This window comes from Oncorhynchus gorbuscha, linkage group LG20, assembly GCF_021184085.1.
Source record: "Oncorhynchus gorbuscha isolate QuinsamMale2020 ecotype Even-year linkage group LG20, OgorEven_v1.0, whole genome shotgun sequence".
In the NCBI taxonomy this organism is placed as follows: Eukaryota; Metazoa; Chordata; class Actinopteri; order Salmoniformes; family Salmonidae; genus Oncorhynchus; species Oncorhynchus gorbuscha.
The window spans coordinates 44656030-44728118 of NC_060192.1; the positions used below are offsets into that span (position 1 = coordinate 44656030).

General features: G+C 43.5%; 3 protein-coding genes across 5 annotated transcripts in view; all 3 read right to left on the reverse strand.

The window, feature by feature from the left end:
- Positions 1-1378: 1378 nt before the first annotated feature.
- On the reverse strand, positions 1379-35738 carry LOC124007560 (dihydrolipoyllysine-residue acetyltransferase component of pyruvate dehydrogenase complex, mitochondrial-like). The gene is made up of 14 exons (XM_046318219.1): positions 35340-35738; positions 28828-28929; positions 25417-25538; positions 25175-25304; positions 24930-25056; positions 22048-22235; positions 18104-18239; positions 17951-18021; positions 17537-17650; positions 15294-15401; positions 13776-13894; positions 10960-11122; positions 10500-10636; positions 1379-4487 (listed from the first exon to the last, which is right to left on the reverse strand). Exons 1-14 carry the CDS (start codon positions 35562-35564, stop codon positions 4358-4360), a joined length of 1872 nt encoding a protein of 623 aa, XP_046174175.1. The 5' UTR covers positions 35565-35738; the 3' UTR covers positions 1379-4357.
- Positions 15408-17528, reverse strand: LOC124007561. Of its 2 annotated transcripts, none has more exons than XM_046318221.1 (2): positions 16447-17528; positions 15408-15946 (listed from the first exon to the last, which is right to left on the reverse strand). In XM_046318221.1, the coding sequence occupies exons 1-2, from the start codon at positions 16960-16962 to the stop codon at positions 15716-15718; spliced, it is 747 nt and encodes a 248-aa protein (XP_046174177.1). In that variant the 5' UTR covers positions 16963-17528; the 3' UTR covers positions 15408-15715. The 2 variants fall into 2 exon arrangements, with proteins under 2 accessions (XP_046174177.1, XP_046174176.1); XM_046318220.1 differs by having other exon boundaries at positions 16387-17528.
- Positions 35739-53009: 17271 nt separating the features above from the next.
- LOC124007381 (dixin-like) overlaps positions 53010-72089 on the reverse strand; it is a 100155-nt gene continuing 81075 nt past the window's right edge. For both annotated transcript variants that reach the window (XM_046317885.1, XM_046317884.1), the window contains 6 exons: positions 66081-66221; positions 65568-65634; positions 59411-59519; positions 54268-54376; positions 53574-53653; positions 53010-53493 (listed from right to left, as the gene is read on the reverse strand). In XM_046317885.1, the coding sequence (XP_046173841.1) occupies positions 53472-53493; positions 53574-53653; positions 54268-54376; positions 59411-59519; positions 65568-65634; positions 66081-66221 (528 nt within the window). In that variant the 3' untranslated portion in view covers positions 53010-53471. The remainder of the gene's footprint in view (positions 53494-53573; positions 53654-54267; positions 54377-59410; positions 59520-65567; positions 65635-66080; positions 66222-72089) is intronic.

The window sequence follows — 72089 nt, forward strand, 5'->3', positions numbered from 1 at the left end:
TCAATATCTGGTGTGAATCAGAAAACCAGTCAGTATCTGGTGTGGATTAGAAAACCAGTCAGTATCTGGTGTGGATCAGAAAACCAGTCAGTATCTGGTGTGGATCAGACAACCAGTCAGTATCTGGTGTGGATCAGACAGCCAGTCATTAGCTGGTGTGGATCAGAAAACCAGTCAGTATCTGGTGTGGATCAGACAACCAGTCAGTATCTGGTGTGGATCAGACAACCAGTCAGTATCTGGTGTGGATCAGAAAACCAGTCAGTATCTGGTGTGGATCAGAAAACCAGTCAGTATCTGGTGTGGATCAGACAACCAGTCAGTATCTGGTGTGAATCAGACAACCAGTCAGTATCTGGTGTGAATCAGAAAACCAGTCAGTATCTGGTGTGGATCAGAAAACCAGTCATTATCTGGTGTGGATCAGAAAACCAGTCAGTATCTGGTGTGGATCAGAAAACCGGTCAGTATCTGGTGTGGATCAGACAACCAGTCATTAGCTGGTGTGGATCAGACAACCAGTCAGTATCTGGTGTGACCACCATTTGCCTCATGTAGCCCGACACATCTCCTTTGCATCGAGTTGATCAGGCTGTTAATTGTGGCCTGTGGAATGTTGTCCCCACGGCTGTGCGAAGTTGCTGGATAATGGGAGGAAGTGGAACACTGTCATACATGTCAATCCAGAGCATCCCAAACATGCTCAATGGGTGACATGTCTGGTGAGTATGCAGGCCATGGACAATATGAGACATTTTCATCTTCCAGGAATTGCGACATGGGGTCGTGCAATATGCTGAAACATGAGGTGATGGAGGAGGATGAATGGCATGACAACGGGCCTCAGGATCTCGTCATGGTATCTCTGTGCGTTCAAATTGCCATCAATAAAATGCAATTGTGTTCGTTGTCCGTAGCGTATGCCTGCCCATACTATAAACCCACCATGGGGCACTCTGTTCACAACCACTTGCCCACACAACGCCATACACGTGGTCTGCGGTTGAGGTTGGTTTGAAGTACTGCCAAATTCTCTAAAATTATGTTGGAGAACGCTTATGGTAGAGAAATGAACATTAAATTCTCTGGCAACAACTCTGGTGGACATTCCTGCAGTCAGCATGCCAACTGCATGCTCCCTCAAAACTTGAGACATCTGTGGCATTCTGTTGTGACAAAACGGCACATTTTAGAGTGCCTTTTTATTGTCCCCAGCACAAGGTGCACCTGTGTAATGATCATGCTGTTTAATCAGCTTCTTGATATGCCACACCTGTCAGGTGGATGGATTATCTTGGCTAAGGAGAAATGCTCACTAACAGGGCCGTAAACAAGTGTGAGGACAACATTTTAGAGCAATAAGCTTCTTGTGCGTATGGAACATCTCTGGGATCTTTTATTTCAGCTCATGAAACATGGGATCAACACATTTATATTTTTGTTCAGTGTATAATATATATAACATATAACAGAGCTTTAATATATATATATTAATATAGGACTCTCCACAACAGCACCATAGTAGCTCATTTTGACTCAATTTATTCAGCAATAATTCCCATGGCAACGGTACATCCAGCTTCACTTCTTTGTGCGTTTCACTTGTTTTCAGATGATGTCATGTAAATACACAACGTTTCCTGTTCAGAATGTTTGTTAACAGGTTAGAAAATAATAACATGTCCAGGGGAAGAAGGGGATTGGCCGAGTGCTTAGTCAGGGGGTGATGTCATAAATAAAGCCCCTCCCACTCTGTAAATTAAGACTCCACCCATCCTAGATTAGCTGATCATAGAGCAGGGGTCTCCAACCTTTTCTAGCATAAGAGCTAGAAATGTCTTCAGCTACTCATTTCTTTCTAGCTTTCAAATACAGTGAGGGAAAAAACTATTTGACCCCCCCCATTAAAATGCAAATCAATTTATAACATTTTTGACATGGGTTTTTTCTGGATTTCTGTTGTTGTTATTCTGTCTCTCACTGTTCAAATAAACCTTCCATTAAAATTATAGACGGGTCATGTCTTTGTCAGTGGGCAAATGTACACAATCATCAGCGGATCAAATACTTCTCCTCCTCACTGTAGGCACATTCTGCTCTTTCCTGCTACTCAGAATGTAGTGAACTGTGTTCTGTCAATATACCTGGTCAAATAACAGTTCATTCATAAACAACTCTAAGGGGGGCTATAAAATCTGTTTTTTCTCTCTCCTAAATGATGGTTAGAATTGTTCATAGAGAAACAACGACATTATGTTTTGAGTCCATGTCATTAAATCACATCAGAAGACCTATAGAGCCCCACAGTGGAGGTGTCATAATGGATGTTCTGAGTCCATGTCATTAAATCACATCAGAAGACCTATAGAGCCCCACAGTGGAGGTGTCATAATGGATGTTCTGAGTCCATGTCATTAAATCACATCAGAAGACCTATAGAGCCCCACAGTGGAGGTGTCATAATGGATGTTCTGAGTCCATGTCATTAAATCACATCAGAAGATCTATAGAGCCCCACAGTGGAGGTGTCATAATGGATGTTCTGAGTCCATGTCATTAAATCACATCAGAAGACCTATAGAGCCCCACAGTGGAGGTGTCATAATGGATGTTCTGAGTCCATGTCATTAAATCACATCAGAAGACCTATAGAGCCCCACAGTGGAGGTGTCATAATGGATGTTCTGAGTCCATGTCATTAAATCACATCAGAAGACCTATAGAGCCCCACAGTGGAGGTGTCATAATGGATGTTCTGAATCCATGTCATTAAATCACATCAGAAGACCTATAGAGGCCCACAGTGGAGGTGTCATAATGGATGTTCTGAGTCCATGTCAATACTTAAATCTGGAAGAAAACGAACAAATTTAGACTTTTTGGGGTGTAATTCCCCTTTAAGTGTGCATCTGGCCCTTTAATTGTTAATCTGGGGAGTGAGGAATGTCCCATCTCATGTGCTGATCTAGTGATGGTTCTGGACTGCTGCTGCTCAGTTCATGGCAGAGTTAACAAATAACAGATGCAAATTACGTACTTACTCATGATATGCTTCTGCCAGGTAAGCCTACTTTGCAGTTAACATTTAATTGAGAAGGTTTTGGCGAAAGTATTTCTGTAAAACCACAAGACGGTTATCATATCAACTGGCTACACACTGAGTGATAGAAAAACATGCACACCACACAGACAGAGGCAATATTGTTGGAAAATAATTGCCAGATATTGTGTTAGGTTTGGCTTTTGAAGCCAATAGTCGCTAACCAGGGGTGGGATAATGTCAACGTTGTGTTGTTTAGATAGTAGTTGGGAGCTTTCTGTGTCTGATACTGACAATTGCATGTACTTTCAGAATTGTTTGATGAACTACTCATAGGTGGGCTGGTAGCTACTGGTAGATGGACCTGTTGGAGACCCCTATCATAGAGCATCACAAGCTAGATCAGCTGATCATAGAGCATCACAAGCTAGATCAGCTGATCATAGAGCATCACAAGCTAGATCAGCTGATCATAGAGCATCACAAGCTAGATCAGCTGATCATAGAGCATCACAAGCTAGATCAGCTGATCATAGAGCATCACAAGCTAGATCAGCTGATCATAGAGCATCACAAGCTAGATCAGCTGATCATAGAGCATCACAAGCTAGATCAGCTGATCATAGAGCATCACAAGCTAGATCAGCTGTTCTCAGCTCCATACCTGGAGGTATGTCTGGGCTAGCGTGTGACTATACTGGTTCTACATAGCAGGCTGATCAGAGGGGCTGGGCTAGTGTGTGACTATACTGGTTCTACATAGCAGGCTGATCAGAGGGGCTGGGCTAGCGTGTGACTATACTGGTTCTACATAGCAGGCTGATCAGAGGGGCTGGGCTAGTGTGTGACTATACTGGTTCTACATAGCAGGCTGATCAGAGGGGCTGGGCTAGCGTGTGACTATACTGGTTCTACATAGCAGGCTGATCAGAGGGGCTGGGCTAGTGTGTGTGTTTGTCTGTGTCTCTCTCTCTCTCTTTGCTAACGTACTCTTAGCTCCAATCTCATCTTTTTTTTAAACTTTAAACACAATCTTCTCCCAACTGTAACAGTTACCTTTATAAACAACATGTTGTAGTGACATCACAGCCACGGGGCTAAACTGTAACTATGTCAATAACTATGTCAACAGTTATGGAGGGTGAGAGACAGAGGAAGAGGGAAAAGTGTCATATTCTGAGGGGAGTGAGTCCTGCCTCACCCCTTTAAGGGGGAGGGGGAGTGTCCTTGTGGTGGGCCAGCCAATCACAGAAACATGATGAACGGTTTCCACCAATCAGCTTGGCGACGGCTCCAGCCAACCACAGTGTTATCCAATCAGAGCAGCATGGTGACAGGCTTCTCCAGGAACTTCCTGAACTCTGCGAGCCACTGAGCTCCGACTGCTCCGTCCACCACGCGATGGTCACAACTTAACGTCACCGACATCATGCTGGCCACGTCAAACCTACACACACACAGTAAATAACAGAACAGCGTATGATCAACCTTAACATTAAAAGGCCCTGTTGCACCCATGTCACGTCATGCCATTGTTATAACTGTTCTACAGACGCTGCAGGGGCAGCCACATTGGTGCCTGAAAGGCAAGTGGTGCCCAGTCATTCTGAATGGAGGCTAATGACTGTTTCCATCCAATTACACCAGTGTGATTTGGAAATACGATGACATTGCTCAAGTAGGCAAATATTTAGTAGGAACTACATTGCCAACATCATGTTGTTACATTTCCTTTAGACGGATGGCAATATTGTAATTTTCATCCGCATCAATTGACAATGCATCGAGTAGACCGCTTAGTCGGGCGTCCAACGATATTGTGACGAAACGTGCAGCCTATTAATATCGCGATGACATCACAAGTATCACATTCAATCACGTCAACAATGACGTCACGACATCACATTCAGTCACGTCAACGTCCCGACATCACATTCAGTCACGTCCCGATATCACATTCAGTCACGTCAACGTCCCGATATCACATTCAGTCACGTCAACGTCACAACATCACATTCAGTCACGTCAACGTCCCGACATCACATTCAGTCACGTCCCGACATCACATTCAGTCACGTCCCGACATCACATTCAGTCACGTCAACGTCACGACATCACTTTCAGTCACGTCCCGATATCACATTCAGTCACGTCAACGTCACGATATCACATTCAGTCACGTCAACGTCCCGACATCACATTCAGTCACGTCCCGACATCACATTCAGTCACGTCCCGACATCACATTCAGTCACGTCCCGACATCACATTCAGTCACGTCAACAATGACAAGCCATCACAGGTTTTGGAAACATAGGATGGGATAGGGTCGGGGTGAGATAGGGTTATTGTTGATAGTGCTGTTAAGAAGGTAGAAACTAGGGCCTGTAGGACCTGCCTTGTTGATAGTGTTATTAAGAAGGTAGAAACTAGAGCCTGTAGGACCTGCCTTGTTGATAGTGTTGTTAAGAAGGTAGAAACTAGGGCCTGTAGGACCTGCCTTGTTGATAGTGTTGTTAAGAAGGTAGAAACTAGGGCCTGTAGGACCTGCCTTGTTGATAGTGTTGTTAAGAAGGTAGAAACTAGAGCCTGTAGGACCTGCCTTGTTGATAGTGTTGTTAAGAAGGTAGAAACTAGGGCCTGTAGGACCTGCCTTGTTGATAGTGTTGTTAAGAAGGTAGAAACTAGGGCCTGTAGGACCTGCCTTGTTGATAGTGTTGTTAAGAAGGTAGAAACTAGAGCCTGTAGGACCTGCCTTGTTGATAGTGTTATTAAGAAGGTAGAAACTAGGGCCTGTAGGACCTGCCTTGTTGATAGTGTTATTAAGAAGGTAGAAACTAGGGCCTGTAGGACCTGGCTTGTTGATAGTGTTGTTAAGAAGGTAGAAACTAGGGCCTGTAGGACCTGCCTTGTTGATAGTGTTATTAAGAAGGTAGAAACTAGAGCCTGTAGGACCTGCCTTGTTGATAGTGTTGTTAAGAAGGTAGAAACTAGGGCCTGTAGGACCTGCCTTGTTGATAGTGTTGTTAAGAAGGTAGAAACTAGGGCCTGTAGGACCTGCCTTGTTGATAGTGTTGTTAAGAAGGTAGAAACTAGAGCCTGTAGGACCTGCCTTGTTGATAGTGTTATTAAGAAGGTAGAAACTAGGGCCTGTAGGACCTGCCTTGTTGATAGTGTTATTAAGAAGGTAGAAACTAGAGCCTGTAGGACCTGCCTTGTTGATAGTGTTGTTAAGAAGGTAGAAACTAGGGCCTGTAGGACCTGCCTTGTTGATAGTGTTGTTAAGAAGGTAGAAACTAGGGCCTGTAGGACCTGCCTTGTTGATAGTGTTGTTAAGAAGGTAGAAACTAGGGCCTGTAGGACCTGCCTTGTTGATAATGTTGTTAAAAAGGTAGAAACTAGGGCCTGTAGGACCTGCCTTGTTGACAGTGTTAAGAAGGCAGAGTAGCGCTTTATTATGGACAGACTTCTCCCCATCTTAGCTATTGTTATATCAATATGTTTTGACCAATACAGTTTCCAATCCAGGGTTACTCCAAGCACTTTAGTCACCTCAATTTGCTCTGTGTTCTGTTAGACAAGTAAATATTTAGTTGGCTATTTGAGCCAGTAAAGGAGGCTTTACTATTCTTAGGTAGCAGAATGATTTTAGCTTAAGATGGGTTAGGATGGGTGTCCCTGGGGAAGAAAAGTTTGAAGACCCCTGGTAGTGTATTTACCCATTCAGTATACAGGCCTGGGGTAGTATTTTAGCCTAATATAGTGTAGCTATAGTAGTAGTAGTATAGTATTGTATAGTGGTAGTGTAGTTACCCTTTCTCATTGTCAGCGGGCAGCAGTCTCTTCTCTGAGCCCCCTACTGCCAGTATACAGGCCTGGGGTTGTACTATAGTCTAGTGTTGTTATAGTAGTAGTATTGTATAGTGGTAGTGTAGTTACCCTTTCTCATTGTCAGCGGGCAGCAGTCTCTTCTCTGAGCCCCCTACTGCCAGTATACAGGCCTGGGGTTGTACTATAGTCTAGTGTTGTTATAGTAGTAGTATTGTATAGTGGTAGTGTAGTTACCCTTTCTCATTGTCAGCGGGCAGCAGTCTCTTCTCTGAGCCCCCTACTGCCAGTATACAGGCCTGGGGTTGTACTATAGTCTAGTGTTGTTATAGTAGTAGTATTGTATAGTGGTAGTGTAGTTACCCTTTCTCATTGTCAGCGGGCAGCAGTCTCTTCTCTGAGCCCCTACTGCCAGTATACAGGCCTGGGGTTGTACTATAGTCTAGTGTTGTTATAGTAGTAGTATTGTATAGTGGTAGTGTAGTTACCCTTTCTCATTGTCAGCGGGCAGCAGTCTCTTCTCTGAGCCCCTACTGCCAGTATACAGGCCTGGGGTTGTACTATAGTCTAGTGTTGTTATAGTAGTAGTATTGTATAGTGGTAGTGTAGTTACCCTTTCTCATTGTCAGCGGGCAGCAGTCTCTTCTCTGAGCCCCCTACTGCCAGTATACAGGCCTGGGGTTGTACTATAGTCTAGTGTTGTTATAGTAGTAGTATTGTATAGTGGTAGTGTAGTTACCCTTTCTCATTGTCAGGGGCAGCAGTCTCTTCTCTGAGCCCCCTACTGCCAGTATACAGGCCTGGGGTTGTACTATAGTCTAGTGTTGTTATAGTAGTAGTATTGTATAGTGGTAGTGTAGTTACCCTTTCTCATTGTCAGCGGGCAGCAGTCTCTTCTCTGAGCCCCCTACTGCCAGTATACAGGCCTGGGGTTGTACTATAGTCTAGTGTTGTTATAGTAGTAGTATTGTATAGTGGTAGTGTAGTTACCCTTTCTCATTGTCAGCGGGCAGCAGTCTCTTCTCTGAGCCCCCTACTGCCAGTATACAGGCCTGGGGTTGTACTATAGTCTAGTGTTGTTATAGTAGTAGTATTGTATAGTGGTAGTGTAGTTACCTTTCTCATTGTCAGGGGCAGCAGTCTCTTCTCTGAGCCCCCTACTGCCAGTATACAGGCCTGGGGTTGTACTATAGTCTAGTGTTGTTATAGTAGTAGTATTGTATAGTGGTAGTGTAGTTACCCTTTCTCATTGTCAGGGGCAGCAGTCTCTTCTCTGAGCCCCCTACTGCCAGTATACAGGCCTGGGGTTGTACTATAGTCTAGTGTTGTTATAGTAGTAGTATTGTATAGTGGTAGTGTAGTTACCCTTTCTCATTGTCAGCGGGCAGCAGTCTCTTCTCTGAGCCCCCTACTGCCAGTATACAGGCCTGGGGTTGTACTATAGTCTAGTGTTGTTATAGTAGTAGTATTGTATAGTGGTAGTGTAGTTACCCTTTCTCATTGTCAGCGGGCAGCAGTCTCTTCTCTGAGCCCCCTACTGCCAGTATACAGGCCTGGGGTTGTACTATAGTCTAGTGTTGTTATAGTAGTAGTATTGTATAGTGGTAGTGTAGTTACCCTTTCTCATTGTCAGCGGGCAGCAGTCTCTTCTCTGAGCCCCCTACTGCCAGTATACAGGCCTGGGGTTGTACTATAGTCTAGTGTTGTTATAGTAGTAGTATTGTATAGTGGTAGTGTAGTTACCCTTTCTCATTGTCAGCGGGCAGCAGTCTCTTCTCTGGCCCCTACTGCCAGTATACAGGCCTGGGGTTGTACTATAGTCTAGTGTTGTTATAGTAGTAGTATTGTATAGTGGTAGTGTAGTTACCCTTTCTCATTGTCAGCGGGCAGCAGTCTCTTCTCTGAGCCCCCTACTGCCAGTATACAGGCCTGGGGTTGTACTATAGTCTAGTGTTGTTATAGTAGTAGTATTGTATAGTGGTAGTGTAGTTACCCTTTCTCATTGTCAGCGGGCAGCAGTCTCTTCTCTGAGCCCCCTACTGCCAGTATACAGGCCTGGGGTTGTACTATAGTCTAGTGTTGTTATAGTAGTAGTATTGTATAGTGGTAGTGTAGTTACCCTTTCTCATTGTCAGCGGGCAGCAGTCTCTTCTCTGAGCCCCCTACTGCCAGTATACAGGCCTGGGGTTGTACTATAGTCTAGTGTTGTTATAGTAGTAGTATTGTATAGTGGTAGTGTAGTTACCCTTTCTCATTGTCAGCGGGCAGCAGTCTCTTCTCTGAGCCCCCTACTGCCAGTATACAGGCCTGGGGTTGTACTATAGTCTAGTGTTGTTATAGTAGTAGTATTGTATAGTGGTAGTGTAGTTACCCTTTCTCATTGTCAGCGGGCAGCAGTCTCTTCTCTGAGCCCCCTACTGCCAGTATACAGGCCTGGGGTTGTACTATAGTCTAGTGTTGTTATAGTAGTAGTATTGTATAGTGGTAGTGTAGTTACCCTTTCTCATTGTCAGCGGGCAGCAGTCTCTTCTCTGAGCCCCCTACTGCCAGTATACAGGCCTGGGGTTGTACTATAGTCTAGTGTTGTTATAGTAGTAGTATTGTATAGTGGTAGTGTAGTTACCCTTTCTCATTGTCAGCGGGCAGCAGTCTCTTCTCTGAGCCCCCTACTGCCAGTATACAGGCCTGGGGTTGTACTATAGTCTAGTGTTGTTATAGTAGTAGTATTGTATAGTGGTAGTGTAGTTACCCTTTCTCATTGTCAGCGGGCAGCAGTCTCTTCTCTGAGCCCCCTACTGCCAGTATACAGGCCTGGGGTTGTACTATAGTCTAGTGTTGTTATAGTAGTAGTATTGTATAGTGGTAGTGTAGTTACCCTTTCTCATTGTCAGCGGGCAGCAGTCTCTTCTCTGAGCCCCCTACTGCCAGTATACAGGCCTGGGGTTGTACTATAGTCTAGTGTTGTTATAGTAGTAGTATTGTATAGTGGTAGTGTAGTTACCCTTTCTCATTGTCAGCGGGCAGCAGTCTCTTCTCTGAGCCCCCTACTGCCAGTATACAGGCCTGGGGTTGTACTATAGTCTAGTGTTGTTATAGTAGTAGTATTGTATAGTGGTAGTGTAGTTACCCTTTCTCATTGTCAGCGGGCAGCAGTCTCTTCTCTGAGCCCCCTACTGCCAGTATACAGGCCTGGGGTTGTACTATAGTCCAGTGTTGTTATAGTAGTAGTATTGTATAGTGGTAGTGTAGTTACCCTTTCTCATTGTCAGCGGGCAGCAGTCTCTTCTCTGAGCCCCCTACTGCCAGTATACAGGCCTGGGGTTGTACTATAGTCTAGTGTTGTTATAGTAGTAGTATTGTATAGTGGTAGTGTAGTTACCCTTTCTCATTGTCAGCGGGCAGCAGTCTCTTCTCTGAGCCCCCTACTGCCAGTATACAGGCCTGGGGTTGTACTATAGTCCAGTGTTGTTATAGTAGTAGTATTGTATAGTGGTAGTGTAGTTACCCTTTCTCATTGTCAGCGGGCAGCAGTCTCTTCTCTGAGCCCCCTACTGCCAGTATACAGGCCTGGGGTTGTACTATAGTCTAGTGTTGTTATAGTAGTAGTATTGTATAGTGGTAGTGTAGTTACCCTTTCTCATTGTCAGCGGGCAGCAGTCTCTTCTCTGAGCCCCCTACTGCCAGTATACAGGCCTGGGGAGGGTTAATGATGGCTGAGAAGTTCTTGACACCAAACATTCCCAGGTTAGAGATGGTAAACGTGCCTCCCTGAAACACACAGTTTTAGAGGATTCAGCTCCTGGAACCTGTGGGACCAACTAATGTTGTGTGAGTGTTTAACACATTTGTTTCAGTGTGTGTAGTTGGTAGTTACCTGGAACTCGTGGGACCAACTAATGTTGTGTGAGTGTTTAACACATTTGTTTCAGTGTGTGTAGTTGGTAGTTACCTGTAACTCGTGGGACCAACTAATGTTGTGTGAGTGTTTAACACATTTGTTTCAGTGTGTGTGTATATATTTTGTTTGTGTGTATATATATATATTTTGTTTGTGTGTATATATATATATTTTGTTTGTGTGTATAATCTACCTGGAACTCGTGCGGCTGTAGTTTCCCGTCACGGGCCTTGGCAGCCAGGGCGGAGACATCAGAGCTGATAGCAGCCAGTCCCTTGGTGTGGGCGTTGAACACGATGGGCGTTATCAGACCGTTGGGCGTACTCACCGCCACACTCACGTCCACCACATGGTTCCTACACACACACACACACACACACACACACACACACACACACACACACACACACACACACACACACACACACACACACACACACACACACACACACACACACACACACACACACACACACACACACACACACTAAAACTTGACCTATTCAAAAATGTGTTTTTGGGTAGTGTGACGCGAGTGGGTGTGGTGTGAAATGCCCGACACTAACAACTGGATTCATTATCCCTTTCATGCCCTGCCTCCAGTCCACTTACCGACATCTGAACAAGAGAAACTCATCAAAATTGCAACAAGTGGATTTTTGGATAGGGCTTCGCTCAGAGTATCCTACCCTTGGCAAATCATGCTGTTAAGGCAAATCATGCTGTTAAGACACTGAGATGCCCTTTGCAACCACATACCCATGTGAGGGTGGATTCACGAGCATGAAAACTAGATACAGGCACAGACTGTGTTTAGAAAGTGATTTAAGACATAATCTGTGGTGAGTTATTCACAATTTCTGATGAACAAATAAGGTTTCACATGTAAGATGGTTAAATAAAGAGCAAAATGATTGATCATTATTATATTATTATTTGTGCCCTGGTCCTATAAAAGCTCTTCCCACGAGCCTGGTTGTGACAAACTCACACTCATTCTTATGAGTAATAAATGTAGCGTATAGTGGCAGAACCGGCAGCGTAGCCTCGTGGTTAGAGCGTTGGACTATAGCAACCAACCGAGTTCCAATCCCCGAGCTGACAAGGTACAAATCTGTCGTTCTGCCCCTGAACAGGCAGTTAAACCCACTGTTCCTAGGCCGTCATTGAAAATAAGAATTAGTTCTTAACTGACTTGCCTAGTAAAATAAAAATAATATAGTGTGTGTGGCAGGCTTACAATGATGGCAAAAAACAACAGTTGAGAGTGCGCTGACCCTGGTGCTAGAGGGTGTACAGCTGACCCTGGTGCTAGAGGGGGTACAGCTGACCCTGGTGCTAGAGGGGGTACAGCTGACCCTGGTGCTAGAGGGTGTACAACTGACCCTGGTGCTAGAGGGTGTACAGCTGACCCTGGTGCTAGAGGGGGTACAGCTGACCCTGGTGCTAGAGGGGGTAGAGCTGACCCTGGTGCTAGAGGGGGTACAGCTGACCCTGGTGCTAGAGGGGGTACAGCTGACCCTGGTGCTAGAGGGGGTACAGCTGACCCTGGTGCTAGAGGGGGTACAGCTGACCCTGGTGCTAGAGGGGGTACAGCTGACCCTGGTGCTAGAGGGGGTACAGCTGACCCTGGTGCTAGAGGGGGTACAGCTGACCCTGGTGCTAGAGGGGGTACAGCTGACCCTGGTGCTAGAGGGGGTACAGATGACCCTGGTGCTAGAGGGGGTACAGCTGACCCTGGTGCTAGAGGGGGTACAGCTGACCCTGGTGCTAGAGGGTGTACAGCTGACCCTGGTGCTAGAGGGGGTACAGCTGACCCTGGTGCTAGAGGGGGTACAGCTGACCCTGGTGCTAGAGGGGGTACAGCTGACCCTGGTGCTAGAGGGGGTACAGCTGACCCTGGTGCTAGAGGGGGTACAGCTGACCCTGGTGCTAGAGGGGGTACAGCTGACCCTGGTGCTAGAGAGGGTACTGCAGACCCTGGTGCTAGAGGGGGTACAGCTGGAGGTTAAAGCGTTTGGGAATCACTGCTCTAGAGCACAAAATAACTATACATACTTCTGCCTAAACATCTGCGCCACAGGTAACTTCCACAAAGCTGTGAACGAGCTGAGACAAGGCAAGAGGGGCCTTCTATGTCATCAAAATGAACATAAAATTCAACATACCAACTACAATCTGGCTAAAAATACTTGAATCAGTTATAGATGGTTGTGAGGTCTGGGGTCCGCTCACCAACCAAGAATTCACAAAATGGGACAAACACCAAATTGAGACTCTGCATGTAGAATTCCGCAAAAATATCCTGTGTACAACGTAAAACACCAAATAATGCATGCAGAGCAGAATTAGACCGATACCCACTAATTATTAAAATCCAGAAAATAGCCGTTAAATTCTACAACCACCTAAAAGAAAGTGATTCCCAAACCTTCCCTCCGATTACACAGATCCACAAAGAATTTGAAAACTAAGCCAATAATGATAAACTCCCATATCTACTGGGTGAAATACCACAGTGTGCCGTCACAGCAGCAAGATTTGTGACCTGTTGCCACGAGAAAAGAGCAACCAGTGAAGAACAAAACACCAGGGTAAATACATATATGTTTCCATTGCCAATAAAGCCCTTGAGAGAGAGAGAGAGGGAGACAGACAAGGGAGAGACAGACAAGGGAGAGACAGACAAGGGAGAGACAGACAAGGGAGAGACAGACAAGGGAGAGACAGACAAGGGAGAGACAGACAAGGGAGAGACAGACAAGGGAGAGACAGACAAGGGAGAGACAGACAAGGGGGAGACAGACAAGGGGGAGACAGACAAGGGGGAGACAGACAAGGGGGAGACAGACAAGGGGGAGACAGACAAGGGGGAGACAGACAAGGGGGAGACAGACAAGGGGGAGACAGACAAGGGGGAGACAGACAAGGGGGAGACAGACAAGGGGAGACAGACAAGGGGAGACAGACAAGGGGAGACAGACAGAAAGAGGTAGAGTATATACTCACTGTCGGATGACAGAGTCGAGCCATTGGGAGTTAGCTTCCGGGACCTTGAGGCAGGCCAGAGAGCTGGCTTTAATGATGAAATCATTCACACTCAGCTTGATGTTCTGGGCCTTTACCTCCTAGGAAGGAGAGTAGAGTATTACTTTAATAATCCCAATTTGGGAAATTGTTTTATTTGAAACTGGAAATAAATTGGTCTCGCTGTAATCAATGAAAGCAGCTGCATTCCTGCCGTTGCATTTCCCTCCCAGAATAAGATAACAAATAAAATACACTGGGTTTTATTGTCTGCTGCCGATGCTTGGCTCAGAGCTGTAGAAAGCGGGGAAGAAACCTATGGTCATTGGTGGAAACATGAAATCAGCTGATACAAATGGACCAATAGAGATTATTTGGGAGGTTGGTGGAAAGTAACATATGAAATCAGCTGATACAAATGGACCAATAGAGATTATTTGGGAGGTTGGTGGAAAGTAACATATGAAATCAGCTGATACAAATGGACCAATAGAGATTATTTGGGAGGTTGGTGGAAAGTAACATATGAAATCAGCTGATACAAATGGACCAATAGAGATTATTTGGGAGGTTGGTGGAAAGTAACATATGAAATCAGATTATATAATAGGCCAATAGAGATTATTTGGGAGGTTGTAATGAACATGTCAGTTGTTGTGATTGAATTGATTAAATAGGCTTCAAAAGGACTCAGTTAAATGAGAAGTTGTTAGGCTTGCCCCTTGTCAGCGATAGCTCTTTTCTTTGGTTGTTTGTCATGACTGTGGGTGCTTGAATTTACGCATACTTGAGTCCTTTCATATTCCCTGATGAAGAACTGTGGATCGATGGATCCACCTAAGCAGATTTCCATTGTGGGATTGTGCTCTGTGACAGTGTATGTAGCACCTGCAATACTGAGTGTCGACGCTGCACTGGAGTCAAGCAGCAATGTTTCTCCAAGTAGCATGTCGTTTTTAAATGTGTGCATGCTTCTCTACCCCGAGACGGTTGATTCAAAGGGGGTGTGGCGGATTTCAAAACGCTCCTGTGATTGGTAGCCCGTCAGACAGACACACACACACACACACACACACACACACACACACACACACACACACACACACACACACACACACACACACACACACACACACACACACACACACACACACACACACACACACACACACACACACACACACACACACACACACTTAGTCTCCTCAGCCGCCTTTTGACTATTGATCATTAATTAATTAACACTCTCCTACATAAGACCACCATTTACCAGTTTCCGGGTCACGGAGTAGTTGAGGTGAGGACAGACTTTTCCCAGAATCTCACAATATCTCTTCGAGGCATGCTTAGAAACTCATCCGGGTGCTGGGGGTCAAACTGATAGGTCATTTATATTGATAGAGCCCTCACAAAACCCCACAAGGTACAGATGGACCCAGGCAACCTCTCTACTAAGGAAGCTGAGTCCTGTCTATTCACAGGTTAGACAGACAGACTCACAGCGTTGAGCTCCGTGCGTAGTCCCAGAACTTGGTCCATGTTGACGTCAACAGACAGGTAGTAGTGGGGAATGGTCTGTTTAGACTGCATCAACCTCTGGGCTATCACCTAGGTAACAACAATAACAATATCACCTGGACACACAGAACAATGTTTAACATAATGGTGAAGATATATTTCAGATATGTAGGTAACTGGTGTGTGTACGTGTGTTAGTGCTGAGCGATTGGTGCGTTTTGAGGTCGGTTCAGTTTCCACGATTAACCACGATTATTTTTAAAACATTAAATGTGATGAATGTGTTATGAAATAATGACAAGATTTGACTATTTTAATTCAAATTCCAAAGCCAATCTTTCAGTTGAGTATATTACTTTTATTATATTTAATTCCTTAAAGTCATCATCTCATCAGAGGCAGTATCAGCCACTGACATTATCTCTGTGCTCACCAGTACAGTATTTAATCCTCCTATTCACCAGACAGTCTTTAGTCCTCCTATTCACCAGACAGTCTTTAGTCCTCCTATTCACCAGTCTGTACTCTTTAGTCCTCCTATTCACCAGACAGTACTCTTTAGTCCTCCTATTCACCAGACAGTACTCTTTAGTCCTCCTATTCACCAGACAGTACTCTTTAGTCCTCCTATTCACCAGACAGTACTCTTTCACCAGACAGTCTTTAGTCCTCCTATTCACCAGACAGTCTTTAGTCTCCTATTCACCAGACAGTCTTTAGTCCTCCTATTCACCAGACAGTCCCTCCTATTCACCAGACAGTCTTTAGTCCTCCTATTCACCAGACAGTACTCTTTAGTCCTCCTATTCACCAGACAGTCTTTAGTCCTCCTATTCACCAGACAGTCTTTAGTCCTCCTATTCACCAGACAGTACTCTTTAGTCCTCCTATTCACCAGACAGTACTCTTTAGTCCTCCTATTCACCAGACAGTACTCTTTAGTCCTCCTATTCACCAGACAGTACTCTTTAGTCCTCCTATTCACCAGACAGTACTCTTTAGTCCTCCTATTCACCAGACAGTACTCTTTAGTCCTCCTATTCACCAGACAGTACTCTTTAGTCCTCCTATTCACCAGACAGTACTCTTTAGTCCTCCTATTCACCAGACAGTACTCTTTAGTCCTCCTATTCACCAGACAGTACTCTTTAGTCCTCCTATTCACCAGACAGTACTCTTTAGTCCTCCTATTCAGCAGACAGTACTCTTTAGTCCTCCTATTCAGCAGACTGTACTCTTTAGTCCTCCTATTCAGCAGACAGTCTTTAGTCCTCCTATTCACCAGACATTCTTTAATCCTCCTATTCACCAGACAGTCTTTAGTCCTCCTATTCACCAGACACTCTTTAGTCCTCCTATTCACCAGACAGTCTTTAGTCCTCCTATTCACCAGACATTCTTTAGTCCTCCTATTCACCAGACATTCTTTAGTCCTCCTATTCACCAGACATTCTTTAGTCCTCCTATTCACCAGACATTCTTTAGTCCTCCTATTCACCAGACAGTCTTTAATCCTCCTATTCACCAGACAGTCTTTAGTCCTCCTATTCACCAGACAGTCTTTAATCCTCCTATTCACCAGACAGTCTTTAGTCCTCCTATTCACCAGACAGTCTTTAGTCCTCCTATTCACCAGACAGTCTTTAGTCATCGTATTTAGCTAGCCTGCCTAAATTGTGCACTGCCCTATGGAACTCACAATCATGGCCAGATGTGATACAGCCTGGATACGAACCAGGGACTGTAGTGATGCTTCTTGCACTGAGATGCAGTGCCTTAGACCGCTACACCACTCGGGAGCTCATTTGACTAGTTCACAATAGATAAGGCATACTTTCACAAACTATATCCCTCTTTCTCATAGTTATGTAGGCTACATTCCTCTGTCATGCGGTCGATGTGTATCTCACCTAACGTAGCAGGTGTAAAAGTGCATCCATCTCTGTCCAAGTGGAACAGGCACAATGGATTATGGTCATTGTAGTTAATTATCACGTTCCTGCTCTGAACTAGGTTGAATATTTGCTTTATGAAAACTACAGCGCTTCAGCCCAGCGTCCCACATAGTTCTTGACTTAATTTCTCTAGCGAATGATTTGATTTCTCTCCAGAGAAATGGCGCATTGGGCTCACAATTTTTTTTTTTTTACTAAATTGTATTCAAGTAATTGAACCGACAACAGTTAATCGCTCAGGACTAGTGTGTGTGTGTGTGTGTGCATTACCCTGCGGATGTTGCTGATAGGAACGTCAGTGAAGGTGCCTGTTGGCGTGGCAACACCCGGGGCAGGTGTTGGGGCGTGGCTAGCCGGGGAAGGAGGAGCTGCAGCAACAGGAGCCTACACACCATCAGAAAACCAATCCAGTATAGAGTGAACATTGCATCAGAAAACCAATCCAGTCTAGACCGAACATTGCATCAGAAAACCAATCCAGTCTAGACCAGACATTGCATCAGAAACCCAATCCAGTCTAGACCAGACATTGCATCAGAAACCCAATCCAGTATAGACCGAACATTGCATCAAATGGGTCTACAGACAATGTTTTATGCTAAATATGTATCAATGGTAAGTATAAGAACCAATCCAACAAAACATTTAGGATAAATGCAGTAAAGTGAGTGTGTGGTGACTTACAGCAGGGGCAGCCGTGGGGGGGACGAAAGTCTCAATGTCTTTCCTGGTGACTCTACCATCAGGACCGGAGCCTGAAACACACACACACAAAGCATGTGTCAGAGAAAGGTGTATGCGTGTGTGTGTGCGTGTGTGTGTGTGTGTGACACTCACCGCTGACCTGGGCCATGTCAATGCCCTTCTCTGCAGCGAGCTTCTTGGCTAGCGGACTGGCGAAGACACGCCCTTTCCGTGGGGTTGGCGGGGCCACATGAGCTGGGCTAGCTGCTGCAGGAGTGGGGGCTACAACCTAGAAGACACACAGTGTTGTTGCCTTGTGTCGCTATGACTTGATGCTCTGTTATTCTCTAGTCTGTAAGAGAACTATCTGGAAAATGTAGCAAGATCTCTAACAACGCTAGCTAACATGTTAAAATACAAGATCTCTAACAACGCTAGCTACACATCCATATCGAGTAGAGCTGGGCGATACAGACACACATCCATATCGAGTAGAGCTGGGCGATACAGACACACATCCATATCGAGTAGAGCTGGGCGATACAGACACACATCCATATCGAGTAGAGCTGGACGATACAGACACACATCCATATCGAGTAGAGCTGGGCGATACAGACACACATCCATATCGAGTAGAGCTGGGCGATATATACAGGGCACCAGTACTGAGTTGATGTGCAGGTGTTTGAGGTAATTGTGGTAGATATGTACATATATTTAGGGGTTAAGTGACTAGGCAACAGGATATATAATAAGCAGTAGCAGCTGTTTATGTGATGATTCAAAAGAGTGCAAAAGGGGGTCAATGCAGATGGTTTGGGTAGCTATTTAGCAATCTTATGGTTTGGGGGTGGAAGCTGTTCAGGGTCCTGTTGGTTCTAGACTTTGTACATCGGTATCGCTTGCCTTGCAGAAGCAGAAAGAACAGTCCATGTCTTGGGTGGCTGGAGCCTGGCAGTTTTTATGGCCTTCCTCTGACACCGCCAGGTATAGAGGTCCTGGGTGGTGATAAGCTCTGCACCAGTGATGTACTGGGCAATGTCACACTACTCTCTGTAGCTCCTTGCGGTCAAATGCCAAGCAGTTGCCATACCAAGGGGTGATGCAACCAGTCAAGATGCTCTCAATGGTGCCGAGGGCCCATGACGAATCTTTTCAGCCTCCTGAGGGGGAAGAGGCGTTGTTGTGCGTTCTTCACAACTGTGTTGATGCCTACCCTCAGCACCTGGGGGCGGCCCGTCAGGAAGTCCAGGATCCAAATGCAGAGGGAGGTGATTGGTCCCAGAGTCCTTAGCTTAGTGATGACCTTGGAGGGGACTATGGTGTTGAACGCTGAGCTGTAGTCAATGAACAGCATTCTCACATAGGTGTTCCTTCTGTCCAGGTCTGAAAGGCCAGTGTGGAGTGCAATAGAGATTGAGTCATCTGTAGATCTGTCGGGGATGTGTGCGAATTGGAGTGGGTCTAGGGTTTCTGGGATGAATGTGTTGATGTGAACCATGACCAGCCTTTCAAAGCATGTGCTACGGGGCAGTAGTCATTTAGGCAGGTTAACTTGGTGTTCTGAATGTATGGTTGTCTGCTCAGAGTATGCATCCTGGTGACTGTTAGCAAAGAGACACACCCCTCCTCTCTTCATCTGAAGACGCTGTCCGGTCCAAGATCAAATCAAATCAAATTTTATTTTTCACATACACATGGTTAGCAGATGTTAATGCGAGTGTAGCAAAATGCTTGTGCTTCTAGTTCCGACAATGCAGTGATAACCAACAAGTAATCTAACTAACAATTCCAAAACTACTGTCTTATACACAGTGTAAGGGGATAAGGAACATGTACATAAGGATATATGAATGAGTGATGGTACAGAGCAGCATACAGTAGATGGTATCGAGTACAGTATATACATATGAGATGAGTGTGTAGACAAAGTAAACAAAGTGGCATAGTTAAAGTGGCTAGTGATACATGTGTTACATAAGGATGCAGTCGATGATGTAGAGTACAGTATATACATATGCATATGAGATGAATAATGTAGGGTAAGTAACATTATATAAGGTAGCATTGTTTAAAGTGGCTAGTGATATATTTACATCATTTCCCATCAATTCCCATTATTAAAATGGCTGGAGTTGGGTCAGTGTCAATGACAGTGTGTTGGCAGCAGCCACTCAGTGTTAGTGGTGGCTGTTTAACAGTCTGATGGCCTTGAGATTGAAAAACAGCTTCTGTCTCTCGGTCCCAGCTTTGATGCACCTGTACTGACCTCGCCTTCTGGATGATAGCGGGGTGAACAGGCAGTGGTTCGGGTGGTTGATGTCCTTGATGATCTTTATGGCCTTCCTGTAACAACGGGTGGTGTAGGTGCCCTGGAGGGCAGGTAGTTTGCCCCCGGTGATGCGTTGTGCAGTCCTCACTACCCTCTGGAGAGCCTTACGGTTGAGGGCGGAGCAGTTGCCGTACCAGGCGGTGATACAGCCCGCCAGGATGCTCTCGATTGTGCATCTGTAGAAGTTTGTGAGTGCTTTTGGTGACAAGCCGAATTTCTTCAGCATCCTGAGGTTGAATAGGCGCTGCTGCGCCTTCTTCACGACGCTGTCAGTGTGAGTGGACCAATTCAGTTTGTCTGTGATGTGTATGCCGAGGAACTTAAAACTAGCTACCCTCTCCACTACTGTTCCATCGATGTGGATAGGGGGTGTTCCCTCTGCTGTTTCCTGAAGTCCACAATCATCTCCTTAGTTTTGTTGACGTTGAGTGTGAGGTTATTTTCCTGACACCACACTCCGAGGGCCCTCACCTCCTCCCTGTAGGCCGTCTCGTCGTTGTTGGTAATCAAGCCTACCATTGTTGTGTCGTCCGCAAACTTGATGATTGAGTTGGAGGCGTGCGTGGCCACGCAGTCGTGCGTGAACAGGGAGTACAGGAGAGGGCTCAGAACGCACCCTTGTGGGGCCCCCGTGTTGAGGATCAGCGGGGAGGAGATGTTGTTGCCTACCCTCACCACCTGGGGGCGGCCCGTCAGGAAGTCCAGTACCCAGTTGCACAGGGCGGGGTCGAGACCCAGGGTCTCGAGCTTGATGACGAGCTTGGAGGGTACTATGGTGTTGAATGCCGAGCTGTAGTCGATGAACAGCATTCTCACATAGGTATTCCTCTTGTCCAGGTGGGTTAGGGCAGTGTGCAGTGTGGTTGAGATTGCATCGTCTGTGGACCTATTTGGGCGGTAAGCAAATTGGAGTGGGTCTAGGGTGTCAGGTAGGGTGGAGGTGAGGTCTAGACGATGCATGGAGAAACGAGCGGGATGTATATCCATGTCCTTGTTTTCAGCCACGACTCCAAGAAACATAGAATGTTCCAGTTGTTCAGGTCCCGTTGACAGTCTCGAATGGAACCTGTCCGGTTTGTTCTCTAGTGATTGTACGTTAGAGGCGATCGATTTGTTCACCAACGTAGTCTCGTTAGCATGCTGCCTCGACTGCCTCTTTCACAACCGCTTCCACTGCCGACTCGATGTAGAAAGTGTCATCCAAATTAAGGTTAGTGTTCTGGTGTCCAGAAGCTGTTTACGATCAGAGGAAACGATGGCAGAAACATTATGTAGTAAAAAAGTTGAGATCAATGTAAAAAAACAAAAAAAACACAAGAATTGGTCAGGAACCCATAAAACTCCTGTGTGTGTGTTACCGGTGCCGGGGGAGGGGGTTAGGGTGTGTGTTTTACCTGTGCTGGGGGAGGGGGTTAGGGTGTGTGTTTTACCTGTGCTGGGGGAGGGGTTAGGGTGTGTGTTACCTGTGCTGGGGGAGGGGGTTAGGGTGTGTGTTACCGATGCTGGTGCAAGAGCAGGGGTTAGGGTGTGTTTTACCGGTGCTGGTGCAGGGGGTGGGGTGTGTTTTACCGGTGCTGGTGCAGGAGCAGGGGTGGGGTGTGTTTTACCGGTGCTGGTGCAGGAGCAGGGGGTGGGGTGTGTTTTACCGGTGCTGGTGCTGGTGCAGGGGTGGGGTGTGTTTTACCGGTGCTGGTGCAGGAGCAGGGGGTGGGGTGTGTTTTACCGGTGCTGGTGCAGGAGCAGGGGGTGGGGTGTGTTTTACCGGTGCTGGTGCAGGAGCAGGGGGTGGGGGGGAGACATCAGTCACCGCTGCCTCTACATAGTCGCTGAAGGCAGCGATGTCACTCTCCTTCTCCACGATGATGCAGAGAGGAGCGCCCAGAGGAACGTCACGCGTTCCCTCAGACACCATGATCTTCGCCAGGTAACCCTCCTCCTGCACCTCAAACCCTGCACACACACACACACACACACACACACACACACACACACACACACACACACACACACACACACACACACACACACACACACACACACACACACACACACACACACACACACACACACACACTTGAAATCACACTGAGTGTACAGTCTGTCTGTGTGTTTATACATTGTGTGTGTACAGTCTGTGGTGTGTACTGACCAATGGTAGCCTTGTGTCTATGGTGTGTGGTGTGTATATCCCGTGGGTGGTGTGTGTGGTTTGTATACCCTGTGGGTGGTGTGTATACCCCGTGGGTGGTGTGTGTGATGTGTGTATACCCCGTGGGTGGTGTGTGTATACCCTGTGGGTGGTGTGTGTGGTGTGTATACCCAGTGGGTGGTGTATGTGTTGTGTACACCCCGTGGGTGGTGTGTGTGGTGTGTACACCCAGTGGGTGGTGTGTGTGGTGTGTACACCCCGTGGGTGGTGTGTGTGGTGTGTATACCCCGTGGGTGGTGTATGGTGTGTATACCCCGTGGTTGGTGTGTATACCCAGTGGTTGGTGTGTATACCCCATGGGTGGTGTGTATACCCCGTGGGTGATGTGTATACCCCGTGGGTGGTGTGTATACCCCGTGGGTGATGTGTGTGTGGTGTGTATACCCCGTGGGTGGTGTGTGTGGTGTGTATACCCCGTGTGTGGTGTGTGTATACCCCGTGGGTGGTGTGTATACCCCGTGGGTGGTGTGTATACCCTGTGGGTGGTGTGTGTGGTGTGTATACCCTGTGGGTGGTGTGTGTGGTGTGTACACCCCGTGGGTGGTGTGTGTGTGTACACCCCGTGGGTGGTGTGTATACCCCGTGTGTGGTGTGTGTATACCCCGTGTGTGGTGTGTGTATACCCCGTGTGTGGTGTGTGTGGTGTGTATACCCCGTGTGTGGTGTGTGTATACCCCGTGTGTGGTGTGTGTATACCCCGTGTGTGGTGTGTGTATACCCCGTGGGTGGTCTGTACACCCCGTGGTTAGTGTGTGTGGTGTGTACACCCCGTGGTTAGTGTGTGTGGTGTGTACACCCCGTGGGTGATGTGTGTGGTGTGTATACCCCGTGGGTGGTGTGTGTGGTGTGTATACCCCGTGGGTGGTGTGTGTGGTGTGTATACCCCGTGGGTGGTGTGTGTGGTGTGTATACCCCGTGGGTGGTGTGTGTATACCCCGTGGGTGGTGTGTGTATACCCCGTGGGTGGTGTGTGTATACCCCGTGGGTGGTGTGTGTATACCCCGTGGGTGGTGTATTTAGTGTGTATACCCCGTGTGTGGTGTGTGTATACCCCGTGGGTGGTGTGTGTATATCCCCGTGGGTGGTGTGTGTATACCCCGTGGGTGGTGTGTGTATACCCCGTGGGTGGTGTGTGTGGTGTGTATACCCTGTGTGTGGTGTGTATACCCCGTGTGTGGTGTGTGTGGTGTGTATACCCCGTGGGTGGTGTGTGTGGTGTGTATACCCCGTGTAATATTTTGTAATATATGCCATTTAGCAGTGTTTTATCCCCTTACAGTCATGGTGCATACATTCTACGTATGGTGGTCCCGTATAACCCACTGTGTGGCGTGTGGTGTGTAATCCCCGTGGGTGGTGTGTATACCCCGTGGGTGGTGTGTATACCCCGTGGGTGGTGTGTATACCCCGTGGGTGGTGTGTATACCCCGTGGGTGGCGTGTATACCCCGTGGGTGGTGTGTGTATACCCCGTGGGTGGTGTGTGTATACCCAGTGGGTGGTGTGTGTGGTGTGTATACCCCGTGTGTGGTGTGTGTATACCCCGTGGGTGGTGTGTATACCCCGTGTGTGGTGTGTGTATACCCCGTGGGTGGTGTGTGTATACCCCGTGGGTGGTGTGTATACCCCGTGGGTGGTGTGTGTGGTGTGTACACCCCGTGGGTGATGTGTGTGGTGTGTACACCCCGTGGGTGATGTGTGTGGTGTGTACACCCCGTGGGTGATGTGTGTGGTGTGTACACCCCGTGGGTGATGTGTGTGGTGTGTACACCCCGTGGGTGTGTGTGTATACCCCGTGTGTGGTGTGTGTATACCCCGTGGGTGGTGTGTGTGGTGTGTATACCCCGTGTGTGGTGTGTGTATACCCGTGTGTGGTGTGTGTGGTGTGTATACCCCGTGTGTGGTGTGTGTATACCCCGTATGTGGTGTGTATACCCCGTGGGTGGTGTGTGTGGTGTGTATACCCCGTGTGTGGTGTGTGTGGTGTGTATACCCCGTGTGTGGTGTGTGTGGTGTGTATACCCTGTGTGTGGTGTGTGTATACCCCGTGGGTGGTGTGTGTATACCCCATGGGTGGTGTGTGTATACCCCGTGGGTGGTGTGTGTATACCCCGTGGGGTGGTGTGTATACCCGTGGGGTGGTGTGTATACCCCGTGCGTGGTGTGTGTGGTGTGTATACCCCGTGGGTGGTGTGTGTGGTGTGTATACCCCGTGGGTGGTGTGTATACCCCGTGTGTGGTGTTTGTGGTGTGTATACCCCGTGGGTGGTGTGTATACCCCGTGTGTGGTGTGTATACCCCGTGTGTGGTGTGTGTGGTGTGTATACCCCGTGTGTGGTGTGTGTGGTGTGTATACCCCGTGTGTGGTGTGTATATCCCATGGGTGGTGTATACCCCGTGGGTGGTGTGTATACCCCGTGGGTGGTGTGTACTGACCGATGGTAGCCTTGTCGGTCTCTATCTCCGCCAGTAGATCTCCTTCACTGAGTTTCTCTCCAACCTTCTTCTCCCAGCGCTGCACTGTCCCCATGGTCATAGTAGGAGACAGGGCTGGCAGACACACCTAACACACAGGGTTCCTGATAAGACTAAATGGACCGGAGACGCAGACTGGTCGGGGACTTGAAACAATCTTAATTGAAAGTGTTTAGTACAGGAAAATGTAAGGTGTTGTGCCCCACCTTCATGTGGGGTGGTAGGGAGCTGCCAGGGGCGACAGCAGTGGGGGGGGGAGGGGCAGCCGCAGAAGGGGCGGAGCTAGCGGCCAGCTTGTCCAACGTCAGGTCCTTAAAGGCTGGGATCAGATCAGCACTGATAAAACACACAGAGAGGTTAGAACACAGACACACACACACACACACACCACACACACACGGTAAAATAGACTCAAACACACACCCCTGTGGACAACACACAGACGTACCTGTCGACAGTGATGCAGATGACAGAGCCCACGGAAACTCCAGTTCCTTCAGCTACCAGGATCTTAGCCAGGTAGCAGTCCTCCAACAGCTCAAACCCCACCGTGGCCTTGTCAGTCTCCACCTAACACACACCACACAGTTAGCCAGGTAACAGTCCTCCAACAGCTCAAACCCCACCGTGGCCTTGTCAGTCTCCACCTAACACACACCACACAGTTAGCCAGGTAGCAGTCCTCCAACAGCTCAAACCCCACCGTGGCCTTGTCAGTCTCCACCTAACACACACCACACAGTTAGCCAGGTAACAGTCCAACAGCTCAAACCCCACCGTGGCCTTGTCAGTCTCCACCTAACACACACCACACAGTTAGCCAGGTAGCAGTCCTCCAACAGCTCAAACCCCACCGTGGCCTTGTCAGTCTCCACCTAACACACACCACACAGTTAGCCAGGTAACAGTCCAACAGCTCAAACCCCACCGTGGCCTTGTCAGTCTCCACCTAACACACACCACACAGTTAGCCAGGTAACAGTCCAACAGCTCAAACCCCACCGTGGCCTTGTCAGTCTCCACCTAACACACACCACACAGCTAGCCAGGTAACAGTCCAACAGCTCAAACCCCACCGTGGCCTTGTCAGTCTCCACCTAACACACACCACACAGTTAGCCAGGTAACAGTCCAACAGCTCAAACCCCACCGTGGCCTTGTCAGTCTCCACCTAACACACACCACACAGTTAGCCAGGTTTGTGTTCACTACGTATGAAACAGAGGAACACACGGTGAAGAGAACCATTCAAACCACAAAGTAACATTCAAATGACAAATTACATTTGTCGTGGTGGTGGGGGACATGCACCGTGGTGGTGGTGGGGGGGGGACATGCACCGTGGTGGTGGTGGGGGGACGCATGCGCCGTGGTGGTGGTGGTGGGGGGACACATGCGCCGTGGTGGTGGGGGACACATGCGCCGTGGTGGTGGGGGACACATGCGCCGTGGTGGTGGTGGTGGGGGACACATGCGCCGTGGTGGTGGGGGACACATGCGCCGTGGTGGTGGTGGTGGGGGACACATGCGCCGTGGTGGTGGGGGACACATGCGCCGTGGTGGTGGTGGTGGGGGGGACACATGCACCGTGGTGGTGGTGGTGGGGGACACATGCACCGTGGTGGTGGGGGAGGACATGCGCCGTGGTGGTGGTGGTGGGGGGACACATGCACCGTGGTGGTGGGGGGGACATGCGCCGTGGTAGGGGGGGGGACACATGCGCCGTGGTGGTGGGGGACACTTGCGCCGTGGTGGTGGGGGGATATGTGTTTAATAACTAGTTGTCACCTCCCTGTGAGTGTGTTTAGTAACCAGTGTGTGTAAAGACTGATTCATCACTCCAGAGAACGTGTTTCAACTGCTCCAGGGTGCAATGGCTGCGAGCTTTACACCACTCCAGCCAACACTTGGCATTGCTCATGGTGATCTTAGGCTTGTGTGAGGCTGCTCTGCCATGGAAACCCATTTCATGAAGCTCCCGACGAACAGTTCTTGTGCTGCTGTTGCTTCCAGAGGCAGTTTGGAAGTCGATAGTGAGTGTTGCAATCGAGGACAGAAGATTTTAACACGGTACATGCTTCAAAAAAAAATATAGTAAATATTTATAAAAATATATAGTAAATATATATGAAGAAAGAAACGATATATACAAGGGACGGGACAAGACCATCAAAACATCCCACTACTACGCCATCTTGGATATCTGGGAGTTGAACCACAGAGTGAAGGAAATGCAGCCAACATGTGCTCAGCATATGTGGGAACTCCTTCAAGACTGTTGGAAAAGCATTCCAGGTGAAGTTGGTTGAGAGAATGCCAAGAGTGTGTAAAGCTGTCAAGGCAAAAGGTGGCTACTTTGAAGAACCTAAAATCTATAATATATTTGGATTTGTTTAACTTCTTCGATATAGGGGGCGCTCTTTTAATTTTTGGATGAAAAACGTTCCCGTTTTAAACAATATATTTTGTCACGAAAAGATGCTCGAGCATATAATTGACTGCTTTGGAAATAAAACACTGACGTTTCCAAAACTGCAAAGATATTGTCTGTGAGTGCCACAGAACTGATGTTACAGAAAAAAAACCAGATAAAAATAAAATCAGGAAGTGCCAAAAAAATTTAAACCGCCTCATGGCAATGACTCCTTATATGGCTGTGGAGGAGCTAGGAGTCAGCTTACCTTTTCCACGTTTTCCCCAAGGTGTCTGCAGCATTGTGACGTATTTGTAGATTGACCATAAGAGACTACATTTACCAGGTGGTCGCTTGGTGTCCTCCGTCGCAATTATTGCGTAATCTCCAGCTGCAGTATTTTTCGGTTTTCTTCTGATGAGAAGCCAGCTGCCACCACTGATAGATTATCAAATAGATATGTGAAAAACACCTTGAGGATTGATTCTAAACAACGTTTGCCATGTTTCTGTCGATATTATGGAGCTAATTTGGAAAAAAGTTTGGCGTTGTAAGTGACTGCATTTTCGTTTTCTTTTCTTAGCCAAACGTGATGAACAAAACGGAGCTATTTCTCTTACACAAATAATATTTTTGGAAAAAATGAACATTTGCTATCTAACTGAGAGTTTCGTCATTGAAAACATCCGAAGTTCTTCAAAGGTAAATTATTTTATTTGAATGCTTTTCTTGTTTTTGTGAAAATGTTGCATGCTGAATGCTAGGCTTAATGCTAAGCTAGGCTATCAATACTCTTACACAAATGCTTGTGTAGCTTTGGTTAAAGCATATTTTGAAAATCTGAGATGACAGTGTTGTTAACAAAAGGCTAAGCTTGTGTTTCAATATATTTATTTAATTTCATTTGCGATTTTCATGAAAAGGAAACGTTGCGTTATGGTAATGAGCTTGAGGTTATGATTACGCTCCCGGATACGGGGTTGCTCGACGCTAGAAGTTAACACTTTGTTGGTTACTACATGATTCCATATGTGTTATTTCATAGTTTTGATGTCTTCACTATTATTCTTCAACGTAGAAAATAGTAAAAATAAAAACATATAATTGAGCAGGTGTCCAAACGTTTGACTGGTACTGTATAATAAAAATTTACTCAAGACACATTATCTTCACACATATTTTAGATTGTTGAGAATGGTGTTTTCCTGCTAACTGTATTAAACGTGATTTCTGTCATTCTGACCATCGTGGGTGGACACCTAATGGGTTACACACGCAATGCATTCTGACCATCGTGGGTGGACACCTAATGGGTTACACAGGCAATGCATATGTGTCCGGTAAACTGTTCAAATAGCCGGTAAATTAATATCTTCCTGGTCACGTTGTCTGGCGCCACATTTTCCTAACAGAAAACTTGGCGTGTGTGTGTGTGTGTGTACTCACCTCAGCGATAAGGTCTCCCTCATTGATCTTGTCTCCCTCCTTCTTCTCCCAGCGAGCGATGGTTCCAGTCTGCATGGTGGGGGACAGAGCAGGCAGCTCCACCTACCACACAGTCACACACAAATAATACAAACGTACATTCAGAGTCTGAATATCTTTATTAAATACATACATTGTTAACTGCCTATGGCAGTTGCCTATAGCAATTTGTATGTGCAAAAAAGTGAGAAAACCTCCCATCTGAACAGCAATAGATCTAGTAAACCTCCCATCTGAACAGTAATATATCTAGTAAACCTCCCATCTGAACAGTAATACATCTAGTAAACCTCCCATCTGAACAGTAATATATCTAGTAAACCTCCCATCTGAACAGTAATATATCTAGTAAACCTCCCATCTGTACAGTAATATATCTAGTAAACCACCCATCTGAACAGTAATATATCTAGTAAACCTCCCATCTGTACAGTAATATATCTAGTAAACCACCCATCTGAACAGTAATATATCTAGTAAACCTCCCATCTGTACAGTAATATATCTAGTAAACCTCCCATCTGAACAGTAATATATCTATTAAACCTCCCATCTGTACAGTAATATATCTAGTAAACCTCCCATCTGTACAGTAATACATCTAGTAAACCTCCCATCTGAACAGTAATATATCTAGTAAACCTCTCATCTGAACAGTAATATATCTAGTAAACCTCCCATCTGTACAGTAATATATCTATTAAACATCAATGACAGTCAGGACTTTTGAATACCGCAACTAGTGTTTGCATGATATGCAATGCATTTTCAGACTGGTTGAACATTTTCTCCAAAGTATTGTTTGTTTGTTATTATATGTGTATTAATATGTACATGGAGTGAGCACTGTGAACTAAACTCTGGCTGGTTGTATTTCATACATGGAAAGCATGGAGTTTGGGCAATGCAGAAATAATGACACACTGAAGATAAACAACTTGTGCGATATACATGTAGCACCTTTAAATCAGTGGCGCCACTGTTGTCATTCCCTTGTTATTGATTGAATATACACTGTGTACAAAATATTAGGAACAGTACAGACTGACTGGTGAACGTTATGATGCCTTATTTTTTTTTTTTTTTTATTTCACCTTTATTTAACCAGGTAGGCAAGTTGAGAACAAGTTCTCATTTACAATTGCGACCTGGCCAAGATAAAGCAAAGCAGTTCGACAGATACAACGACACAGAGTTACACATGGAGTAAAACAAACATACAGTCAATAATACAGTATAAACAAGTCTATATACAATGTGAGCAAATGAGGTAAAAAGAGGGAGGTAAAGGCAACAAAGGCCATGGTGGCAAAGTAAATACAATATAGCAAGTAAAACACTGGAATGGTAGTTTTGCAATGGAAGAAAGTGCAAAGTAGAAATTTAGGCTGTTCTGGGGTTAAAGGGGAGGGGGTACACATTTTTTGATAACACTATACTAAATATAATTATTATTATAATTACGTCACAAAATAATTGATTAAAACAAGCTGTTTTGCAATGAAGGTCTTCAGTAGCCTCAACAGCATTATGTAGGTTAGCACCATGGTGTAGCGGAGGACTGCTAGCTTCCGTCCTCCTCTGGGTACATCGACTACCATACAAAACCTAGGAGGCTCATGGTTCTCACCCCCTTCCATAGACTCACTAATTATGACAACTTCTGGAGGACATCCTCCAACCTATCAGAGCTCTTGCAGCTTCTATCTCAAGGCCATCAGACTGTTAAACAGCCACCACTAACATTGAGTGGCTGCTGCCAACACACTGACTCAACTCCAGCCACTTTAATAATGGGAATTGATGGGAAATGATGTAAAATATATCACTAGCCACTTTAAACAATGCTACCTAATATAATGTTTACATACCCTACATTATTCATCTCATATGTATACATATATACTGTACTCTATACTACTACTGCATCTTTATGCTTCCGGGTTGGAGCGAGTGGTCGCATCGGCACTTCGCTCCCGCGGGTAGTATAACTTTTTCATTATATTTCATTATAGCACAACGGTTTGATTTGTCTAATCTTAGCAATTTCTTCTCAGCTAGCTACATAGCCGTCTTTGTATCAAACAAGTTAGCTAGCTGGCTAGTGAAGACTACGTTAGGACGGCGAAATACGAAATACGATAATTACGTTCCCCCCCTACTCACAAGGCAGGCAATACGCTCGACCTCATCTTTACTAGATGCTGTTCTTCCACTAACCTCATTGCAACTCCCCTCCAAGTCTCCGACCACTACCTTGTATCCTTTTCCCTCTCGCTCTCATCCAACACCTCCCACACTGCCCCTACTCGGATGGTATCGCGCCGTCCCAACCTTCGCTCTCTCTTCCCCCCTACTCTCTCCTCTTCCATCCTATCATCTCTTCCCTCCGCTCAAACCTTCTCCAACCTATCTCCTGATTCTGCCTCCTCAACCCTCCTCTCCTCCCTCTCTGCATCATTTGACTCTCTATGTCCCCTATCCTCCAGGCCGGCTCGGTCCTCCCCTCCCGCTCCGTGGCTCGATGACTCATTGCGAGCTCACAGAACAGGGCTCCGGGCAGCCGAGCGGAAATGGAGGAAAACTCGCCTCCCTGCGGACCTGGCATCCTTTCACTCCCTCCTCTCTACATTTTCCTCCTCTGTCTCTGCTGCTAAAGCCACTTTCTACCACGCTAAATTCCAAGCATCTGCCTCTAACCCTAGGAAGCTCTTTGCCACCTTCTCCTCCCTCCTGAATCCTCCTCCCCCTCCCCCTCCTCCCTCTCTGCAGATGACTTCGTCAACCATTTTGAAAAGAAGGTCGACGACATCCGATCCTCGTTTGCTAAGTCAAACGACACCGCTGGTTCTGCTCACACTGCCCTACCCTGTGCTCTGACCTCTTTCTCCCCTCTCTCTCCAGATGAAATCTCGCGTCTTGTGACGGCCGGCCGCCCAACAACCTGCCCGCTTGACCCTATCCCCTCCTCTCTTCTCCAGACCATTTCCGGAGACCTTCTCCCTTACCTCACCTCGCTCATGAACTCATCCCTGACCGCTGGCTACGTCCCTTCCGTCTTCAAGAGAGCGAGAGTTGCACCCCTTCTGAAAAAACCTACACTCGATCCCTCCGATGTCAACAACTACAGACCAGTATCCCTTCTTTCTTTTCTCTCCAAAACTCTTGAACGTGCCGTCCTTGGCCAGCTCTCCCGCTATCTCTCTCTGAATGACCTTCTTGATCCAAATCAGTCAGGTTTCAAGACTAGTCATTCAACTGAGACTGCTCTCCTCTGTATCACGGAGGCGCTCCGCACTGCTAAAGCTAACTCTCTCTCCTCTGCTCTCATCCTTCTAGATCTATCGGCTGCCTTCGATACTGTGAACCATCAGATCCTCCTCTCCACCCTCTCCGAGCTGGGCATCTCCGGCGCGGCCCACACTTGGATTGCGTCCTACCTGACAGGTCGCTCCTACCAGGTGGCGTGGCGAGAATCTGTCTCCTCACCACGCGCTCTCACCACTGGTGTCCCCCAGGGCTCTGTTCTTGGCCCTCTCCTATTCTCGCTATACACCAAGTCACTTGGCTCTGTCATAACCTCACATGGTCTCTCCTATCATTGCTATGCAGACGACACACAATTAATCTTCTCCTTTCCCCCTTCTGATGACCAGGTGGCGAATCGCATCTCTGCATGTCTGGCAGACATATCAGTGTGGATGACGGATCACCACCTCAAGCTGAACCTTGGCAAGACGGAGCTGCTCTTCCTCCCGGGGAAGGACTGCCCGTTCCATGATCTCGCCATCATGGTTGACAACTCCATTGTGTCCTCCTCCCAGAGCGCCAAGAACCTTGGCGTGATCCTGGACAACACCCTGTCGTTCTCAACCAACATCAAGGCGGTGGCCCGTTCCTGTAGGTTCATGCTCTACAACATCCGCAGAGTACGACCCTGCCTCACACAGGAAGCGGCGCAGGTCCTAATCCAGGCACTTGTCATCTCCCGTCTGGATTACTGCAACTCGCTGTTGGCTGGGCTCCCTGCCTGTGCCATTAAACCCCTTCAACTCATCCAGAACGCCGCAGCCCGTCTGGTGTTCAACCTTCCCAAGTTCTCTCACGTCACCCCGCTCCTCCGTTCTCTCCACTGGCTTCCAGTTGAAGCTCGCATCCGCTACAAGACCATGGTGCTTGCCTACGGAGCTGTGAGGGGAACGGCACCTCAGTACCTCCAGGCTCTGATCAGGCCCTACACCCAAACAAGGGCACTGCGTTCATCCACCTCTGGCCTGCTCGCCTCCCTACCACTGAGGAAGTACAGCTCCCGCTCAGCCCAGTCAAAACTGTTCGCTGCTCTGGCCCCCAATGGTGGAACAAACTCCCTCACGACGCCAGGACAGCGGAGTCAATCACCACCTTCCGGAGACACCTGAAACCCCACCTCTTTAAGGAATACCTAGGATAGGATAAGTAATCCCTCTCACCCCCCTTAAGATTTAGATGCACTATTGTAAAGGGACTGTTCCACTGGATGTCATAAGGTGAATGCACCAATTTGTAAGTCGCTCTGGATAAGAGCGTCTGCTAAATGACTTAAATGTAATGTAATGTAAATCTTTATGTAATACATGTATCACTAGCCACTTTAACTATGCCACTTTGTTTACATACTCATCTCATATGTATATACTGCACTCAACAGCTAGCTAGCACTGCAGTGCAGTGCATAAATGTTGGTAAGTAGTTGACTCAAAGAGAGAGAAAGACAATAGTTTAACAAATGTATTTCTTCCAAAATGAAGGAGAAGCAAGAGAGAGCTAGAGAGAGTTTAAAATGTAAAGTTTCACTTTCTTAGCTAGCAAATGCAGCTAGCTAGTCTACTCAAACAAAGGGATGCTATGTTAGCTAGCTGGCTATAACAGAGGGATGCTATGTTAGCTAACTGGCTATGACAAAGTGATGCTATGTTAGCTAACTGGCTATGACAGAGGGATGCTATGTTAGCTAACTGGCTATGACAGAGGGATGCTATGTTAGCTAACTGGCTATGACAGAGGGATGCTATGTTAGCTAGCTGGCTATGACAGAGGGATGCTATGTTAGCAAACTGGCTATGACAGAGGGATGCTATGTTAGCTAACTGGCTATGACAAAGGGATGCTATGTTAGCTAACTGGCTATGACAGAGGGATGCTATGTTAGCTAGCTGGCTATGACAGAGGGATGCTATGTTAGCTAACTGGCTATGACAGAGGGATGCCATGTTAGCTAACTGGCTATGACAGAGGGATGCCATGTTAGCTAACTGGCTATGACAAAGGGATGCTATGTTAGCTAACTGGCTATGACAGAGGGATGCTATGTTAGCTAGCTGGCTATGACAGAGGGATGCTATGTTAGCTAACTGGCTATGACAGAGGGATGCTATGTTAGCTAGCTGGCTATGACAGAGGGATGCTATGTTAGCTAGCTGGCTATGACAGAGGGATGCTATGTTAGCTAGCTGGCTATGACAGAGGGATGCTATGTTAGCTAACTGGCTATGACTATCCAACACAATAGTGGAACTCTTCCAAGGCTAAATAACCTTATGCTTTGACTCATTTATAGCCACTGCAGCTTGCAAACAGAACGAAACGGGGATAAACACACCTGAATATGTCCAACAGACATTCTTGTTTGCAACTGTTGGACTAATGATTACACCCTAGATTAGCTAGATGCAGGCAAACGTGTGACAGGGGGTGGTGAATGTGTCACTGTCACTGCGTTTGTCACCTCAAATGTTTATCTCGACCTGTGCGTTGTAAACTTTCATTCATAGGCTAGGTTGTAGCAATCTCATGATGGGCATAGGGACAATTTGAGTATCATGTAGTTGCCTAAACCTATCGCTGTTACACTGAACTGGGTGAATGGAATATGAATGACAGTCATCCAATATGCTGTAATAGAAATAAGGCCAGGCTCATGAAAATAATCACAATTGTCCTCCCACATGGCACTGACCGTCACTGGTTGAAATACATATATGTAACATTGCATAAATATTGCCAGGGGTGTTGGATTAAAAAAACAGGTTATTTGGGGTCTCCTTGGGCTGTCCACTCCTTCATTTTCGTGCAATGAAAACGTGTTCCTGGTTTATTAAAGTTAACGTTCACTGTTACACAATTCAAAACCATTTCGATGGCTTGCATGGCAATAAAGCTGCATTTCTATCTTTCGGATCTATTTGGGTCGGATACAGACCCGAACCAACTTGGATGCGATTCTCTCTCACCTCAGACGTGTTTTGGGATCTGGTCCACCTCGGATCGGATATTGATTGTTTTTTAATTACAGGATCCTGTCGGGGTCAGGTAGGAATCTAACGCATCCAATGCTGTTAGGAACTGACTTTTAGGACCCGAGGAGACTTCTAGTCATAGCCCACACAAGCACAAAGTTAAACTAGCTTGCTGGCAAGCTACATCACTAAAGTTACCTTCTGGTGCGGTGGTAGGCTGTAGAAGCGCTGGGTGCCGCTGGCGAACACCACGGTGTTCAAACTACCTCCATTGCAAACAGCCCTTGACCGGACAAACCCGTGGTAAAGCCTCAGATGACAAGGTCCCGGAGAGGGGCGAGAGCTCAGGGCAGGCCCAGGTAGGGCACCACGGCACCGGGGAATCGCTGAGCAATTCCTCAGCCGCAGGACGAGACGAAGCATTTCGTCTCGGTTAGTTTAGTCGCTTAAAGACCTTTTAAATTCCGCTGGATCTACTCCGGTACCGGAATAGCTGGTAGCAACAAAGTATCTTTCTGTCCCCCGAACCAGCCCAGGTAGCTCTGTGCTCACTTTCCAATGACCTCTCTCATCACAACACAACGCTTTACGGCTCTCCTTCCCCCGTCCTAAACTAGGTTGCCAGGTTGAACCTCTCCGATGTCATTTCATGTGTACTCTGTTTTTTTTTAAAGCCGTGTTATATTTACTTAATCAGTATGACATTAGGATGATTATAGCCACGTTTATTTACCCAGTTATTTAGATAACACCATAAGGCCAGTCTCTACTAGTGTTTGTCTAGTTGTCACAGTGAGTAACAACTATAATTCTAAAAGAAAACTATCTCTATCTGGCAACGTTGAGGACTCGTTCTACTGTCGTAAAAGAATCGCAACGCGGCTGCTCTGGGAGCAGTTTGGTCGTAGGGCCACCTGAGGGCGCCGACAGGCCGGTTTGGGCTGGATTGATGTATTCAATTGAGTACGACAATAGATAAAACCAGGAAATTATTCTAATTGTTTTTACGCCATTCATTTTTTGGTAGGTGGATTTTAGAACTACTTCATATAATGTCTGTGTTTCGTGTAGACTTACCCTGGCGTAATGCTTTGATAACCACGCAATTTTATCAATATATTCGCCTGTAATTAACTTCCAAAATGTAAACACATAATAATCCGCTAATGTAGTATATCATACAGAACTACACATCCTGTCGCAAGTTTTTACATAATCACTTTTACATAATCACTCAATAATCACTTCGCCTGTATTTAACTTCCAAAATGTAAACACATAATAATCCGCTAATGTAGTTATCATACAGAACTACACATCCTGTCGCAAGTTTTTACATAATCACTCAAGGTGCAGGGTGGGAGAAACCTCCACATCACTCCATACAAACTCTCACCGACAAGTAGCAAGTAACCTAGTAAGTAGATATATGAGCCTTTTACCGAGGTAAAATTGGTTTTATATCGTAACGAACCTGGGTTTATAAGCGCTTTTGTGGTACAGTCGCTAGCGCGCTGGACTTCAGCCTAGAAGGTCGAGTGTTCAAAACCCACTCCCTGCTGTTTGATCACAATATTCACACGTTCGGGCGTTCAACAGACATTCACCAAAAGCCATTTAAACATGTAAAAATCAATAACTGTTTGTCACAGAAACATCAGACTATGTATGATTTATTCTATAAATGTCTAGCATACTTTTACAACCTTTGTTTTGAGGAAAAATTCCAGTTTGGGTTTTATAGAAATACATAAAATCTCAAATATTGCATTTAAAGGTGAAGAAATCGTATTCAGTGATTGTCTCAGAAAAGAGTGAAGATATGCATTTATTTGCAATAACTTTAAAGAAATGTTATTTTCAAGTGCAATTTGTTCTATATGAAGTTGTACAATGTTTACAATCTTAAAATGCCAAATCAATGTTTGCATTGTTAGTGCAACAGTTCCACATTTTAAAGTAGCTACACAGTCATTTATTTATATGTCTCTAGTTTAACAGCAGAGATGCCCCTTCCAATCATGTTCTGTTTTGGCTTTGTTGAAGTCCTTCTTTGTCATCCCCACACAAGCTGAACGGTACCATCTCTGGCACACAGAGCGTTCTATCTGCAGTATTAAAAACATAAAACAGGGTTATGTTTATTTACATGTAAATTACAGTTCTGGAATACCCAAATTATGTTTCATGTTTTTGCAATTAGGAACATTTTCAAATTGAATTGGATTTTTGTTAATTTTGCTAAATTGTCTTTAAAATGACATGCATTTGACCTTTCGGGGCCGGTTCGATAGCTTGAGCTCGTCTCACGGTATCCTCAACTTGCCACGAGATCGGAGCCACGATCTTAGCAGCAGGAAGGACAGGCATGTCTGTGTCATCTCGAATGGCAGGAGCGTAGACTCGGGACAGGGCATCCGGTTTGAGATTCTTCGACCCGGGTCGATAGGTGAGGATAAACTGGAATTGATTGAAGAAAAGAGACCATCTAGCTTGTCTAGAGTTCAACCGCTTCGCCTGCTGGATATACTCCAGATTTTTGTGGTCCGTAAGCACTTGAAACGGGTGAGAAGCCCCCTCGAGCCAGTGTCTCCATTCCTTCAATGCCATCTTAACCGCTAGGATTTCACGATCCCCCACATCGTAGTTCCACTCAGCCGGGGTAAGCCGGTGTGAGAAGAAAGCGCACGGATGAAGCTTCTTGTCTTCACCCCTCTGAGACAGGACAGCTCCAACACCAACCTCTGAGGCGTCTACCTCCACCACAAACGGTTCATCCGTAGTCGGTAGTATCAGGATGGGAGTAGAGAGGACGCGCTGCTTGAGTCCTTGGAAGGCCGTCTCAGCTTCTCTTCCCCACAAAAACCTTGCATTGCCACCCTTGGTTAAAGCTGAGAGAGGGGCTGCCACCAAGCTGAAGTTCTTGATGAACTTGCGGTAAAAGTTAGTGAAGCCCAGGAAACGCTGAACTTCCTTAACGGATTTGGGGGTGGGCCAATCCGCTACCGCCCAGGAATTGTACTCGGGATGAATGGAATTCACATTTTTCCGGCTTAACGTACAGATGGCTGTCTAGGAGGCGTTTGAGTACTTGTCTGACATGCTTAGTGTGTTCTTGAAGAGAGCTCGAAAAGATGAGGATGTCATCCAAGTAAACGAACACAAATATGTTAAGCATATCCCTAAGCACATCGTTTATGAGCGCTTGGAACACCGCTGGGGCATTGGTCAGGCCGAAGGGCATCACCAAGTATTCATAGTGACCAGTAGGCGTGTTGAAAGCGGTCTTCCACTCGTCACCAGATCTGATCCGCACAAGTTGGTATGTGTTCCGCAGGTCAAGCTTAGTGAAAACAACTGCTTCCTGGAGCAGCTCGAAGGCTGTGGCCATAAGGGGTAGTGGGTAACGGTTACGGACGGTTATGGCATTGAGTCCCCGGTAGTCGATGCAAGGACGTAATCCACCCTCTTTCTTGGCCACAAAGAAAAACCCTGCTCCCGCCGGGGAGGTGGATGGACGCATGAGGCCTGCTTCCAGAGCGTCCTTGATGTAGGTATCCATAGCAGCTCATTCGGGTGGAGATAGGGAAAAGATCCGACCCCTGGGAGGGCAAGTGCCCGGAAACAGTTCGATGGGGCAATCATAAGGTCTATGGGGTGGTAGCATGGTGGCCCTCTGTTTGCTAAATACCAGTTTGAGGTCATGGTAACACTCGGGAACTCGGGTCAGGTCGATGGATTCTAAAGACTCGGGAGTAGAACTCGGGGAATTCGGGAAAATACAAGTAGCTTGGCACGTAGGACCCCACTGCTTGATAGTGCCCACAGACCAGTCGATGTGAGGGTTATGGCTGTGAAGCCAGGGGTATCCAAGGACGAGAGGGAACTCGGAACAGGAGATCAAATGAAAGTTCATCAATTCCTGGTGTTGTGAAACTGAAAGTCGCAAGGAGGTAGTGACATGAGTGACAAGTCCAGATCCCAAAGGGCTTCCATCCAATGTAGTAACCCTCATGGGGTCACTTAGAGGTTCAGAGGGAACGCCATTCTCCTTCGCCCAGACACCATCCATGAAGTTACCTGCGGCTCCAGAGTCTACCAAGGCTTGAAGGTGAAGCTTGTGGTTGTCCCAGGAAAGGGTGACTGGAATGAGCAGACGGGAGTTGGATGGATGGGAGGAGGTTATGTTTCCCGTTACAGTTCCCCCCGGTCTGTACGGGACAGAGCGTTTCCCTGGAGCCCGGGACACGTGGAACGGAAATGGCCCGGTTTGCCGCAATATAGACAGCGTCGCTCCCTCATCCGGCGGTCTCTCTCAGCCTGGGAGATGCGTCCAATCTGCATGGGTTCCGGTGGAGCCAGCGAGGATAAAGGTGGGGACTCGGAGCTGGGACTGATAGGGGCTAGAGGTCTACGGTTGAGTTCTCTCTCTCTCAGACGCTGGTCAATGCGTGAGGCCAACTTGATCAGGGACTCGAGATTGTCCGGTGGTTCCCGAGTGGCCAGTTCATCTTGGATAGTGTCGGAAAGGCCTTTCAGAAAGCACACCGTGAGCGCCTCGTTGTTCCAGCCACTCGCTGCTGCCATCGTGCGGAACTGGATGGCATAGTCCGTCACGCTGCGCCGACCTTGGTGGAGAGTCAGGAGCTGTTTGGCTGAGTCAGGACCACTGCTTGGGCCTTGAAACACTCGTTTGAGTGTTTCACTCAGCAAAGGCAGAGTAGCTGGCACAGCAGGAACTATGGGCATCCCACACAGCAGTAGCCCAGGCCAGGGCTTTTTCCGACAGCAGGGTGATGATATATGCGATCTTAGACCGGTCGGTGGGGAACGACGAGGGTTGCAGCTCGAAGGAGAGAGAACATTGGGTGAGAAACCCTTTACAAGCACTTGGATCACCTGAGAACCGTTGGGGAGGTGGAAGACGAGGTTCAGCCAGAGGGTTAACTGCCATGGGTACGTGAATCTGAGGTACTGGGACGGGAACTGTTGCCGGGGTAAGTCGATCAGATATCTGCTTTATGGAAGTCAGCATCTCCGACAGAAGATGAGAATGTCTAGCCATTAAGGCCTCTTGCTGAACCAGGGCGGCTTCGTGGCGTTGGACAGTCTCCTGGTGGTGGGACAGCATGGCAACAAGGTCCTGGGAACTGGCTGCCTCTGGGTTCATTTTTGGCTCTGTGTTTCTGTCAAGACCCGGTTACGAACCCGGGTCTCCGGAGTGAGAAACAGTCACTTAACCAATTGAGCCACGAATAGTCGGCAGAACTCAGAAGATGAGGCAGACACAGCAGTACTTGAGACGGTGTATTTAATGAAGTAAAAAGTGAAGTTCTTCAGGAAAACATGTAACTCCACAACCTCAAAAGGAATCCTACAAGGACAAAGGTAATCCTCCAAGACAAAAAAGGTAAATCCACAAGGTGGAAGGTAAAGCACAAAAAGCCTCAAAAGATACTCAAAAAACAAACAAACAAGAACAAAAAACAGAATTCCACAAGAGAGTCCACCGGGATCAACAAGAGTTCTCAGAGTACTAGGGCTGGGTGCTAACATACAAACACAGAGCAAAGAACAGAGGAAAACAAAGGGTTTAAATACAATCAGGGGAAACGAGGCACAGGTGCAAATAATAATGGGGATCAAGTGAAAACAAAAGGTCAAAAGGCACAATGGGGGCATCTAGTGACCAAAAACCGGAACAACCCTGGCCAAATCCTGACATCCACCCCGCTGATCCTCAACACTGGGGCCCCACAAGGGTGTGTTCTGAGCCCTCTCCTGTACTCCCTGTTCACCCACGACTGCGTGGCCACGCACGCCTCCAACTCAATCATAAAGTTTGCGGACGACACAACAGTGGTAGGCTTGATTACCAACAATGACGACACGGCCTACAGGGAGGAGGTGAGGGCCCTCGGAGTGTGGTGTTAGGAAAATAACCTCACACTCTACGTCAACAAAACTAAGGAGATGATTGTGAACTTCAGGAAACAGCAGAGGGAACACCCCCCTATCCACATTGATGGAACAGTAGTGGAGAGGGTAGTAAGTTTTAAGTTCCTCTGCCTACACATCACAGACAAACTGAATTGGTCCACCCACACAGAGAGCATCGTGAAGAAGGCGCAGCAGCGCCTCTTCAACCTCAGGAGGCTGAAGAAATTCGGCTTGTCACCAAAAGCACTCACAAACTTCTACAGATGCACAATCGAGAGCATCCTGGCGGGCTGTATCACCGCCTGGTACGGCAACTGCTCCGCCCACAACCGTAAGGCTCTCCAGAGGGTAGTGAGGTCTGCACAACGCATCACTGGGGGCAAACTACCTGCCCTCCAGGACACCTACACCACCCGATGTTACAGGAAGGCCATAAAGATCATCAAGGACAACAACCACCCGAGCCACTGCCTGTTCACCCCGCTATCATCCAGAAGGCGAGGTCAGTACAGGTGCATCAAACCTGGGACCGAGAGACTGAAAAACAGCTTCTATCTCAAGGCCGTCAGACTGTTAAACAGCCACCACTAACATTGAGTGGCTGCTGCCAACACACTGACTCAACTCCAGCCACTTTAATAATGGGAATTGATGGGAAATTATGTAAAATATATCACTAGCCACTTTAAACAATGCTACCTAATATAATGTTTACATACCCTACATTATTCATCTCATATGTATACGTATATACTGTACTCTATATCATCTACTGCATCTTTATGTAATACATGTATCACTAGCCACTTTAACTTAAAGTTAAGTTAAAGTTAGTAAAGTAAAATTTAATTGACATTACAGCTATAGAATATTTAACTAACTGTCACATGAGGACATGTGAAGTTTTTCCATAAAATCAAAAGTTATAAATTAAAAGTTTATCAGTTGACATATCAATCAAATAGTGTGAAGGATCCTATAAATCAAGACTGTATAAATGGATGTACCACTCTGAATACATAAATACCGTGAATAAATAAATACTGTGAATACATAAATACTCTGAATAAATAAATACTGTGAATAAATAAATACTGTGAATAAATAAATACTGTGAATAAATAAATACCCTGAATAAGTAAATACTGTGAATAAATAAATACCCTGAATAAATAAATACTGTGAATAAATAAATACCCTGAATAAATACTGTGAATACATAAATACCCTGAATAAATAAATACTGTGAATACATAAATACTCTGAATAAATAAATACTGTGAATAAATAAATACTGTGAATAAATAAATACCCTGAATAAATAAATACCCTGAATAAATAAATACATTACATTTAAGTCATTTAGCAGACGCTCTTATCCAGAGCGACTTACAAATACTGTGAATAAATAAATACCCCGAGTAAATAAATACTGTGAATAAATAAATACCCTGAATAAATAAATACTGTGGATAAATAAATACCCTGAATAAAAAAATACTGTGAATAAATAAATACTGTGGATAAATAAATACTGTGAATACATAAATACTGTGGATAAATAAATACTGTGGATAAACAAATACTGTGAATACATAAATACTGTGGATAAATAAATACTGTGGATAAATAAATACTGTGAATACATAAATACTGTGGATAAATAAATACTGTGGATAAATAAATACTGTGAATACATAAATAGTGTGGATAAATAAATACTGTGAATAAATAAATACTGTGAATAAATAAATACTCTGAATACATAAATACTCTGAATAAATATATACTCTGAATAAATAAATACACAGAATAAATACCGTGAATAAATAAATACTCTGAATACATAAATACTCTGAATAAATAAATACTCTGAATAAATAAATACACAGAATAAATAAATACTGTGAATAAATAAATACTCTGAATAAATAAATACTTTGAATAAATACTGTGAATAAATAAATACTGTGAATACATAAATACTGTGGATAAATAAATACTGTGGATAAATAAATACTGTGGATAAATAAATACTGTGAATACATAAATAGTGTGGATAAATAAATACTGTGAATAAATAAATACTGTGAATAAATAAATACTCTGAATACATAAATACTCTGAATAAATATATACTCTGAATAAATAAATACACAGAATAAATACCGTGAATAAATAAATACTCTGAATAGATAAATACTCTGAATAAATAAATACTCTGAATAAATAAATACACAGAATAAATAAATACTGTGAATAAATAAATACTCTGAATAAATAAATACTGTGAATAAATAAAAACTGTGAATAAATAAATACCCCGAATAAATAAATAATGTGAATAAATAAATACTGTGAATACATAAATACTAAATAAATAATGAATAATAAATACTCTGAATAAATAAATACTGTGAATAAATAAATACTGTGAATAAATAAATACTGTGAATAAATAAATACTGTGAATAAATAAATACCCTGAATAAATAAATACTGTGAATAAATAAATACCCTGAGTAAATAAATACTGTGAATAAATAAATACCCTGAATAAATAAATACTGTGGATAAATAAATACCCTGAATAAATAAATACTGTGAATAAATAAATACTGTGGATAAATAAATACTGTGAATACATACATACTGTGGATAAATAAATACTGTGGATAAATCAATACTGTGAATACATACATACTGTGGATAAATAAATACTGTGGATAAATCAATACTGTGAATACATAAATACTGTGGATAAATAAATACTGTGGATAAATAAATACTGTGAATACATAAATACTGTGGATAAATAAATACTGTGAATAAATAAATACTGTGAATAGATAAATACTCTGAATACATAAATACTCTGAATAAATACATACTCTGAATAAATAAATACTTTGAATAAATACTGTGAATAAATAAATACTGTGAATAAATAAATACTGTGAATAAATAAATACCCTGAATAAATAAATACTGTGAATAAATAAATACTGTGAATACATAAATACCCCGAATAAATAAATCATGTGAATACATAAATACTGTGGATAAATAAATACTGTGGATAAATAAATACTGTGGATAAATAAATACTGTGAATACATAAATAGTGTGGATAAATAAATACTGTGAATAAATAAATACTGTGAATAAATAAATACTCTGAATACATAAATACTCTGAATAAATATATACTCTGAATAAATAAATACACAGAATAAATACAGTGAATAAATAAATACTCTGAATAGATAAATACTCTGAATAAATAAATACTCTGAATAAATAAATACACAGAATAAATAAATACTGTGAATAAATAAATACTCTGAATAAATAAATACTGTGAATAAATAAAAACTGTGAATAAATAAATACTCTGAATAAATAAATACTGTGAATAAATAAATACTGTGAATACATAAATACCCCGAATAAATAAATAATGTGAATACATAAATACTCTGAATAAATAAATACTGTGAATAAATAAATACTGTGAATAAATAAATACTGTGAATAAATAAATACTGTGAATAAATAAATACCCTGAATAAATAAATACTGTGAATAAATAAATACCCTGAGTAAATAAATACTGTGAATAAATAAATACCCTGAATAAATAAATACTGTGGATAAATAAATACCCTGAATAAATAAATACTGTGAATAAATAAATACTGTGGATAAATAAATACTGTGAATACATACATACTGTGGATAAATAAATACTGTGGATAAATCAATACTGTGAATACATAAATACTGTGGATAAATAAATACTGTGGATAAATAAATACTGTGAATACATAAATACTGTGGATAAATAAATACTGTGAATAAATAAATACTGTGAATAGATAAATACTCTGAATACATAAATACTCTGAATAAATACATACTCTGAATAAATAAATACACAGAATAAATACCGTGAATAAATAAATACTCTGAATACATAAATACTCTGAATAAATAAATACACAGAATAAATAAATACTGTGAATAAATAAATACTGTGAATAAATAAATACTGTGAATAAATAAATACTGTGAATACATAAATACTGTGAATAAATAAATACACAGAATAAATAAATACTGTGAATAAATAAATACTCTGAATAAATAAATACCCTGAATAAATAAATACTGTGAATAAATAAATACCCTGAGTAAATAAATACTGTGAATAAATAAATACCCTGAATAAATAAATACTGTGGATAAATAAATACCCCGAATAAATAAATACTGTGAATAAATAAATACTGTGGATAAATAAATACTGTGAATACATAAATACTGTGGATAAATAAATACTGTGGATAAATAAATACTGTGAATAAAAATACTGTGGATAAATAAATACTCTGAATAAATAAATACTCTGAATAAATAAATACACAGAATAAATACCGTGAATAAATAAATACTCTGAATACATAAATACTCAGAATAAATAAATACTCTGAATAAATAAATACACAGAATAAATAAATACTGTGAATAAATAAATACTCTGAATAAATAAATACTGTGAATAAATAAATACTCTGAATAAATAAATACTGTGAATAAATAAATACTCTGAATAAATAAATACTGTGAATAAATAAATACTCTGAATAAATAAATACTGTGGATAAATAAATACTGTGGATACATAAATTTACTCCCGCTCAGCCCAGTCAAAACTGTTCGCTGCTCTGGCCCCCCAATGGTGGAACAAACTCCCTCACGACGCCAGGACAGCGGAGTCAATCACCACCTTCCGGAGACACCTGAAACCCCACCTCTTCAAGGAATACCTAGGATAGGATAAGTATCCTAGGTATCACCCCCCCCCTTAAGATTTAGATGCACTATTGTAAAGTGACTGTTCCACTGGATGTCATAAGGTGAATGCACCAATTTGTAAGTCGCTCTGGATAAGAGCGTCTGCTAAATGACTTAAATGTAAATGTAAATGATAAATACTGTGAATAAATAAATACTGTGGATAAATAAATAATGTGGATAAATAAATACTGTGAATAAATAAATACTGTGAATAAATAAATACTCTGAATACATAAATACTGTGAATAAATAAATACTGTGGATAAATAAATACTGTGAATAAATAAATACTGTGAATAAATAAATACTGTGGATAAATAAATACTCTGAATAAATAAATACTCTGAATACATAAATACTAAGCCTTTGAAGATTGTCTCTGAAACTACAATACCAACTGGATGTCTGGATTCTGAATGTCAATCGATTTTTAGATTCATTCTCATCAATGACAACATTTGTATACGTTTTTTTTACCCCATTTTTCTCCCCAAATTCGATCTTGTCTCATCGCTGCCAACTCCCCAACGGGCTCGGGAGACGAAGGTCGAGTCATGCGTCCTCCGAAAGATGACCCGCCAAACCGCGCTTCTTAACACCCGCCCGCTTAACCCGGAAGCCAGCCGCACCGATGAGTCAGAGGAAACACCGTTCACTGTGGCGGACTGTGAGTTTATAGTAACCAGGTTTCCATCCAACCTTTTAATAACGAGTAAAGTACATGTCGGATAAAAAATGTCCTGACAGGCCTGATGGGAACACGTTTTTTGGGGGAAACTTTCCAAATGTCAACAAAACAAAATGCGCTAGACAAGGTGGGATGTTATTGTGTCAGTAAAATTAATTATGCGAGAAATGTCAAATGCTTTTATGCGCAAATATTAACATAATAACCATCATATCGAAGTAAACTTGGAGTCATGAGATGACGCATAGTCCTCCCACTACAATTAGTCAGGAATGCATGCAGTTTATTAGGCTACAGATTCAATAAATGATGAACTTCACAGGGTGGTGAAAATGCAAGGTGATGCGTATTTCCAATAAATATGCTGCCGTTTTACAAAATGGTACTATTTTGTCCATAATAATCTCATTATGTAGACCATACATGCACTCTAGCCAACAGCGCTCTTGGCAAGAATGCATGTGCCAATACCAGAATGGGCACACTTACTATAACGCAACATCAGTAGAGTTGAAAATGCAATGGAAACCCATTTAACATGTCATTTTTATTCGGTACATGGGATTTTATGTTTATTAAAACATGGAGGTCTGGTGGTTCAGAGTGTTTATTAAAACATGTCTGGTGGTTAAGAGTGTTTATTAAAACATGTCTGGTGGTTCAGAGTGTTTATTAAAACATGGTGGTTGAACAGAGACGTGGGGGGGCTGTTCCAGGATCAATCAGTTAGCCGACTAACAAACATTCTAAATAATGTCAGAGACTTGAAACTGGCATCATGGCAATAACGTCAAGGTATAACTGGCATCATGGCAATAACGTCAAGGATAACCTAGCATCATGGCAATAACGTCAAGGTATAACTGGCATCATGGCAATAACGTCAAGGTATAACTGGCATCATGGCAATAACGTCAAGGATAACCTAGCATCATGGCAATAACGTCAAGGTATACCTGGCATCATTACATTTACATTTAAGTCATTTAGCAGACGCTCTTATCCAGAGCGACTTACAAATTGGTGCATTCACCTTATGACATCCAGTGGAACAGTCACTTTACAATAGTGCATCTAAATCTTAAGTGGGGGGGGGGGTGAGAGGGATTACTTATCCTATCCTAGGTATTCCTTAAAGAGGTGAGGTTTCAGGTGTCTCCGGAAGGTGGTGATTGACTCCGCTGTCCTGGCGTCGTGAGGGAGTTTGTTCCACCATTGGGGGGCCAGGGCAGCGAACAGTTTTGACTGGGCTGAGCGGGAGCTGTACTTCCTCAGTGGTAGGGAGGCGAGCAGGCCAGAGGTGGATGAACGCAGTGCCCTTGGCAATAACGTCAAGGATAACCTAGCATCATGGCAATAACGTCAAGGATAACCTAGCATCATGGCAATAACGACAAGGTATAACTGGCATCATGGCAATAACGTCAAGGATAACCTAGCATCATGGCAATAACGTCAATGTATAACTGGCATCATGGCAATAACGTCAAGGATAACCTAGCATCATGGCAATAACGTCAAGGATAACCTAGCATCATGGCAATAATGTCAAGGTATAACTGGCATCATGGCAATAATGTCAAGGTATAACTGGCATCATGGCAATAACGTCAAGGATAACCTAGCATCATGGCAATAACGTCAAGGATAACCTAGCATCATGGCAATAACGTCAAGGATAACCTAGCATCATGGCAATAACGTCAATGTATAATTGGCATCATGGCAATAACGTCAAGGATAACCTAGCATCATGGCAATAACGACAAGGTATAACTGGCATCATGGCAATAACGTCAAGGATAACCTAGCATCATGGCAATAATGTCAAGGTATAACTGGCATCATGGCAATAATGTCAAGGTATAACTGGCATCATGGCAATAACGTCAAGGATAACCTAGCATCATGGCAATAACGTCAAGGATAACCTAGCATCATGGCAATAACGTCAAGGATAACCTAGCATCATGGCAATAACGTCAAGGTATAACTGGCATCATGGCAATAACGTCAAGGATAACCTAGCATCATGGCAATAACGACAAGGTATAACTGGCATCATGGCAATAACGTCAAGGATAACCTAGCATCATGGCAATAACGTCATGGCAATAACGTCAATGTATAACTGGCATCATGGCAATAACATCAAGGATAACCTAGCATCATGGTATAACTGACTTGACAACCATATTCAAGTTCAGCTTGATAAATATATCAGTAAATCAAGAACTATATTTTACTGCTAATAAGAGTTATCTGGCTTAACTTACTGATCCTGCTTTTGCAACAGCTCAGTGTTCTGATGTTCAACTCTACTGCAAAAACATTCTCCTCTGTAAACAATACAAAACATAATTAATTTTTAATTCTAAATAAAAACCTTCAAAACCAAGCATGTCCTACATAAGGCACAGTTCTCAAAGGATTTAGTAACAGTGTGTTCCTCAGCAGCACCTCGCTAGGTCCTTTGGTAACACTGTGTTCCTCAGCAGCACCTCGCTAGGTCTTTTAGTAACAGTGTGTTCCTCAGCAACACCTCGCTAGGTCCTTTAGTAACAGTGTGTTCCTCATCAGCACCTCGCTAGGTCCTTTAGTAACAGTGTGGTCCTCAGCAGCACCTCGCTAGGTCCTTTAGTAACACTGTATTCCTCAGCAACACCTCACTAGGTCCTTTAGTAACAGTGTGTTCCTCAGCAGCACCTCGCTAGGTCCTTTAGTAACACTGTATTCCTCAGCAACACCTCACTAGGTCCTTTAGTAACAGTGTGGTCCTCAGCAACACCTCGCTAGGTCCTTTAGTAACAGTGTGTTCCTCATCAGCACCTCGCTAGGTCCTTTAGTAACAGTGTGTTCCTCAGCAACACCACGCTAGGTCCTTTAGTAACAGTATGTTCCTCAGCAACACCTCGCTAGGTCCTTTAGTAACAGTGTGTTCCTCAACAACACCTCGCTAGGTCCTTTAGTAACAGTGTGTTCCTCATCAGCACCTCGCTAGATCCTTTAGTAACAGTGTGGTCCTCAGCAACACCTCGCTAGTTCTTTTAGTAACAGTGTGGTCCTCAGCAACACCTTGCTAGGTCCTTTAGTAACAGTGTGGTCCTCAGCAACACCTCACTAGGTCCTTTAGTAACAGTGTGTTCCTCATCAGCACCTCGCTAGGTCCTTTAGTAACAGTGTGTTCCTCAGCAACACCTTGCTAGGTCATTTAGTAACAGTATGTTCCTCAGCAACACCTCGCTAGGTCCTTTAGTAACACTGTATTCCTCAACAACACCTCGCTAGGTCCTGTAGTAACAGTGTGTTCCTCAGCAACACCTCGCTAGGTCCTTTAGTAACAGTGTGGTCCTCAGCAACACCTCGCTAGGTCCTTTAGTAACAGTGTGTTCCTCAACAACACCTCGCAAGGTCCTTTAGTAACAGTGTGTTCCTCATCAGCACCTCGCTAGGTCCTTTAGTAACAGTGTGGTCCTCAGCAACACCTCGCTAGGTCCTTTAGTAACAGTGTGGTCCTCAGCAACACCTCACTAGGTCCTTTAGTAACATTGTGTTTCTCATCAGCACCTCGCTAGGTCCTTTAGTAACAGTGTGTTCCTCAGCAACACCTTGCTAGGTCCTTTAGTAACAGTGTGTTCCTCAGCAACACCTCGCTAGGTCCTTTAGTAACAGTGTGTTCCTCAGCAACACCTCGCTAGGTCCTTTAGTAACAGTGTGTTCCTCAGCAACACCTCGCTAGGCCCTTTAGTAACAGTGTGTTCCTCAGCAACACCTCGCTAGGCCCTTTCTTAAATGGAAGAGATTTGGAACAACAAACACTCATCCTAGAGCTGGCCGCTCGGCCAAACTGAGCAATCGGGGGAGGAGGGTCTTGATCAGCGAGGTGACCAAGAACCCGATGGTTACTGACAGAGCTCGTCTGTGGAAATGGAATAATCTTCCAGAAGGATAAACATCTCTGCAGCAGTCCACCAATCAGGCCTTTATGGTAGACTGGTCAGATGGAGGCCACTCCTCAGTAAAAGGCACATGACAGCCCGCTTAGAGTTTGCCAAAACGCACCTAAAGACTCTTAGACCATGAGAAACAAGATTCTCAGGTCAGATGAAACCAAGATTGAACTGTTTGGCCTGAATGCAAAGCATCATGTCTGGAGGAAACCTGGCACCATCCCTAAGGTGAAGCGTGGTGGTGGGAGCATCATACTGTGGGGATGTTTTTCAGGACTAATCAGGATCAAGGCAAAGATGAACGGAGCAAAGTACAGAGATCCTTGATGAAAACCTGCTCCAGAGTGCTCAGGAACTCAGACTGGGGCGAAGGCTCACCATCCAACAGGACAATGACCCTAAGCACACATCCAAGACAACGCAGGAGTGGCTTCGGGACAAGTCTTTGAATGTCATTGAGTGGCCCAGCCAGAGCCCAGACTTGAACCCAACATCTCTTGAGAGACCTGAAAATAGGTGTGCCTCAACACTCCCCATCCAACCTGACTGAGCTTGAGAGGATCTGCAGAACTTAATGGGAACAACTCCCCAAATACAGTTGTGACAAGCTTGTAGCATCATACCCATGAAGACTTGAGGCTGTAATCGCTGCCAAAGGTGCTTCAACAAAGTATTGAGTAAAGGGTCTGAATACTTATATAAATGTGATATTACACTTTTTTAAAATACATTTGCAAAAATGTCTGAAAACCAGTTTTTGCTTTGTCATTATGGGGTATTGTGTTTTTTTTTTAAATCAATTTTAGAATAAGGTTGTAACGTAACAAAATTTGAAAAAAGTCAAGGGGTCTGAATACTTTCAGAATGCACTGCGTGTCCTTTAGTTCCTCAGCAGCAGCAGTTGAAGTCGGAGGTTTACATACACATTAGCCAAATGCATTTAAACCCTGACATTTAATCCAAGTAGAAATTCCCTGTTTTAGGTCCGTTAGGATCACCACTTTATTTTAAGAATGTGAAAGTCAGAATAATAGTAGAGAAAATGATTTATTTCAGCTTTTATTTCTTTCATCACATTCCCAGTGGGTCAGACGTTTATATACACTCAATTAGTGTTTGGCAGCATTGCCTTTTTAAATGGTTTAACTTGGGTCAAACGTTTCGGGTAGCCTTCGGCAAGCTTCCCACAATAAGTTGGGGGAATTTTGGCCCATTCCTTCTGACAGAGCTGGCGTAACAGAGTCAGGTTTGTAGGCCTCCTTGCTCGCACACACTTTTTCAGTTCTGCACACAAATGTTCTATAGGATTGAAGTCAAGGCTTTGTGATGGCCACTCCAATACCTTGACTTTGTTGTCCTTAAGCCATTTTGCGACAACTTTGGAAGTATGCTTGGGGTCATAGTTCATTTGGAAGACCCATTTGCGACCAAGCTTTAACTTCCTGACTGATGTCTTGAGATGTTGCTTCAATATATCCACATAATTTTCCTTCCTCATGATGTCATCTATTTTGTGAAGTGCACCAGTCCCTCCTGCAGCAAAGCACCCCCACAACATGATGCTGCCACCCCTGTGCTTCACGGTTGGGATGGTGTTCTTCGGCTTGCAAGCGTCCCCCTTTTTCCTCCAAACATAACGATGGTCATTATGGCCAAACAGTTCTATTGTGGTTTTATCAGACCAATGGACATTTCTCCAAAAAGTACGATCTTTGTCCCTATGTGCAGTTGCAAACCGTAGTCTGGCTTTTTTATGGCTGTTTTTGTGCAGTGGCTTCTTCCTTGCTGAGCGGCGATATAGGACTCGTTTTACTGTGGATATAGATGCTTTTGTACATGTTTACTCCAGCATCTTCACAAGGTCCTTTGCTGCTGTTCTGGGATTGATTTGCACTTTTCGCACCAAAGTATGTTCATCAAGGAGACAGAACGCATCTCCTTCCTGAGCGGTATGGCGTGGTCCAATGGTGGTCCAATGGTGTTTATACTTGCGTACTATTGTTTGTACAGATGAACGTGGTACCTTCAGGTGTCTGGAAATTGCTCCCAAAGATTAACCAGACTTGTGGAGGTCTACAATTTTTTTTCTGATTGAACCAGACTTGTGGAGGACTACAATTTTTTTCTGAGGTATTGGCTGATTTCTTTTGATTTTCCCATGATGTCAAGCAAAGAGGCAATGAGTTTGAAGGTAGGCCTTGAAATACATCCACACGTACACCTCCAATTGACTCAAATGATGTCAATTAGCCTATCAGAAGCTTCTAAAGCCATGACATCATTTTCTGGAATTTTCCAAGCTGTTTAAAGGCACAGTGAACTTAGTTTATGTAAACTTCTGACCCACTGGAATTGTGATACAGTGAATTATAAGTGAAATAATCTGTCTGTAAACAATTGCTGGAAACATTACTTGTGTCATGCACAAAGTAGATTTGCCAAAACCATAGTTTGTTAACAATAAATGTGTGGAGTGGTTGAAAAACGAGTTTTAATGACTCCAACCTAAGTGTATGTAAACTTCCAACTTCAACTGTAGGTCCTTTAGTTCCTCAGCAGCTAGGACCTTTAGTTCCTCAGTAGCTATGACCTTCAGTTCCTCAGCAGCTAGGTCCTTTAGTTCCTCAGCAGCTAGGTCCTTCAGTTCCTCAGCAGCTAGGTCCTTCAGTTCCTCAGCAGCTAGTTCCCTTCAGTTCCTCAGCAGCTAGTTCCCTTCAGTTCCTCAGCAGCTAGGTCCTCTAGTTCCTCAGCAGCTAGTTCCCTTCAGTTCCTCAGCAGCTAGGTCCTCTAGTTCCTCAGCAGCTAGGTCCTGCAGTTCCTCAGCAGCTAGGTCCCTTCAGTTCCTCAGCAGCTAGGACCTTCAGTTCCTCAGCAGTTAGGTCCTCTAGTTCCTCAGCAGCTAGGTCCTTTAATCCTGTGGAAAAGTAAAGAACAATGACAGACTGAACAATGACGGAGAAGTGTGTGTGTGTGTGTGTGTTTTTGAATGCGTACCTCTCCTCTCCGTTGTCCTCCTCCACCCAGGCCACTATCTTCCCCTCCCAGCCTGGAACCAACGCCTCGTCTTCAAATACCTATACACACACAATATCAAGTGTGACTGTATTCAGGTATAGATCACCAGACCCCTCCCTCCTTCTAACCCTTCTCTCCTTCCCCTCCTCTCCCCCCCCCTCCTGTCCTCTGCCCCTCCTCTCCTCCCCCGCCCCTCCTGTGCTCTACCCCTCCTCTCCTCCCCCGCCCCTCCTGTGCTCTACCCCTCCTCTCCTCCCCCGCCCCTCCTGTGCTCTACCCCTCCTCTCCTCCCCCGCCCCTCCTGTGCTCTACCCCTCCTCTCCTCCCCCGCCCCTCCTGTCCTCTAACCCTCCTCTCCTCCCCCCCCCTCCTGTCTTCTACCCCGCCCCTCCTCTTCGCCCCCTCCTGTCCTCTACCCCTCCTTCCCCGCCCCGCCCCTCCTTCCCCGCCCCTCCCCTCCTCTCCGCCCCCTCCTGTCCTCTGCCCCTTCTCTCCTCTCCTTCCCCTCCTGTCCTCTACCCCTCCTCTCCTCCCCCTCCTTCCACCCCCTCCTGTCCTCTGCCCCTCCTCTCCTCCCCTCGCCACTTGTCAACCCCCTCTTCTCATTTCCTCTCCCCTCTTCACTCCCCCTGCTCTACTCTCCCTCATCTCTCGTTTCTCCTTCCCTCCTCACCTCTTCTTTGACGGTACCAAACTCGGGGTCGAGGGCTTTGAAGTGGAATCTATAGTTGTCATCTCTGTCTACTGCAGTCTTCACATCTCTCAGAGTGACTTTCCCCAACCTAACACACATCAAATGTTGCCAATAATCTTCTCACCCGGACTATGCACCCTACATGATCATCCTGACATTTTATAGTTCCTCCGTTGCACATGATCCTGTCATTGTTTTTGTTTCGTTTAATACATCTCTACATACAAATAAATACGTTGGCTGTATGTGAATAGTCTCCAGTGCCTTCAGAAAGTATTCATACCCCTTGACTTACTGCACATTTTGTTGTTAGTCTCAATTCAAAATGGATTAAATAAATAAAAAAATCTCTCACCCATCTACACACAAAGTGAAAATATGTTTTTAGAAATGTTTGCAAATGTATTGTAAAATGAAATACATACATCTTACTTACGTAAGTATTCACACCACTGAGTGATAGGATCACATTTGGCAGCGATTACAGCTATGACTCTTTCTGGGTAAGTCTCTAAGAGCTTTGCAAACCTGTATTGTACAATATCTGCACATTTATCATTTTTACATTTACATTACATTTAAGTCATTTAGCAGACGCTCTTATTCAGAGCGACTTACAAATTGGTGCATTCACCTTATGACATCCAGTGGGACAGTCACTTAACAATAGTGCATCTAAAACTTAGGGGGGGGGGGGTGAGAGGGATTACTTATCCTATCCTAGGTATTCCTTAAAGAGGTGGGTTTTCAGGTGTCTGAAACCCCACCTCTTTAAGGAATACCTTTTTTAAATTGTTCAAGTTCTTTCAAGTTGGTTGTTGGTCATTGCTAGACAGCCATTTTCAAGTCTTGCCATAGATTTTTAAGACTTATGTAAAAACTGTAACTCGGCCACTCTGGGACATTCAATGTCCACCAGTGTAGATTTGGCCTTGTTTTAGGTTATTGTCCTGCTGAAAGGTGAATTCATTTCCCAGTGTCTGTTGGAAAGTAGACTGAATCATTCTTCTAGGATTTGGCATGTGCTTAGTTCTATACCATTTATTTGTATTATTACAAAACTCCCTAGTCATTGCAAATGACAAGCATACCCATAACATGATACAGCCACCACCATACTTGAAAATATGAAGTGGTACTCAGTGACGTGTTGGATTTGCCCCAAAGATAACGCTTTGTATTCAGGACATAAAGTTAATTCCTTTGCCACAGTTTTTGCAGTTTTATTTTAGTGCCTTATTGCAAACAGGATGCATGTTTTGTAATATTTTTAATCTGTATAGACTTCCTTTTTCACTCTGTCATTGAGGTTAGTATTGTGGAGTAACTACAATGTTGTCGATCCATCTTCAGTTTCATGCAACTTATTATGTGACGTGTTAAGTAAATGCTTGAACATATTCAGGCTTGAGATAATAAAGGAGTCGAATACTTATTGACCCAAGAGATTACAGCTTTTCATTTTTACATCATTTGTAAAAAAAAATGTAAAGAAATATATTTTTTTAAAATCCACTTTAACATTATGGGATATTGTGTGTAGGCCAGTGACACAAAATCTCAATTTAAACCGTTTTAAACTCAGATGTAATACAACAATATGGAAAAGATGAACATACTTTCTGAAGGCTCTGGAGGAAGGCCTTAGTCTCCTGGGACATTCATTACGTGTGGATTCTGCGTCTAGATATGTATATATTATATCCTGTTTATTGTATATATTATATCCTGTTGTATATATTATATCATGTTTATTGTATATATTATATCCTGTTTATTGTATATATTATATCCTGTTTATTGTATATATTATTGTATATATTATATCCTGTTTATTGTATATATTATTGTATATATTATATCCTGTTTATTGTATCTATTATATCCTGTTTATTGTATATATTATTGTATATATTATATCCTGTTTATTGTATATATTATTGTATATATTATATCCTGTTGTATATATTATATCCTGTTGTATATATTATATCATGTTTATTGTATATATTATATCATGTTTATTGTATATATTATATCCTGTTTATTGTATATATTATATCCTGTTGTATATATTATATCCTGTTTATTGTATATATTATATCCTGTTGTATATATTATATCCTGTTTATTGTATATATTATATCCTGTTTATTGTATATATTATATCCTGTTGTATATATTATATCCTGTTTATTGTATATATTATATCCTGTTGTATATATTATATCCTGTTTATTGTATATATTATATCCTGTTGTATATATTATATCCTGTTTATTGTATATATTATATCCTGTTTATTGTATATATTATATCCTGTTTATTGTATATATTATATCCTGTTGTATATATTATATCCTGTTTATTGTATATATTATATCCTGTTTATTGTATATATTATATCCTGTTTATTGTATATATTATATCCTGTTGTATATATTATATCCTGTTTATTGTATATATTATATCCTGTTGTATATATTATATCCTGTTGTATATCTTATATCATGTTTATTGTATATATTATATCCTGTTTATTGTATATGTTATATCATGTTTATTATATATATTATATCCTGTTGTATATATTATATCCTGTTTATTGTATATATTATATCCTGTTGTATATATTATATCATGTTTATTGTATATATTATATCCTGTTTAATGTATATATTATATCATGTTTATTGTATATATAATATAATATATAAATAATATATGCCATTTAGCAGACGCTTTTATCCAAAGCGACTTACAGTCATGTGTGCATACATTCTACGTATGGGTGGTCCCGGGGATCGAACCCACTACCCTGGCGTTACAAGCACCATGCTCTACCAACTGAGCTACAGAAGGACCACCATATTATATCCTGTTTATTGTATATATTATATCATGTTTATTGTATATATTATATCCTGTTGTATATATTATATCCTGTTGTATATATTATATCATGTTTATTGTATATATTATATCCTGTTTGTTGTATATATTATATCCTGTTTATTGTATATATTATATCCTGTTTATTGTATATATTATATCCTGTTGTATATATTATTTCCTGTTTATTGTATATATTATATCCTGTTGTATATATTATATCATGTTTATTGTATATATTATATCCTGTTTAATGTATATATTATATCATGTTTATTGTATATATTATATCATGTTTATTGTATATATTATATCCTGTTGTATATATTATATCCTGTTTAATGTATATATTATATCATGTTTATTGTATATATTATATCCTGTTTATTGTATATATTATATCATGTTTATTGTATATATTATATCCTGTTGTATATATTATATCCTGTTGTATATATTATATCATGTTTATTGTATATATTATATCCTGTTTGTTGTATATATTATATCCTGTTTATTGTATATATTATATCCTGTTTATTGTATATATTATATCCTGTTGTATATATTATTTCCTGTTTATTGTATATATTATATCCTGTTGTATATATTATTGTATATATTATATCATGTTTATTGTATATATTATATCCTGTTTATTGTATATATTATTGTATATATTATATCCTGTTTATTGTATATATTATATCCTGTTTATTGTATATATTATATCCTGTTTATTGTATATATTATATCCTGTTTATTGTATATATTATATCCTGTTTATTGTATATATTATATCCTGTTGTATATATTATTGTATATATTATATCCTGTTTATTGTATATATTATTGTATATATTCTATCCTGTTTATTGTATATATTCTATCCTGTTTATTGTATATATTATATCCTGTTGTATATATTATATCCTGTTTATTGTATATATTATATCCTGTTGTATATATTATATCCTGTTTATTGTATATATTATATCCTGTTTATTGTATATATTATATCCTGTTTATTGTATATATTATATCCTGTTGTATATATTATATCCTGTTTATTGTATATATTATATCCTGTTGTATATATTATATCCTGTTTATTGTATATATTATATCCTGTTGTATATATTATTGTATATATTATATCCTGTTTAATGTATATATTATATCCTGTTTATTGTATATATTATATCCTGTTGTATATATTATATCCTGTTTATTGTATATATTATATCCTGTTGTATATATTATATCCTGTTTATTGTATATATTCTATCCTGTTGTATATATTATTGTATATATTATATCCTGTTTATTGTATATATTATTGTATATATTCTATCATGTTTATTGTATATATTATATCCTGTTTATTGTATATATTATATCCTGTTGTATATATTATATCCTGTTTATTGTATATATTATATCCTGTTGTATATATTATATCCTGTTTATTGTATATATTATATCCTGTTTATTGTATATATTATATCCTGTTGTATATATTATATCCTGTTTATTGTATATATTATTGTATATATTATATCCTGTTTATTGTATATATTATATCCTGTTTATTGTATATATTATATCCTGTTTATTGTATATATTATATCCTGTTGTATATATTATATCCTGTTTATTGTATATATTATATCCTGTTTATTGTATATATTATATCCTGTTGTATATATTATATCCTGTTTATTGTATATATTATATCCTGTTGTATATATTATATCCTGTTTATTGTATATATTATATCCTGTTTATTGTATATATTATATCCTGTTGTATATATTATATCCTGTTTATTGTATATATTATTGTATATATTATATCCTGTTTATTGTATATATTATATCCTGTTTATTGTATATATTATATCCTGTTTGTTGTATATATTATATCCTGTTTATTGTATTTATTATATCCTGTTGTATATATTATATCCTGTTTATTGTATATATTATATCCTGTTGTATATATTATATCCTGTTTATTGTATATATTATATCCTGTTGTATATATTATATCCTGTTTATTGTATATATTATATCCTGTTGTATATATTATATCCTGTTTATTGTGGCAGCACCATTTCACCAAATTAAATTACTGTTCATGCAAATGTATTTTGAATACAGATGATTCTGAAACATTTCAAGGTCCCAGATACATTAGTTATGATTAGAAGTTAGGTAAACACACGTACCTCTTGTTGATGTGGATCATGCAGGGTGTGTGTGAGTGGTCTGTAAAGTAGAGGACCTTAGTGGAACCACACGAGCTCAGCAATGGACTACTGTAGGAGTGGGCCATCTCTGAAACACACACACCATCACGAGCTCAGCAATGGACTACTGTAGGAGTGGGCCATCTCTGAAACACACATACCATCAGAAAAAGAGGACATTTCATGTGTGTGGCTGACTTTACTTTTTGTCAAGCAACACATGCCAGGGAAGGTCTGCGGAGACCCCCTTGTGCACTCAACGACCGTGTACAATACAGTGGTACCTCCTTCAAAAATTGCGTCAACAGAGAAGTATTTTTTATTTCTGGGTGATTTTAAATATTAACCGGCTATCATCAAGTTGCCTACTCAGGAAAAAACTGCAAATTGTAACCAGAGCCTGTAAACTGGTTCAGGTTATCAGTCAACCTACCAGGGTCGTTACAAACAGCACAGGAATGAAATCATCAACATGTATTGGTCACATCTTAATTAATGCTTCAGATATTTGCTTTAAAGCAGTATCCAGATCCATTGGATGTAGTGAGCACAATATAATAGCCATATCTAGGAAAACCAAAGTTCCAAACGCTGGGCCTAATATAGTGTATAAGAGGTCATACAATACGTTTTGTAATGATTCATATGTTGATGATGTAAAGACTATTTGCTGGTCTGTGGTGTGCAATGAGGAGCAACCAGACACTGCTGGTCTGTGGTGTGTAATGAGGAGCAACCAGACGCTGCTGGTCTGTGGTGTGTAATGAGGAGCAACCAGACGCTGCTGGTCTGTGTTGTGTAATGAGGAGCAACCAGACGCTGCTGGTCTGTGGTGTGTAATGAGGAGCAACCAGACGCTGCTGGTCTGTGGTGTGTAATGAGGAGCAACTAGACGCAGCTGGTCTGTGGTGTGTAATGAGGAGCAACCAGACGCTGCTGGTCTGTGGTGTGTACTGAGGAGCAACCAGACGCTGCTGGTCTGTGGTGTGTAATGAGGAGCAACCAGACGCTGCTGGTCTGTGGTGTGTAATGAGGAGCAACCAGAGGCTGCTAGTCTGTGGTGTGTAATGAGGAGCAACCAGAGGCTGCTGGTCTGTGGTGTGTAATGAGGAGAAACCATGACCAGACGCTGCACTTGACACATTTATGAAACTACTATTCCAGTTACTAATAAGCACACCCCCATTAAGAAAATTACTGTAAAAACTGTTAAATCCCCTTGGATTGACGAGGAATTGAAAAATTGTATGGTTAAGAGGGATGAGGTAAAAGGAATTGTCAGGATTTGGCCAGGGTTGTTCCGGTTTTTGGTCATTAGATGCCCCCATTGTGCCTTTTGACCTTTTGTTTTCCCTTGATCCCCATTATTATTTGCACCTGTGCCTCGTTTCCCCTGATTGTATTTAAACCCTTTGTTTTCCTCTGTTCTTTGCTCTGTGTTTGTATGTTAGCACCCAGCCCTAGTACTCTGAGAACTCTTGTTGATCCCGGTGGACTCTCTTGTGGAATTCTGTTTTTTTGTTCTTGTTTGTTTGTTTTTTGAGTATCTTTTGAGGCTTTTTGTGTTTTACCTTCCACCTTGTGGATTTACCTTTTTTGTCTTGGAGGATTACATTTGTTCTTGTAGGATTCCTTTTGAGGTTGTGGAGTTACATGTTTTCCTGAAGAACTTCACTTTTTACTTCATTAAATACACCGTCTCAAGTACTGCTGTGTCTGCCTCATCTTCTGGGTTCTGCCAACTATTTGTGGCTCAGTTGGTTAAGTGACAGTTTCTCACTCCGGACCCGGGTTCGTAACCGGGTCCTGACAAGGAATGGCAAATACGTATTGCTGCACAACTGATTGGCAAACGCACTGTAAATTGCAAAATCAACTAAACAAAATAAAAAGAAACAAACTACACTATGAAACAAATCAATTACATAAAGAATGATTGTAAAAAGGGCAACTTAAATTTTTTGGGAAAAAGCGGCTCCTTCATTTATTGAATTAATTGAATCAGATGGCTCATTCATCACAAAGCCCACTGATATTGCAAACTACTTTAATGACTTTTTCATTAATTGAATCAGATGGCTCATTCATCACAAAGCCCACTGATATTGCAAACTACTTTAATGACTTTTTCATTGGCAAGATAAGCAAACGTAGGGATGACATGCCAGCAACAAATGCTGACAAACAAACGCTTACACATCCAAGTTTTTCAGACCAAATCATGAAAGACAAGAATGTACTTTTGAATTCTGCAAAGTCAGTGTGGAAGAGGTGAAAACATGATTGTTGTCTATCAACGATGACAAGCAACCAGGGTCTGACAATCTGGATGGAAAATTACAAAGGATAATAGCAGATGAAATTGACACTCCTATTTGCCACATCTTCAATTTAAGCCTAATAGAGCGTGTGGCCCTCAGGCCTGGAGGGAAGCTAAAGTCAATCAGCTACCCAAGAATACTAAAGCCTCCTTTACTGGCTCAAATATCCGACCAATCAGCCTGTTACCAACTCTTAGTAAACTTCTGGAAAAAATAGTGTTTGACCAGATACAATGCTATTTCACAGTAAACAAATTGACAACAGACTTTCAGCATGCTTATAGGGAAGGACATTCAACAAGCACAGCACTTACACAAATGACTGATGATTGGCAGAGAGAAATTTATGATCAAATGATTGTGGGGGCTATCTTGTTAGACTTCAGTGCAGCTTTTGAAATTATCGATCATAGTCTGCTGCTGGAAAAACATATGTGTTCTGGATTTACACCCCCTTCTATAATGTGGATAAAGAGTTACTTGTCTAACAGAACACAGATGGTTTTCTTTAATGGAATCCTATCAAATATAATCCAGTTAGAATCAGGAGTTTCCCAGGGCAGCTGTTTAGGCCCCTTGCTTTTTTCAATCTTTACTAACGACATGCCTCTGACTTTGAGTAAAGCCAGAGTGTCTATGTATGCAAATGATTCAACACTATACACGTCAGCTACTGCAGCAACTGAAATGACCGCAACACTTAACAAAGAGCTGCAGCTAGTTTCAGAACGGGTGGCAAGGATAAAGTTATCCCTAAATATTTCTAAAACTAAAAGCATTGTATATGGAACAAAACACTCACTAAACGCAAAACCTCAACTAAATCTTGTAAAAAATAATGGGGAAATTGGGCAAGTTGAGATCCTAGATTGTAAACTGTCCTGGTCAAAATATATTGATGCAGTAGTAGCTAAGATGGTGAGAAGTCTGTCCATAATAAAGCACTGCTCTGCCTTCTTAACAGCACTATCAACAAGGCAGGTCCTACAGGCCCTAGTTTCTACCTTCTTAATAACACTGTCAACAAGGCAGGTCCTACAGGCCCTAGTTTTGTTGCACCTTGAGTACTGTTCAATCGTGTGGTCAGGTGCCACAAAAAAGGATTTAGGAAAAATGCAATTGGCTCAGAAAAGGGCAGCATGGCTGGCCCTTGGATGTACACAGAGAGCTAACATTAATAATATGCATGTCAATCTCTCCTGGCTGAAAGTGGAGGAGATTGACTTCATCACTACTTTTATTTGTGAGAGGTGTTGAATGTTGAATGCACCAAGCTGTCTGTCTAAACTACTGGCACACAGCTCGGACACCCATGCATACCCCACAAGATATGCCACAAGAGGTCTCTTCACAATCCCCAAGTCCAGAACAGACTATGGGAGGCACACAGTACTACATAGAGCCATGACTACATGGAAGAGTGATCAGATGAATTGCAATTCATTGTAAAGTCCCATTTGCCATGCAAATGAACTGAATCCCAATAAAACATTTCTACTGCATTTCAGCCCTGCCACAAAAGGACCAGCTGACATCATGTCAGTGATTCTCTCGTTAACACAGGTGTCGGTGTTGACGAGGACAAGGCTGGAGATCACTCTGTTATGCTGATAGACTTCGAATAACAGACTGGAAGCTTCAAAAGAAGGAATTAAAATTTTCTTCCTCTGTCAACCATGGTTAACTGAAAGGAAACATGTGTCGTCATCATTGCTTTGCACAAAAAGGGCTTCACAGGCAAGGATATTGCTGCCAGTAAGATTGCACCTAAATCAACCATTTATCGGATCATCAAGAACTTCAAGGAGAGCAGTTCAATTGTTGTAAAGAAGGCTTCAGGGTGCCCAAGAAAGTCCAGCAAGCGCCAGGACCGTCTCCTAAAGTTGATTCAGCTGCAGGATCGGGGCACCACCAGTACAGAGCTGCTCAGGAATGGCAGCAGGTAGGTGTGAGTGCATCTACACACACAGTGAGGCAAAGACTTTTGGAGGTTGGCCTGGTGTCAAGAAGGGCAGCAAAGAAGCGACCAAACTTTTTTTCTCCAGGAAAAACATCAGAGACAGACTGATATTCTGCAAAAGGTATAGGGATTGGACTGACTGAGGACTGGGGTAAAGTCATTTTCTCTGATGAATCACCACTTTATTTTAAGAATGTGAAATGTCAGAATAATAGTAGAGATAATTATTTATTTCAGCTTTAATTTTCATCACATTCCCAGTGGGTCAGACGTTTACATACACTCAATTAGTATTTGGTAGCATTGCCTTTAAATGGTTTAACTTGGATCAAACGTTTCGGGAAGCCTTCCACAAGCTTCCCACAATAACTTGGGTGAATTTTGGCCCATTCCTCCTTACAGAGCTGCTGTAACTGAGTCAGGTTTGTAGGCCTCCTTGTTCGCACACACTTTTTCAGTTCTGCCCACAAATTTCATATGGGATCGAGTTCAGGGCTTTGTGGCCACTCCAATACCTTGACTTTGTTGCCCTTAAGGTATTTTGCAACAACTTTGCTTGGGGTCATTGTCCATTTGGAAGACCCATTTGCGATCAAACTTTAACATCCCGACTGATCAGACCAGAGGAAATTTCTCCAAAAGTATGATCTTTGTCCCCATGTGCAGTTGCAAACCGTAGTCTGCTTTTTTATGGTGGTTTTGGAGCAGTGGCTTCTTCCTTGTGTAACGGATGTGAAACGGCTAGCTTAGTTAGCGGTGAGCCTAAACTGTCTGTCTAAACTACTGCGCTCTAAATAGCGTTTCAATCGGTGACGTCACTTGCTCTGAGACCTTGAAGTTCCCCTTGCTCTGCTGTTGTTCTGGGAACCCAGACTTGTGGGGGTGTACAATTTCTTTTCTTTTCTGAGGTCGTCTAATTTATTTTGATTTTCCCATGATGTCAAGCAAAGAGGCACTGAGTTTGAAGGTAGGCCTTGAAATACATCCACACGTACACCTCTAATTGACTCAAATTCACTCAATCAGCCTATCAGAAGCTTCTAAAGCCATGACATTATTTTCTGGAATTTTCCAAGCTGTTTAAAGGCACAGTCAACTTAGTGTATGTAAACTTCTGACCCACTGGAATTGTGATACAGTGAATTATAAGTGAAATAATCTGCCTGTAAAACAATTGTTGGAAAAATAATTTGTGTCATGGACAAAGTAGACGTCCTAACTGACTTCCCAAAACTATAGTTTGTTAACAAAAAGTTTGTGGGATGGTTGAAAAACTAGTTTTAATGAGTCCAACCTGAGTGGATGTGAACTTCTGAACTTCTGTATACGTAAGGTATAATATAGATAATATATGTTCTAACTATTTTTGAGGAAAAGAGGCTTCATCCAATTTTTTATTTTTATTAAGTAGACATGGCCTTAATATACTGTAAGTTACATGGTAGACTATTTTTGATATTATAAACAGTGAATGGTTGTTGTTCTTCAGAAAGAAAATAAGCCCTATAGGTGGGATTAAACGAGTTCTCCAATCCCTTTCTACAGTCATGTTACAAGGTGTTTTTCATTGAAACGACCAAATGTCGGCCTTTAACCATCCGTATATTTTCATTTTTTTCATATATTCTCATGTGTCCTGGGACTTTTTCAAACGTTCCCGTAATTTTTTATAGACAAAGAAGAGCTATCAAGGTGTGAAATAATGCTAAGATGACCTACTTAATTATTTTTATTATTTTTGTTAAGTTTCCCACTGAACCACCACCAATGTGTCGCTCACGGACGAAAGAGTTCGCCTCTGCTGCAGCATTCGCTGTACAATATAATGCATTGTGGCATCGGTGTGTGATCTTACTGCTTGGAGGCCAGGAGTCGTGCTGGTTGTGTGTGGCTCTGTTGCATCCTGAAGACTTCCCCTTCCCCTAAGGAACACAACACACGACAGTCAAGAGATTTCTAATAGCACAAGTTGAAAGAGAGAGTCTGGTGGGTACCTGGTGTGTCTGTGTACCTGGTGGGTACCTGGTGTGTCTGTGTACCTGGTGTGTCTGTGTACCTGGTGGGTATGTGTACCTGGTGTGTCTGTGTACCTGGTGTGTCTGTGTGCCTGGTGGGTCTGTGTACCTGGTGTGTCTGTGTACCTGGTGTGTCTGTGTACCTGGTGGGTCTGTGTACCTGGTGGGTCTGTGTGCCTGGTGGGTCTGTGTACCTGGTGGGTCTGTGTGCCTGGTGGGTCTGTGTACCTGGTGGGTCTGTGTACCTGGTGGGTCTGTGTACTTGGTGTGTCTGTGTACCTGGTGTGTACCTGGGTGCGTCTGTGTATCTAGTGGGTCTGTGTACCTGGTGTGTACCTGGTGGGTCTGTGTACCTGGTGTGTGTGTGTCAGTCTGTCGGTCAGTGATGTGATGCCCTGCTCCAGTGTATCCAGAGTGTGGTGTTGAGGATCCTGCTCTCGGAACACTCCTCTCAGACTTCTCAACGCTGATCGCACCAGCTGCAGCTCCTCAGCCTACACGCACGCACGCACGCACGCACGCACGCACGCACGCACGCACGCACGCACGCACGCACGCACGCACGCACGCACGCACACACACACACACACACACACACACACACACACACACACACACACACACACACACACACACACACACACACACACACACACACACACACACACACACACACACACAGTATATGTATATACACACTGAACCAAAAAAATATATACAACATGCAACATTTTCAAAGATTTTACTGAGTTACAGTTCATATGAGGAAACCAGAGAATTGAATTAAATTCATTAGGCCCTAATCTATGGATTTTACATGACTAGGAATACAGATATGCATCTGTTGGTCACAGATACCTTAAAAAAATGTAGGGGCGTGGATCAGAAAACCAGTCAGTATCTGGTGTGACCACCATTTGCCTCATGCAGCGCGACACATCTCCTTCACATAGAGTTGATCAGGCTGTTGATTGTGGTCTGTGGAATGTTCCCCCTCCTCTTCAATGACTGTGTGAAGTTGCTGGATATTGGTGGGAACTGGAACACTCTGTCATACAAGTCAATCCAGAGCATCCCAAACATGCTCCAAGGGTTGACATGTCTAGTGAGTGTGCAGGCCATGGAAGAACTGGGACATTTTCAGCTTCCAGGAATTGTGTACAGATCCTTGCGACATGGGACTGTGTATTATCATGCTGAAACATGAGATGATGGCGGTGGATGAATGGCACGACAATGGGCCTCAGGATCTTGTTACAGTATCTCTGTGCATTCAAATGGCCATTGATAAAATGCAATCGTGTTCATTGTCCGTAGCTCATGCGCCACCATGGGGCACTCTGTTTACAATGTTGACATCAGCAAACCACTATGCCACACACACTGTCTACCATCTGTCCAGTACAGTTAAAACCGAGATTAATCAGTGAAGAGCTTTTCCAGCGTCGCCATCGAAGGTGAACGTTTGCCCACTGAAGTTGGTTCCGATCCCGAACTGCAGTCAGGTCAAGTCCCTGGTGAGGACGATGGGCACGCAGAGGAGCTTCCCTGAGACCGTATCTCACAGTTTGTGGAGAAATTCTTTGTTCATAGTTTCATCAGATGTCCGGGTGGCTGGTCTCAGGTGATCCAGCAGGTGAAGGAGTCGGATGTGGAGGTCCTGGGCTGGCGTTGGTACACATGGTCTGCGGTTGTGAGACGTATTGCCAAATTCTATAAAACGACTTAGGAGGTGGCTTATGGTAGAGAAGTTAAAATTAAATTATCTGGGAGCTGCTATTATGGTGGCCATTCCTGCAGTCAGCATGTGTGAGGGAAAAATAATGTATTCACCTTATTTGTTGGTAACAATTATTTACTGAACGAACAGTAAGATATTTCTGTCCTACTAATGCTGTGTTTTATGGTCTCCACTCTGGCACCCTGCAGCCAGTCTGGGTGTTGAGAACATGGGTTCTACTAGAGAAGCAGACAATTTACTTGTGTTGGTGATAAAAACATAAAAGCGAGCATTCTATAGACAAGATGTGGTGTGTGTGACTCGAGATAGAAAGAGCCTGAAAGAGTTAAGAACAATGCCTCATTGTCTCATCTTCCAGGCATCTGGGAAACTAAGTAAAAGACCATCCTGTGTAGATGACCAAGTCAGCTTATGGGAAGGTTAGAAGTGACTGACTAAGCAATCTTGGTATCAGCTGTATGAAAATTGTGCATCGTCTGTAAAGGCTAGACTCTCAGTCAGTCACGACTGGTGGGCTTGACGGTCTCATTATTGCAATAATTAATCCATATTAAATAAAGATGATTGTTTGAAGAAATGACCAAGACCTCAGTACTGAATTTCCAACACGCATGCCAATTGCACGCTCCCTCAAAACATTGTGATGTTTAATGACAAAACTGCACATTTTAGTGGCCTTTTGTCCCTAGCACAAGGTGCACCCGTGTAATGAATATGCTGTTTAAAACCCATCAGTCTAAGTCCTGTCTAAGTTACATATTCGTGAGTCTCACCTTCCAATAGAGGGATTTCCATAGTGTGAACATTTTGGACACTACAGACAGAAGTTTGCACATCGTGTCACGTCATAACCATAGAAAGCCTTTATTTTCTATGGTAGAGTTGGGCTTGACTAGGGGTTTAGTCTAGTTTATGTGTTCTATGTGGGGTTCTAGTTGTTTTTTTCTATGTTGGTGTTTTAGTATGATTCCCAATTAGAGGCAGCTGGCTATCATTGTCTCTAATTGGGGATCATATTTAAGTAGTTATTTTTCCCACTGGTGTTTGTGGGATATTGTTTAGAGTGAGTGTACGTCGCACCGCTGTAGTCACGGTTCATTGTTTGTTTCGTTCTTTCTTTGTTTTGTGCTTTTCACAAAATAAATATGTGGAAACCATATCGCGCTGCACCTTGGTCCGATCATTATTACGACGATTGTGACACATCGGTTGTAGAGCAAAACGGGAAAACACCATCGTGTTCGTGAGAGTAATCTTTCCACAAAGGGGTCATAATGAGCTGAAATAAAAGATCCCAGATTTTTTCTACATGAACAAAAAGCTTATTATTCTCCAATTTTGTGCACAAATTTGTTTACATCTGTGTTAGTGAGCATTTCTCCTTCGCCAAGATAATCCATCCCCCTGACAGGTGTGGCATATTAAGAAGCTGATTAAACAGGATGATCATTACACAGGTGCACCTTGTGCTGTGGACAATAAAAGGCCACTCTAAAATGTGCATTTTTGTCACACAACGCCAAAGATTTCTCAAGTTTTGAGGGAGCGTGTAATTGGCATGCTGACAGCAGGAATTTCCCTCAGAGCTGTTGCCAGAGAAGTTAATTTCTCTACCATAATCTGCCTCCAACGTCATTTTAGAGAATTTGGCAGTATGTCCAACCGGCCTCACAACCACAGACCTCGTGTAACCAAGCCAGCCCAGGACCTCCACATCCGGCTTCTTCACCTGCGGGATTGTCTGAGACCAGCCACTGAGACAGCTGACGAAACTGAGGTGTATTTCTGGGAAAGTTGGTATCTGGTAATTGACAGATGCAGGGAAAGGGGCATCACTTTATCAAATCCTCCTTCAGAGTCACATGCAGGTGAATCATTGTGATTTCTATATAGTATCAGAAAGAGCATATTCTGCAGTTTCTATGACACTTTGTCAAATAACTATCATAATTCAAGTGCATAGCTCTATTTCCACATTTTCCAAGAATATCGGTGCTGTCCATGCATTCAGTACATGACCACTCACTCAGCAACAACTAGTAACATAATAAAATGAAAATATGCTGTTCTGTCGTCAATGGATGAATGGGCGATTGAAACTAATAATTGTGACTTCAATGAACTAAATGATGAGGAGGGTGAAGAGTGATTGAATTTAGAACAATAGTGTAATGGGCGGTATAATTTTGTTATTATGAAAGGTTGGAAATGGTAGATAATTTCTCTTCAGAGTGTCAAATCAGACACGGAGTACAACTTTATGTGTAGTTCACAATGGCAAACCAAACGAATGGAGGCACTGACAAAATTGCAAATGCTGCAGAATTTAGATGAGTTGGAGTCAGATGGAGGATCAGATAGTGAACTTGAAATCAACGTTGCTGATGAAGAGTTTTCTGATTCTGATGTTGACTTCAAGCCTCCGATGCCTGAGCCGGTGAGACAGGAGTCTGGGAGGGATGGCACAGTGAGACAAAAGTCTGGCAGGGATGGCACAGTGAGACAAAAGTCTGGCAGGGATGGCACAGTGAGACAGGAGTCTAGGAGGGATGGCACGGTGAGACAGGAGTCTGGGAGGGACGGCGCGGTGAGACATGAGTCTAGGAGGGACGGCACAGTGAGACAGGAGTCTGGGAGGGACGGTTTGGGTAGAGACAGGAGTCTGGGAGGGACGGCGCGGTGAGACATGAGTCTGGGAGGGATGGCATGGTGAGACAGGAGTCTGGGAGGGATGGCACAGTGAGACAGGAGTCTGGGAGGGATGGCACAGTGAGACAGGAGTCTGGGAGGGATGGCACAGTGAGACAGGAGTCTGGGAGGGATGGCACAGTGAGACAGGAGTCTGGGAGGGATGGCACAGTGAGACAGGAGTCTAGGAGGGATGGCGTGGTGAGACATGAGTCTAGGAGGGATGGCACAGTGAGACAGGAGTCTAGGAGGGATGGCGTGGTGAGACATGAGTCTAGGAGGGATGGCACAGTGAGACAGGAGTCTGGGAGGGATGGCACAGTGAGACAGGAGTCTGGGAGGGACGGTTTGGGTAGAGACAGGAGTCTGGGAGGGACGGTTTGGGTAGAGACAGGAGTCTGGGAGGGACGGTTTGGGTAGAGACAGGAGTCTGGGCGGGACGGTTTGGGTAGAGACAGGAGTCTGGGAGGGACGGTTTGGGTAGAGACAGGAGTCTGGGAGGGACGGTGAGACAGGAGTCTGGGAGGGACGGTTTGGGTAGAGACAGGAGTCTGGGAGGGACGGTTTGGGTAGAGACAGGAGTCTGGGAGGGACGGTGAGACAGGAGTCTGGGAGGGACGGTTAGGGTAGAGACAGGAGTCTGGGAGGGACGGTTAGGGTAGAGACAGGAGTCTGGGAGGGACGATGAGACAGGAGTCTGGGAGGGACGGTTAGGGTAGAGACAGGAGTCTGGGAGGGACGGTTTGGGTAGAGACAGGAGTCTGGGAGGGACGGTTAGGGTAGAGACAGGAGTCTGGGTGGGACGGTTAGGGTAGAGACAGGAGTCTGGGTGGGACGGTTAGGGTAGAGACAGGAGTCTGGGAGGGACGGTTTGGGTAGAGACAGGAGTCTGGGTGGGACGGTTAGGGTAGAGACAGGAGTCTGGGTGGGACGGTTAGGGTAGAGACAGGAGTCTGGGAGGGACGGTTTGGGTAGAGACAGGAGTCTGGGTGGGACGGTTAGGGTAGAGACAGGAGTCTGGGTGGGACGGTTAGGGTAGAGACAGGAGTCTGGGTGGGACGGTTAGGGTAGAGACAGGAGTCTGGGTGGGACGGTTAGGGTAGAGACAGGAGTCTGGGTGGGACAGTTAGGGTAGAGACAGGAGTCTGGGTGGGACGGTTAGGGTAGAGACAGGAGTCTGGGAGGGACGGTTTGGGTAGAGACAGGAGTCTGGGAGGGACGGTTAGGGTAGAGACAGGAGTCTGGGAGGGACGGTTTGGGTAGAGACAGGAGTCTGGGAGGGACGGTTTGGGTAGAGACAGGAGTCTGGGAGGGACGGTTTGGGTAGAGACAGGAGTCTGAGAGGGACGGTGAGACAGGAGTCTGGGAGGGACGGTTAGGGTAGAGACAGGAGTCTGAGAGGGACGGTGAGACAGGAGTCTGGGAGGGACGGTTTGGGTAGAGACAGGAGTCTGGGAGGGACGGTGAGACAGGAGTCTGGGAGGGACGGTTTGGGTAGAGACAGGAGTCTGGGAGGGACGGTTTGGGTAGAGACAGGAGTCTGGGAGGGACGGTGAGACAGGAGTCTGGGAGGGACGGTTAGGGTAGAGACAGGAGTCTGGGAGGGACGGTTAGGGTAGAGACAGGAGTCTGGGAGGGACGATGAGACAGGAGTCTGGGAGGGACGGTTAGGGTAGAGACAGGAGTCTGAGAGGGACGGTTTGGGTAGAGACAGGAGTCTCTGAGGGATGGTTAGGGTAGAGACAGGAGTCTGGGAGGGACGGTTAGGGTAGAGACAGGAGTCTGGGAGGGACGGTTTGGGTAGAGACAGGAGTCTGGGAGGGACGGTTAGGGTAGAGACAGGAGTCTGGGAGGGATGGTTTGGGTAGAGCGAGTTTATGTGACATACAGATATAGCAGCACATCAGAGATTGTACTGTTGCTCATGCACACA

What these genes read in the sequence shown, in the direction of transcription:
- LOC124007561 (XM_046318220.1), bottom strand. Translation starts at nt 16,962, where the DNA reads ATGACTAAAGACTGTCTGGTGAATAGGAGGACTAAAGACTGTCTGGTG. An exon ending in GGACTAAAGAGTACTGTCTG is followed by an intron (nt 15,947 to 16,386) that starts GTGAATAGGAGG and finishes GAGTACTGTCTG; the next exon opens with GTGAATAGGAGGACTAAAGA.
- LOC124007560 (XM_046318219.1), bottom strand. Translation starts at nt 35,564, where the DNA reads ATGCTTCGTCTCGTCCTGCGGCTGAGGAATTGCTCAGCGATTCCCCGG. An exon ending in GCCTACCACCGCACCAGAAG is followed by an intron (nt 28,930 to 35,339) that starts GTAACTTTAGTG and finishes ACTGTGTGGTAG; the next exon opens with GTGGAGCTGCCTGCTCTGTC. An exon ending in CCCTACCACCCCACATGAAG is followed by an intron (nt 25,057 to 25,174) that starts GTGGGGCACAAC and finishes CCTGTGTGTTAG; the next exon opens with GTGTGTCTGCCAGCCCTGTC.